The 72,089-nt window shown below is 45.1% G+C and overlaps 1 protein-coding gene and 1 long non-coding RNA gene across 2 annotated transcripts; one reads left to right on the top strand and one right to left on the bottom strand.

Moving 5' to 3' along the window:
• Nucleotides 1-42,173: 42,173 nt before the first annotated feature.
• Nucleotides 42,174-46,328, bottom strand: LOC124097642 (uncharacterized). Its single transcript, XR_006853302.2, has 4 exons — nucleotides 46,227-46,328; nucleotides 44,662-44,760; nucleotides 42,424-42,528; nucleotides 42,174-42,314 (listed from the first exon to the last, which is right to left on the bottom strand). It is a non-coding gene; the product is annotated as an uncharacterized LOC124097642 (long non-coding RNA).
• A 22,574-nt stretch (nucleotides 46,329-68,902) lies between these two features.
• On the top strand, nucleotides 68,903-71,002 carry LOC124098774 (PWWP domain-containing DNA repair factor 4). Its single transcript, XM_046453730.1, has one exon. The coding sequence runs from the start codon at nucleotides 68,903-68,905 to the stop codon at nucleotides 71,000-71,002; it is 2,100 nt and encodes a 699-aa protein (XP_046309686.1).
• Nucleotides 71,003-72,089: the final 1,087 nt, after the last annotated feature.

Here is a 72,089-nt window from a genome sequence, read left to right as displayed (position 1 = left end):
AAAATTTAACACCCAAGAAACCAATAACCCAATCAATAAATGGGCAAAGGAATTGAACAGGCACTTCACAGATGAAGAAATACAAAAAGTCAACAGATATATGAAAAAAAAAAATGATCAACATCTCTAACAGTTAGAGAAATGCGACTTAAAACTACACTGAGATTCCATCTCACTCCAGTCAGAATGGCGATTATCAAGAACACAAGTAACAATAAATGTTGGCTAGGATGTGGGGAAAAGGTTCACTCATACATTGCTGGTGGGACTGCAAATTGGTGCAACCACTCTAGAAAGCATCATGGAGATTCCTTAGAAAACCTGGAACGGAAGCACCATTTGACCTAGTTATCTGGAAGGACTTCACATCAGCATACTAAGGGGACACAGCCACAGCAAGGTTAGGAGGTGAATTCACAATAGTTAAGCTATAGAACCAACCGAGGTGCCCTTCAACAGATGAACGGATAAAGAAAATGTGGTGTATATACACCACGGAACATCACTGAGCCATCAGGAAGAAAGAAAATTTGGCATTTGCTGGTAAAGTGATGGGTCTGGAGGCTATCATGCTAAGCGAAATAAGCCAGTCCCCCAAAACCAAAGGCCACAGGTTCTCTCTGATATGCGGATGCCCACACACAACAAGAGGAGGGGGATGGAGAATAAAAGTTCATTGGATTAGACAAAGGGGAATGAAGAGAAGGGAGGGGGATAGGAATGGGAAAGACAGTAGAATACATTCCTATGTTCATATATGAATACATGATCAGTGAATCTCCACATCACGTACAACCACAAGGATGAGATCCTAGTTAGAATCAGTTATACTGCACATGTCTAAGTCAAAATATACTGTTATGTGTATCTAAAAAGAAAAATAAATAAATAAAATATTATAGATGACATTGAGGGAAAATTGCTGTCATTGTCATGACGAATTTTGTATTCGTTTATTTGTATGCGGTGCTGAGGATCAAATCCAGTGCCTCACACATGCAAGGCAAATGCTCTACCACAGAGCTACGGCCCAGCCTCATGTCATGATGAGTGTTATCCACACGCACCTTGTGTGTAATTGAGTCTTCACGTGCTTCTGTAAGATTTCATTCTCTGGCAAATTCTACATAGCTCCTTTTAAAACATGTTGCATACAGTGTGTGAAGTAGTGCACGGATGTGACCTCTCTGTAACACTTATGTGGTGTTTTGTACTATTTGTTATCCTGGAGGTAATGTGACCAAACATACGTCTGGGTCCTAGAATCCATTTTCCTCACACTTTATTATTTGTCTCTTCTTCAATACACATCCTCTTTCCTCTCCTTCCAGATTTCACCGGTATGGACCGATACTGCTGTATTCTTATATGTCTTTATGGTTCACAAGGGCAGTCCTTTTAATAAGTCCAGGCTACTGGAGGGCGAGTATCATGCCTCTTCGAGGGCCACCCAGTTTTCACAAGTACATCACAACACCTTACACTTCCAAAAACCCCACAAAAACAAAATTATATGTTTTCTTATGCAAAAAGGGGTTGCTAAAGTAAAGGCACACGTGCACATCTTTGGGTAGATATGGAGGGAGATAGAGAGGTCTTGATGAGGACTGATGATTGACTGATGTACAAGAGGGCTGGCAGAGTCCCAGATTCAGAATCAGGGAGCAGCACTTAGGGTAGACGTAACAAGAAACATCTAAGAAGGAAGAGCTAGACCTTCTTTGGAGTAACCGCTGCGAAACCTCTCCTGGGTGAGGGTGTCTGATTGCACAGGTTGGGGGACCCCTGATTAAGCAAACTCAGAGTAGGAGACCTTGGAGCACCTGAGGACACAGGATAAGAGGGACAAGGAGTAACAGGGGACTCCAGACCTTCTGTCTCTCCTCAACTGACCTGCCAGCCCAGCCCACACAACAAGCATGACTGTGCACCCTTCTGAAGCCGGACCGCACCCCAACATGCAGCCGCTGGGGCACATGCCACACACCGCCACATGCACACTCAGATCCCTTGATGTTAGAGACGCAAGATGCCTGGGTCGCATGTTCACACGCGTACAATGGGTGCTCACTGCCTCTCCACATTCCCGTTCCCCAAAATGTTTCTGCTTCCAGCATAGATACTATTTTCAGGTCCACTTAGTTCCTTACATTGGAAACATACAGGGGAACTCATGTTTAAAATGACAAAGTAAGCAATAGGCGAAGCATCCGTAATTCAGTCATCCAGGAAAGCAATGCCTTCTGCTGACAAATGAGGCCACGGGCTGGACCCACAAATGTTTTTCCACTGAAAAGGCTTATTTCTAAAAGGATTCAAGACGCTTTAAGCGCTTCCCAGCCCATTTCAATATTGTTCAGCATCCCCATTTGGCTACATGTTCTCAGGTACCATACACTTTAACAGAGGACCTTGAGCAGGCAATCAAAACATGTCTTACTCGTATTTTTCTGGTCACAGCAGCAGTGCCTCCTTCAGAGAGGCAATGAGAAGACGCATGTGTTTGGTCACCTAATTAAGTGCTCCTCTCAGCACGTGCTTTGGCCCGTTGCCCAAACACCTGCTATGGAGGGCTTGCATACAGCCTTTGCGTGTGGATTTCTGTTCTCACTTGGCACAGCTGGGAAAACAGCAGTTTTCTCTCCCTCTAGAGAGACTGACAGGTAGGTAGGTAGGCAGGCAGATGGATGGATGGACGGGCAGATAGACAGAAGGAAAGATGATCGGTGGGTAGCTAGGGCAGAGGCATAGGGAGATGGACATGCAGGGAGACAGAGAGATCTTGATGAGGACTGACTGATTGACTGAGGTTCGAGCAGGGCTGGCAGAGTCCCAGATTCAGAATCAAGAGCAGCGCCTTGGGTAAAGTGAGAGGCTTCCTTGTCCTGTACCTAAATCCTGCTCCTTCCAAACACACAGGTCTTGGGAAAGACCCCATCCAGCTATCCTGTAAAGCCTAGGCTTTTCTGTAGCCACACGATGAGCACAGACAACACCTCTTCCCCGGCATGCGCTTCCTCACAGGCACCGAACAAACTCAGACCCTTTGCGAAGGTGCTCGAGTAGTACTTACTGCTTCAGGCTTAATCCACCTAACTGCGGTGAGTGGTGTGACAAGAGGTGATGTGTCTGAGAGAAGACACTTCTTTGTGGGCGTGCGTGTGTGTGTCAGCACCCAGGATGAGCACAGTATTACCACCTAGGCTACACGGTGTGATCTTCCAGTCCCACTCGCCAGCCGCCTGTCTCATCACCCGCTGCCCTCAAGTGTCTCTCTCCCAACCTCCCTACACGAAATAGGTTTCTATGACAAGGAGTTGTAAGAAGAGCAAAGTTACACGGTAAAGGGTGCACGCGACAATCGTGAAACGGAGGTGGCCGTTCATAAAATACAAGGGGATCTCCGCTTTCAGTGACTCAGAAGACAAAGCCCTCACACAATAGGTGTCATCTAGGGACATGATGACACTTTACTCAGTCTCCCCAGCCCGCCTTTCGTCGGGAGCCGCCAGCCTCCCTAACAAACAGAAGGGATGAGAGCCCTTAATGTGCGATTAAAGGACACACAGGCTCCCAACACTCAACGCGCGCGTGTGAACACACACACATACACACACACACTCCTGCACTCACTCACGTTGATAGCAGACACCTACTAGTGTTGAGGTTTCTACAGTTATCCCATCTCTCCAGTCTGTAAATATCCTCGTGAAATGTGTCTGCCGCCAGGAAGGAATGGCTTGCCCCGGTTGTCACAGAAACCAGAATGTCATCAAAATGCTCTCCTTGACGTTAGTTTACTATGGAAACCAGGAAGTACTAATACACCCTCAGAGGCAGAGTGTTGATCTCCATCTCATTCGGTCACACCCACCCAATCCAGGGAATGAATGGAGGAAGGCACCAGCAGATTAATGAATGAGTGAAGCACTGGACACGGGACTACACCCTCCGTGGGATGGGCTTGGCGGGCAGGGAGTTTTCCCAGAATGGGTTTTGGGGGGAGGAGAGTGAAGCAAAAGACGTTCTGTTCTCCCCTGAGACACACCCGCCAGACCACATGAGGTCAGGTCCATTTGTGCAGCGGGGATCGAGGACACCTGGTCACTGTAAAATGACCTTTGAGAGAGAAACATTGTGAAGCAAAGCACTTCAGCCCAGAGGAAGGTGAAGCCGAAACTTAGGTGGTGACGGGACCACAGGACCCTGGGTGTGCATGGACCCCAGCATGCTGATGGGGTGCTCAGCACACAAAGGATGCTGTGACGAGAGTGATTGCACAGCGTGCCTGTGACCTGGGATGGTAGGGAGGTGAGGATGAACCTCACAGTTGCTTGGGGTGTGCTGGGCACATACTTCCTACACCACAGGGCACCGCGGACACAGCACCCACTTCCCATCAGCCATTCACATCAGAGACCAGAGACAGAGAGCTGCCGTCTGATAAGGTTCTTCCACCGATTTTGTCTAGAGGCGTCCCTGCTGTGGGGAGTCCTCAGGAAGGAGGACACAGTTCTGATGGGCAGGGCGTGCCCCTTCCCTTGGTGTGAAGACCCCCATGGTGACTGCCTCCGAGCCCTCAGCAGGAGATCCCTGAACACTGAGTGGCAGGGTGGCGCCCACAGTCAGCCCTGTACCATGAGGTGGCAGACAGCCCCTGCCCAGCATCACACTGATCAGACTGGGGTGCCCTGTGGCGGGTGTGGGGGGTGGGCCTCTATAGACCAAGACAAAGCATTGGATTCCATATGTCAGCCACAGGAGGACTGCCATTTGTGCCTGTGCACTGACTGAATGAAGGGTTCCTCCTCCTGTGGAGGAAAGGGGGCCAGATCTCAAGACCTACCATCGGGCCTCTTTACTTCCCCAGGGAGGGCAGAGAGCGGGGTGCATTCGTGATGCATGTCTTCAACTCAGAGGGACGTTCTCAAACAAGGACGTGGGTGGGCCTCCCAGCTCTGCCACTTCTCAGCTGTGGGATGTGCACCTTGTGCCCTAACATCTCCGATCCCTTGTCTCCACTTGTCCGAAAGAACTGTAAGTGTGTCTACTCTGGAAGGGTTGAGGACAGAGGAAAAAAGGTCTGCAGCAGTTCCCCAGTGGTGATTTTGCAAGCCCTAGGCAGTGGTCCCTGGCCCTACTGGGACTGGTGCGTGCTTCCCCTCAGAGCAATGAAGAAGCAGCTGGAGAAATCCAGCCCTTCTGAACTCCACTCGGGTGGGCGCGAGGCTGGCAAGCACGAGAAACAATGCTGCACGTTTCAGTATGTGTTTTCCCCTCAAAAGCAGATTTATTTTTTAAGCCATGTTTATTAGTGAGAATAAACGGGCTTCATGGGAAGGTTCAATGGAAATATTTAGGAATTCGTTGCTTAAGCCTTTTCAGAATACTTCAAGGTTTTGAGACTTAGTCTAATAACTGTTGTGCTTTTCTAATTAAAAGTTGCTTATCCAAGTGAAATTCAACTGAACCTGAAATTAAGCCCGTGAAGGACGTCCTTCAATGGCATGAAGTCAATTCACCGTGTTGTGAACTCAGCCCATCTCGGCACCTACACGAGGTTTTCATTGGTCCCCAGGGAAAACCAGCACCCACAGAGTGTGGGCTCCTCACTCCCACCTCCCTGTAAACTGCTGCCACCATGAACCTGCTTTCTAAGACAACTCAGGTTTCCAACACTAATTTTGGGGCCTGCCTCTCTGTACATTTCAATGGGCTTAGACACGATGTGACCTTTGGTGTCTGGCTCATTTCCTTTGAAATCATTTCCAGGTCCATCCAAGTTAGAACGTGCATCCAGACTTCACTCCTCTCGAAGGCTGCCCAACCTTGTGTTGTGGGATAGACCACGTGTTGACGATCCTGCCACGCCGAGGTGACACTTGGGATGCTTCCTTTGGAAGCACCAGTGAACATTCAGTTACCTGTATGTCCTTGAGTGCCTCTTTCACCTTGGGTGTCATGCACCAGGAGTGAGTGTTTGTCAACATTTTTCACTGTGACCAATCGATGTGATGAGAACAATCATAGGAGAGAAAGTTTATTTTGGCTCACAGTTTCAGAGGTCTCAGTCCAGAGTCGACCGACTCCCTTGGTCTGGGCCAGAGGTGATACAGAACACCAGGGTGGAAGGGCAGTGGCAGAGGAAAGCTGCTGGCCTTGTGGTGGCCAGGAAGCAGGGTGAGAGGATTGGGAAGGGGTACAGGGAAGAACAACCTTTCCAGGTGACCCCCTCCTCCAGCCACACCCCACCTGTCTACAGAGACCCAGACAGTCCTTTCAAACTAGGACGGACCGGTTGGGGCTGCAGCTCTCACCATCCAATTGTTCCGCCTTCTGCGTGAACACGGGAGGTTTGAAGAGACACCTCACATCCACACCATCACAGAATGCAAGTACTGTGTCATCGTAATCCTATGTTTAATAGCTTGAGGGACCCCAAAACTGTTTTCCACTGTAACTGTGCCATTTGAAATTCCCACAGGCAGTGCCTGAGGCTGGCCACATCTTGTCAGTCTCAGCAACAGTTCTCATTTTCCTTTTCCCAAGAGGTATCCAGAAGGGGTGGAGTGGGGGGTGGGTACCTGGGTTGACTGAGGTTTCGTTTGCATTGCCCTGACAGCTCCTGAGACTGAGCGCCTCTTCCATACCCCTCTACCTCGCAGACGCTTGGACCATGATGACTTCCCTCGTTTTTGCTGCCGAGAACTCCTCCTAGTGCTTCAGGAGCCAACCTCAGTTCTCCATCTACTGAGATAGTCACCCCAAAGCCCCACCCTCCCCTCGAGTTCTGAGGCTACTGCTGGGAAAACAAAGCATGTGGCATTTGGGCTGTCAAACAGCCTTCACAGATGTCCACACCACGGTCTTCTAAAAGAGCAAGTGAGTGTTTGGTCCCACATCCAGGTAAGCAGAGGAGCAAAGAGGCAATGCTGAGCATGGAGTGGTATTTGGTAGAGTGTGCTCTTCTGAGACTCGGCACTGAGTCCAGTCCTGAAATCTGGGCACATCTGTAATAAATTGTCCTAGATCATCCTCTCTTAGGGCCCATGAAGAAATCCCCTCATACCTTCTTATTCCATATACTCTCTTCAGGAGTAACATGCCAAGGTGGTGGGAGGTGAATCTTTTGCACGTGTTTGCCACGCCCATAGAAGGGGAAGCATAGAGAATCTTCAGCGAGGACCAGAGTAGGAAACTCTACCCAGTCAGAGCAGGACACAGCTACATTGGTAGCTCAGGACAGCACAGGGTTGTTCCCATCCGTCATTGCTCACCCAACACATGGCACACTGCTTCTAAACTGTGGAACGATGGGCGAATTGCACTGCCTTTGAAGAACAGATTTTTGTAACATTTTACTGTGAAGCTTCATTATTTCCAGAATGAGAATAAAGTGTTGGGGGTAGAACATAAGTTTCCCTAGTGTGTCCCACGATGAGCTATTAGTGGAAAACTGAAGGCTCTTGATCAGGCGCCCCCTGGAGGCATAACTTTGGCAATTCATGACACATGCTGGCACCCCTGTGAGACTTTAGGACCTTGGTGTGAGGATCCATAGAGGGGCGTGGCCCTGTGTTCTGGCACCCGGGTCGGGAATGGAAGGGTGCCAATTTAATTGTCCCTCAACCTTTTGACACAGAGCAGCTTGTGGTGGTGCCACAAAGTCACAGGATGATTCAATTTACTCTTTCTTTAAAATATATTTTTTAGTTGTAGATGGACACAATACCTTTATTTTATTTATTTATTTTTATGTGGTACTGAGGATCTAATGCAGTGCCCCCCCCCCCATGAGCCAGGCGAGTACTCTACCAGTGAGCCATAACTCCAGTCCCCCCGCCCCCCCCCCATGTATTCTTGCTTGTTCCCAGAACAGACTCTGGTTTCGCATCCCTTGCTCTTGGTTCCACATGCCTAATGGTTTCCATAAGTGGATGGACAGTAGCCTCCAAAAGAAAACCAATGGTGTTAAGAAGCCACCAGAGGGAGATATGGAGCCGCCCTTGTTAATGTCAGCCTCACATTTGAGGACTGCCAGTCAGTAACTGGGTCCAAGGTGCCTGGTATGAGAACACCCAGAGGAGTGATTTCAAATGCAGATTTTACGTCCCCAGCCACAGGGTAAACTAGGTAGGCTTTGGATAGAACCAAGGAATCTGAATTTCAACAGCCATCTATCCCATGACCGTGATCCAAGTTGGTCCACAAACTGTGCTTGTGATTCTCTATTATAAATGCTAATTATAGCCTTGGGCATACAGGAAAGCGCCTGCAGAGATAGAGTGTAAACTAGAAGCGATCTGAGGAAAATCAAGTCCCAGGAAACCCCATCATGTAAAGGCCTCTTGGAGGAGGTAGAACTAGCAAGGGTACTGAGAAGTGGCCAGAATGAAGAGAATCACAGGACAAAACAATTATAGAATAGCAAGGGGGGCAGAGGAGAGAGAGAGAGAGAGAGAGAGAGAGGAGAGAGAGAGAGAACAGTGTTGACTGCTGCTGCCAATCAAGTGAGATGAGGTCCAGATAATGTCCTTTTGATACAGTCCCACCAAGGCCCTTGGGTCAACAGACCTAGAGCCCTCATGGAAAGAGATGTGGGAGCCACACCAGCTTACAGTGTGTTAAAGAGCAATGTGGGAGGTGAGAAAATGGAAGCCCTGGGCATAGATGATTCTTCCTAGAGCATTGACCCTAAGTGGAAGACGGTGGTGGGATGGCTCGGGTTGAGGGTGAGGCCCAGGCTTGTAAGGAAGAGGAGATTTGACTCTGTGCAAAGGTGGATGGGAGGGATGGGGTGCTTAGAGATGCTGAAGATAGAGGACAGAGAGAGATGATGGAAAATATGAGGTTCCTGGAAGAAAGGAGGCCATGCAAGCTGGAGCACAGGGGGGAGGACATGCGCCTTCCCTAATGGAGGAACACACTGGATACGGATGCAGGTGGCTTGTAGGTTTGATGCTGGGAGTTTGGGGGGATTCTGCCTGAAATATTGGGTCAGAGAAATGGGGAGGTGTCCAATGCCGAGCATGACCAGGTGGTGTGAGAGGAGGTGCCAAGAATGAGTATAGTGGAAAGGGCTTGAAGAGGCACTTGGGAGGGAGAAAGAATCCAACAGATGGAAATGGGACATCAGGGAACTCTTTGGATGCCAACCTGAGGCTAGAAATCATAAATTCAAGATGGTGAGACAGTGCCACAGTAGGCAATTTCCACCATGAGTACTGAGGAAGAGGCTGGCAAAGAGGAGGAGCATTTTGGGTTTTTACAGAAATAAGATTATGCCCGGCAAATGTACAGAAAGCACAGGAAGTGTGCTTCCAGAACAGACTGACAGAAATGGCAGACCTCAAATCTAAGCAGATGGGTGGGGATCATGGATGGAGGTAAAGGAAAATGGTCCTGGGGAGCAGGTGACCTGATAGGCTGGCCAATGACTGTAGGATGCTCATGGGACTTTGCAGGCTGCAAGGATTGGACTTTGTGCTCCCAGGGCAAGATGCATGCAGGAGGGATGTGGAAGGGGAGCTGCTCCAGGTGCCTCCCAGGAGTCATGGATTGAGTGGCATGCAGCATCAGGTCATTTTACATGAGGCCATCAATGAAGCGAGAGGCCAGAGGGCATGCGAAGGTGTGAGAAGACTGCCCCGAAGGGCACAGTGAGCAGATACAGGAGGACAAGTGGTGGGTGACTCTGCTGCTAGAGAGGGCTTCCTAGGAGAACCAGTTTGCAAATTATGCCTCTGAGGCTTCTAAAGATCATTGTAAAAGCACAAAAAATTAGTTCTGCGTGGTCTTGCCCCTTCCGAACCTTCTAAGGAGGCTCTGAGTTTCTCTGGAGCAGGGGTAAGTCGAGGCTGCAGGAGAAGTAAGAGAGTCAAGTCATTCACACAAGACAGACAGTCAGACTGGAAGGAGAAGAACCAGGTGCGCTGCCAGGAAGGAGGGAAATTGGCAGAGGATGAGGTGGGGATTGAGCAGGTAAGAGAGCAAAGGGAGAGCTGGCAGCTGGCATGAGGCTCTCCTGTCGGGGAAAGGAGCTCTGGCTAAGGGGGTGTCGAGGAAGACCCTGCTGGAGAGCTGGCTTCAAACAAAAACCATGATTTGTGTTTCTCAGGGCCAGGCAGGGATGCATCACCCCTGTTGCACCTGATGTCCCTTGCCTGGGGTTGCTCCACTTGGGGCTGGAGGATCCATATTCAAGGGAGCTGGCTTCCATGGCTGGAAGTGGAGAGGGGTTATGGGCTGGAAGCTCATGAGCCAGGGCCAGGGCCTCTCTGATTCTCCCCATGGGTTTCTTGAAATATGAAGGCATAACCCACAGGAGACCACAAGGCTTCCTCCAAGCATGGTGGGTGGGTTCCCAGTTTGAGTGGCCTCAAGGAGCAAGGAGTGATTTCAGGGCATTTCCATGACCTAGTCTCTTCACGCCCATAGCATCCTCGTGTGGCAGAGGCCACCCGAGTTCAGTAGGAGGACAGGAGGCCTCCACTGCTTGATGGAAAAAGTACCAAAGTCACATCACAGGGAGAGGCCAAGGTGCTGCGGCCATCTGTAGAAAACACAGTCTGCCACAACAAGTTCAATGGCCAAAAAGAACCTGTGGCATAGTGCTTAAAATGGCACATGTGACAAGGTAGAATGAGAGAAGGTGCGGAATCTAACACATGATCCTAGCAAATACGCCTTCCCAAGCACACCAGGAAGAGTTACAAAGCTTATCATAGAGCAGGTCTCAAAGGAAATATCAGCAAGTGCAGGAAAGGAGACAGATCCAAAGGACACTCTCTGAGCCCAGTGCAATAGTGCTGGGTGGCATGAAGAAGCCAAAGTCCCCCTGCCCCCGCTCCAGAACTCATAAAGGCTCTCCACTGAGGCTGTATTGTGTGAAAGTGGAGACAAGACAGGAAATCACATAGTAGTAACTGATAAGTTATTATAAAGAGCCTCCTTGTCAGAAACCCTGATATACCTATCATCTATCTATCTATCTATCTGTCTATCTATCTATCTATATCTATACAAACACACACTCATCTATGCATATATGTATATATGTATATAAGCAGTGATCAGAGAAAAATGCACGACTATGAATACTCATATGCGTGAAAATGGAAACATGAAAATAAATAAATAAATGAAATTCCCACCTACAGAGCTAGATGGAAACCTAACCATTGAGGTGGAAATAACATTAATGCAGGCAGGTGACAGAGAAAATAACCAAAAACACAAGATTAAATCGTTAAATCAAGATTCTCTTTGTAAATCACTGAAAGACCTAGAGTAGGTGCTAATTTATTCAAAGGAACAGAGTGAAAGCATATTTTTACAGCTGATAGATTGATCACAATCTATCACCTGAAACAGACACAGGGCACACAGGAGAAACACAAAGCAAGCGAGAAGAAACTCTAAGATCCAGGCGACCACTTTACGTAACTTTATGCAGAAAACTTGGCAGAACCAAATGAAATATATAATGTCTTGGGGAAACACACTTGGCTCTCACTGACTCCAACACGGACAAAAAGGTTTTGAAAAAGACAGTTTCCACAGAAGGAGGAGAAGTATGAAGGCATAACCCACAGGAGACCACAAGGCATGCATTGTTCCCCAGGGAATTCTGGCCAAACCTTTGGTGCCAAGTGGGTCAACACGGATGGTTTGGCTTGGAGCCTAGAAAATGAAGTAAAACATTGACTCTCTCAGGCAAGGGAAGAACAAAATTGCCCAAGCCCGATAATGGCAGCAGCACTAAAGACCGGTCGACATCATTTGCCAACTTTAGTGCAGCAATATAATAATAAAATATTATCAAGCCGAATCCAAAATCACAATGACACTATACTATACCACTGCCAGGTAAGATTGATTCTGGGATCACAGGGTTCACGTATTAGGAAACCTTTTAAATTGTCATATTAGTAGATGGAAGTGGGGAAATTCAGATTACCTACAGAGATGCTGAAAAATGTTTCACAAGACTTGAAGACGAAAACCTAAATTGAACCTTGTCCAAAAAGTGTGGTGGATAGGCATTACTAATAAAGAGGAAGGCAAAAACGCCCAACGTGTGCGTGACTTTTTAAACACTGTCTTGGAGGTCTTAGCCCATGCAATTAGTGAGACAAAGCAATTGACAGTGAAAGGATTTGAAGGGAAGTACAAGGAACTCTAGTTGTAGAGGACACCATAGTGTACCTGGAGTACTATTCCAAATCAGGTGTGGAACCAACTGAAACATGAAAAGGATCTTGAAATTTTCCAGGATATAAAATAAGCATGCAAACTTCAACAACATACACACACACACACACACACACACACACACACACACAGAGAGAGACACCATACGCAAGCACTTCGAAAACACAATAAAAAGGCAAAGCAAATCTCATTTATGAGATCAACAGAAGAGATATTACTAATAAAATGAAGATATTTTGAGAGATCATGAAACACTTTTTTTTTGGCGGGAAGGGTACCAGGGATGGAACTCAGGGGCACACAACCACTGAGCCACATCCTCATCCCTATTTTGTACTTGATTTAGAGACAGGGTCTCACTGAGTTGCTTAGCGCCTCACTTTTGCTGAGGCTGGCTTTGAACTTGCAATCCTCCTGCCTCAGCCTCTGAAGCCGCTAGGATTACAGGCATGTGCCACAGCTCCAGGCCTCATGAAACACTTTTAAAAGTCCTCAAAATGGACTTGAAAGAGTGGGAAGAAATATCTCATTCCTGGCCAGGTTGATCCCACATCATGGAGATGCAATCCTCACCATGTTCACTTGTAAATGTAAAACAATCCAATACAAATGCCCCAGATGCCTCCCCCCACCCACTCCCAGATATCAAAATAGTAATATAATGCTGGGAGCCATTAGCCAAGTAGGTATGACAATTTCCTTGCCAGCTACCCCATTTTGCTGTGACATTACATGTAGGTGACCTTGCTCAAGGACCAGGGCGGATTAGGGTGTTCCCGGTTTAGGATAATTGGGTTTAGGGCGTTCCAGTTTAGGGCGTTCCAGGTTTAAGATTATTCCTGCTGGGAATAGGGCGTATCCTGCTGCCTGAGTTCCCCTTGAGTTCTCACGGGATTCAGACAGTATATTTTGGGAGATAGAAGCCCAGTGGAGGTGGATTTGGGCAGAGAACGTGGATTTCCCCAGAACGTGATTGTAGACGGCTGGTGTGAGTTCGGGAATAAAGAGTTGCTGTTTGAATCTACAAGCTGTGTGGTGGCTCGTGATTTGTGCCCAGCCAGACTGCGGCATTTGGTGGCCCGTACGGGGAAATAGACTGCGGCAATATAAGGCCTACAGAAAAGTTCAAGTATAGCTACAGAAGCACTGGAAACGAAGAGCTTGACTGGCCCATGCCATAACCCAGTACATCCTAATCTGCCACAATTCACCGACTGTGGTACTGAGGCAGAATATACAGAGCGCCCACAGGAACAGACAGAAAGTCCAGAAATAGCCTCAACAAGACATGGGAATCTGGGGAATTGCAAGGGGAGTTACCTTTTGAATCTACAGGGACAAAGGATGGCTTTTGAGGAAGTGAGCTGGCAGGTGGACAAGTAGACACTATTCAAATAATGGGAATGGGAAACTTGAATTTCCACCTTGGCAAGAAAAACAAAACAATTGATCTTGGCAGGACATCAAGTACCAAATCGCTTGTTGATGAACACAGACTTGAAAATGCCCAATAAAATTGTAAACGCTTTTTAGAAAACAGAGAATTTCGAATGACTTCAGAGCAAGCACTAATCTATTTCATAGATGTAGCAGGGAAAAACACAGCCATATAGAGTGATATACAAATGTAGAAAGCACATCTTCAAATCTGAGCAGAATACACGGCCTCAAAGTGAAAAATGTTCAGCTCACCATCACTCAGGGGTACTATAACGCCAAAGGAAACACAAGTGGTCAGGGAGCGTCAAAGAACTGCTCCATCTTTCCGCGATGGGGATGGGACGCATACCGAAAAAGACCTGCACAGCTATCACTTTGCATCTGTTAGGATGGCGACCTTAGGAAATGTCACTACAGGAAGTGTTGGTGAGTATGTGAAGCACAGGGAGTTCAGTTGGCTGTTGGGATTGCACGTGGGAAATGGTGGAAAATAAAGGAAGAGGGGAAGGTGTAGAGAATCAGATGTGACTGCGTTACTATTACTGTCCTTGATGGAGTCTGCCTGCGAAGGGGATATTCTGTCAAGGTATAGATAGGTAACAGCGGACATGCTTGAAAAGGAGGTGTCTGCCGTCCTTGGGAGGACTTGCCTGCAAACGGGATGTTCTGCCAAGTGGGCTAGGAGGGCGCTGAGAAAAATTTTATTATCTGTTCTTAACAAGAGCAGAGCTCGGCATGCTCCAGGCCGAGAGTAGATTAGCCATGAGAAGCGGGTCACTTCTGATTAGAAAGTAAAACTTCTGTGTGCTATGTTTAATTAGCTGAAAGACCTGATTTATTGCTGTTGGAAGGCTGCCTTCTTTGTTCACAAGACTATAAAAAGATTGCTGTACACAATAAAGGACTTTTTTTTCTGCTGCAGCTTTGCTTGCTCTGCTTCTTCTTTCTATCTCATGCTGACCTGCACCTGAATTACTGCAACGGGAAGGGAAGTCCAAGACACCAGGGTGATGGATCATGGCGAAGACGCCTCCTGTGCAGGTAAGGCGGCTTAGGGAGATGGCAGTGCTGTCCACTGGCCTGTCCTTCCCGCATGAGGTGCAGGGCTCGCTGCCATCCATTCGATGATGTCCTGTCCTCATGGGGCCAGGAGCCTGGCTGAGGTGCTGCCAAGGGCCCCAGGGACCCCAGACCATGGCAGTGCCGCCCCCTCCCTCGGTGGCGGGTGGCGGAGCTGCAGGGGCCGTGGCTCCAAGCGGCCCCGCCTCCCGCACGCGCACTGCGCCAGCCAATCAGCGAGTGAGGCGCGCAAACACGACCTGCGGGCTGCTGCCACGAGGAGGAGGAGGACGCCAAGGCCCTGAGAGGAGCTTCGCGGTCGCCCAGCTGGGTGAGGGGTAGCGATTCCGGACCCCAGGATGAGGCGCGGGCCTGGGGAGGTGGGATCGGCGTGTGGTTCCGTGTGGTTCCACGGGGGCCAATGGTGTGGGGCTCTCCTCTCGGAAGACAGAGGTGTGAGGTGACTTCATGGGTGTGGCCTGGGGTGAGGTGGGCCGCTGAGGGCGGGCCCAGGAGCGCTTCTGGAAGGGAAGGGCCCTGATGGCGGCGGGAGGGTCTCCGCGTTGCTGGAGGCCTGGCGGGGAGGATCCACCCGCGCTATCCCTGGTGCTGGGCCGCCCTCATCAGGGGACACGCGGGCCCCTGAGGCGACCCTGGGGCTTTCCCAAGGGAGAGAACAGAGAGGGGCTGTGTCCTCCCTTGGTGTGCCAGACTGGTGCAGGCAGAGGGGTCCCTTCCCACGGAACTTACTGAGGAGTCATTTAGTGGGTCGTGCGGCCACCGTCTGCCCTTGGGTCTGTCCTCCCCAGCGGCCACCAGCCGGGGTCATCTGGGGACCCGAGCAGTGAGACCCCGCAGAGGCGCCCGAGGTGGAGGGTTGGAGGGGCGCGGGGCAGTTGGGGCTCGTACCAGTCCTCGTGTAGCGGGACGGGGACTGGACAGGTTGGGGTGGGAAAGGATGGGACAGGGGGGTGGGACTGGACGGGGCGGGGTGGTGCGGAACTGGACGGGCACTGGACAGGTGAGGTGGTGCAGCAGGGTGGTTCGGGGTGGGACTCCGACCCTGGAGCCATCCTTCCTGTGTCCCTTCCAGTTCCAACTGGGTGGGACTGGATGGGACGGGGCTGGACTCGACCCTGGGGCCATCCTACCAGTGTCTCCTCAGTTGCAGCCCGGTGGGACTGGACGGGACAGGTGGGAGTGGACAGGACAAGGCCGGGCTCGACCCTGGGGCCATCCTTCCCTTCTCCTAGTGTTCCAGAGGGACAGGACAGGGTGGGGCAGGGCTGGACCCTGGGGCCATCCTTCCTGTCCTCTGGGTTCCAGCGGGTGGGACTGGACTTTTTTTTTGGGGGGGGGGACTTGACCCTGGGGTTCTCCTTCGGGTCCCTCGGTATCCAGCAGGGAGAGACTGGATGGGGCTGGGCGGCTCTTCACCCTGGGGCCATCCTTCCTGTCCCCTGTCCCCTGGGTTTCAGCCCTCCTGTAGCAGGACTGGACTGGATGGGGCAGGACATGACCATGGCATCATTGGGTGGGGGAGGGACTCTACCCTGGCACCATCCTCCCCCTCCCCCTGGCTCCAGGGCATGTGTCAGGCCACGAGGCCACACCAATCTCCAGCCCCAAAGCCCCATGCCCTGATTCTCCTCTGACACCTCCCACCTTCTTTAGTGCATCCCTGCCCTCTGGAGCTTGCGGGCTCCTGTGCAACACAGGGCGGCCGTCGCCATGGCACCCACGGCAAGGAAGAGCTTGGGGAGAGCTGCCAAGGCCCAGGTGGAGCCTCAGGACCTGTCCATCTATGACTTTGAGTGCCCAGGTGAAAAACGCTCCTGTCCCAGGGGTCCCTCCAGCGGGGAGGCTCTGCTCTGGGCATCCCCGTGTCAGAGGTGTTCCCCCTCTTGTCCTGTGGGGCCGTGAAGCACGTGGGCGGCTGGAGTTCCTGGCCCTGGGTTGGGGCTACCCCACGTTTCCAGCGCCGAGAAGCCCCTGTGTCTCAAGCACCTTCACGGGATTCCGGTTCTTGCTCCTCTGAACCCCTGGCAGCCCTCACTTCCTACTTGTCCCAGGTGCAGGACAAGCACTTTGGCCCTGGTACAGATGCCTCCTTCCAGTGGCCCCAGGCCCTGACCAAATTTATTGTGGCCTACACCTAAGGGATTCCACCTCTGTCTGTCTGTCTGCATCAGGATCTTTTCCTTGGCCTGAAGAGCCAGGGAAATTGCACAAGGGAGAGGATATCTCTGCAAAGAGTGGATCAAATAGCACACTTGCTTGAAAAACATCTTTCCTTTCTCTTTTCTATGCAGCAACCAGTTCAGGACTTGATGACAGTGGGGAGGAGAGTTCTTTCACAGGTCGCCAGGAGCGAGACATGGGGTAATGTGTTTAAAGCCATTTTTTGCCTGCTGCGTCACATAGGGTGATTTCAGAAAAGTCCGCCTTCTGCTCACACATCATCTAGTCGACCTAATGTGCTCGGCCTCCTGCCCTTCTGCAGAACCAAGGGCGGTGTTTTGTCTACATTCATTTAAAAACCTGATGCAATTTCTTCACAGGAATGAGCTACAGAATATGTTGGCCAAGTTTCAAGGTACGTTTTGGGAGATATTGGTAGTTTAAGTAAAGGGTTTCAAATCAAAGGCATTTATCCCAGGAAATATTCATCAGAGGACCTCAGGACCATCTTTGACACCTTGTTCTCTGAGGCAGGATGTTACACAAGTATGGACTATTTGGACTTAATAGATTTCCCTACCCATTTTAATTGTTGATGTGAAGAGCATGGTACTTGCAGGCCTCAGGTAAGAGTGGAGCTTTTGTTCCTGTACACTGAAATGTGAAAAGAACATTGGATGAGATAATCTGTACTTCGCGTTAGGTCACACAGTGAGGGCTATATCTATTTTAAAGTTTTAGACTTCATTTCACATGTTTTGTATGACCACCCCCATTTCTTTTCTTTGGGCTGGGGGTAGCGAAGATGGAATCTTCTCTAATATCTCCTCACTGTTTACTGACATAAATAACCCTTGTATTGGAGGTCTGAAGCCAACATTGTTAGAATGTGAGTGATGGTTGGATGATAAGAATCTAATCCTAGTTTTAGATGGCTGTGACGGATATTATCTCCACTAACTGTGTTCAGTGTCAGACTCTTAAACATAGAGCCAGAATCAGTTTAGAATCTTTTGCCTTGATGTACCCAGCATGTAGAAATGGTCTGTGAGTGAATTTATTCATGTCCTTAAACTCTTTGTGGTCTTTATCCCATAGTTCAATTTCTTGAGAAGCCTGACTGGTAAACTGAAATGGACTTTTCTTGTGTTCACATGCCAATATTGATCTTTGTGCTTTGGAGCAGGGTGTGAAAGGAATTGTTTTGTGTTTTGCACGAAGCGGTCTGACCATATTCCCTCTAAACGTGACCTTGAATTGGAGGATATTTTTGTACATTTGTTAAAAACTAGCCTTTGTATGTGTTTTCTCGTGAAGATGTTGGACACTATCGCTTGAGACCCCGTTTGTATGTTTTGGAAAAATAGAACCTGGTTTTCCTTACACATGTTTTACATCCAAAGTATAGAGACTGAAGTGCAAGTGTCAAATTTCAAATTTCAAACTGCCATAAATTTTCACTGAAAGGAAGGATGCATATAATCTTGCCTTTGGAAGAGATGCCTGCTTGTTGACACTAAGTGTCCATCATGCTGTCAAGCCCAGGTTACCCTTACTGGCTTGACGCTGCATGTTAACAAGGATATATTTTCTATGTAGGGGACATCAAGAAGCTTCTTCAGGCCAAGAGAAGAAATTTCAAAATGAGTATCAGTGCTTCTGTCAAAACCATTCAGCAGAAAATTGAGCATGTTCTGAAAATCCAGCATGAGCAAAGGTAAGGTTGTTGCTATCCTGGAGCCAAACAGTTTGTGTGTGTGGGTGCACACTACTCCTGAGACTTGGATGGTCTTTTGTTTGTTGGAAGAGAGATTGTAAAGTAAATCAGATTGGCTTGAATTTTCTTTGGAAAATAATTTCTTTTGTCCTATATCCTTGCATGATCATTGATCTTTAGTTTCCTGGATGCCAATCAATAAAGATGACCTTTTCTGACTCTTCAGATTGCAGATGAATTTCCTTCACGGGAGGAAGTGAGCACTCTTTCCGTGAAAGTTTGCTTCATTAAAATTAAATAAGTCACCACACTCAGGTACACACACCTTTAACCCCAGCCACTCGGGAGGCCAAAGCAGGAGGATTGCAATTTTGAGACCAGGCTGGACCACATAGTGAGGCTGTGTCTCAAAATCCAAATTAAACCCAGGGCTGGGGATGGAGCTCAGTGGTATTGCACCCCTGGGTTTTATCCCCAGTATCCAAAAAATGTCTTTAAGTTAAATATTTCAGACCATTTCTCTCGTGCAAGCTACGAGTATTTTATAATAGTGTGAGAGAGGTACATCTTACTTTGTGAGTAATATATAAATCTACTGAATGACCTGGGTACGGTGGCAAACACCTGAAGTCTGAGCATTACAGCAGCTGAGGTGGCAGGTTGACTGGAACCCACATGCTCGAGACCAGCCTGGGCAACATAGTGAGACCCTGGCTAAAAGAAAACAAAACAACAACAACAAAATGGATCGAATGGGGATTCACCAGCATTTTGTACAAATTCCTTATGGGCACAGAGTGGGGGAAAAATGAAGTATTCCTACTTGGAAATCTTTGATGATGAATGCATAGAATATTCTCAATAAATTTATGATTCAGAAAAAGATTATAAATAAAAATCTTCTTTTTAGTGAAGTGTATTTTCACAGAATATTTATATAATGTGGTAAATCTTGCTGAGTTTTCTGGAGCTAAGGCACATGGAGATCTCTCTCAGCAGGTTAGGAGCAAATATTCTAGGAATAAGGCTAAATCACCTCTCTCATTTTTGCATTTTCCCCTCGGAAGATTTCAGCTGTTCTTTTGCCCCTCTTCCATTGCTGGCACAAATCAGGACAAATCAGTTTTTTTGAATTTTTCTTACTTCTTTCTGATTGTCGTGGCATATCGCCATGTTTATCGTTATCTCTTACAGGGAGGAGCTTTATGAAGAATATTCTCAGCAGTTTGCGACTTTGGTTCAGATGTGGAATCTAGATGTGAAGAAAGTCAAGGAGCAAGGAGAAAAACTGGCTGTTGGTATCAGGCTTAGCTTTACAGCTACTCATTTTACCACCATCTCCAGTAGCAAGAGTTCATGCAAAACACTCAGGAGGGAAGGTGGAGGGCACGAGGCTAGCTGGACCAAGGTGGGAGGAGGGTGTGGTGATGGGTGACTGGATGTCCCCTTGGGATTGCTAGTGCTTCCGTAGTGAGGTGGCAAAGTCATCAGCTGGGAGTGGGGATGGAGAGCAGATGCTGCCTTCAGGGCAGAGGAGAAGACAGGGGATTGTTTCCTATGAGCAGGCCGCTGGAAGGACGAGGGAAACAAATGCTGAGCGGTGATTCGTACCAACTTTGGTTTGTGACCTAGGGAGCCGGAGTTTAAAGTGAAGCCAGTTGGCATGGCTGTGGTCAAGCAGCTGGAAAGTTGGATTGTCCTGGATGGGGAGTGGGTGTGGAGTATATATGCAAGGGTGGAGGTCTGATGACTGACGTGTAATGTAAGCTGGGACTGAAAACACAAGAGTCCACCATTACCGGAACACCTCACTATGTGGTTCTTCAGATCTTCAAGACCTGAGCCAGATGTATTGGATGTTGTTAAAAAGGAATGTTGCCCCCTAAGTGCACAGGAGACAGGATTGGTGCCTAGCTTTCCTCTAGGGTTGGTGAACTCACATCATGGAAATTTGGTCATGCTATTAAATGAGGAAATATTGAGAGTGTATCTCAAAATTATTGTGTTTTGTTAAGTTTTAAGTTTTCCTCCAATTGTTATTACACCTGCCTCTTTTTGTGCTTGTAGGGTATATTTCAACAGCAACAAAAGGCTTTCCAACAATCTCAATTTGTTCAGAGACAGAAAATGAAAGCCTTTAGAGAGTTATGTGAGCAATACTTGGAGGTCTGTCGAATTTGGTAACACACCATTTCCCCCTCCCCACCTTGTGTTTGAGGATTCTGTTTTCTGAATCATACACAATAGATTTGTAAAATATTTTGTCATCTAATTAATTTTGTACCAGGCACTGTGTAGTTTGATTTCTTGCTGATACAAATTAAAAACAAGAGCCTCTATAATTATTTGAATTTTAATTGCAGTACACTTGTGATGATTTATTTGATCACTCTGTTTTCTAGTGCACTAAGAAGAACATTAAAATGTCCTTTCAAATCATCCTGTGTGTACTGGGAGTTGAAGACACTCTTTTTCTTTCCAAACCTGTGTTCAACATGTGAACTCTGACCTCAGAGACTCTGAAGCATTTTTCGTATGATACCGTTGTTCCCGCTTTAGTCCACATACCGAGTGAATTTTTCTTTTTAGGATTTGCTAATGGTGGTAGGTGTCATGTAAGACAGGAATTGGTCAATTGGCAGTGTTACCCAGAGTCTCACATAGCACAAAGAGTTCGACTAAGAGTTTAATCATGGCTACCTGTCCCACAGTCTGTTTCTTAGCAGAGTGGTGAGAGATGAAAGTAGGAAGTCTGGCCCATCATGGGCACTCTGGCGCACCCCTGTAATCTCAGCAACTTGGGAGACGGAGGCAGGAGGATGGCAAGTGCCAGGCCAACCTCGGCAACTTGGCAAGACCACACCTCAACGTAAAAAAATAAATAAATAAATTAAAAGGGCTGGGGATGCAGCTTGACATTAAAGTGCCCCTGGGTTCAATCCCCAATACCAAAAAATAGAAGAAAATGAAGCAGGACGTCTGCACATCCTTTGTTTCCCGAGTATTCCATGGCATATTTGCTTTTTCTTTTATGGAAGGGATGGCAAATGACCCCATATGGCGACTTTCAATCATAGGACAGGGCCCAGATGTGCCTCAGAATGAAAACGTAAGCAGAAGACTAACAGTTTGTGGATTGAGAATTGTCTACTGTCATGTGTGCATCTTAGCAAGTTGTTCTCCTACGTACAGACCTCTGCTTTGTGCAGGGACAGACTTACGAAGCCCTCAGTGATGTGCTGTATATTCATCTGCCCCTCCTCCTTTTTAGACAGAAACTTTTTTAAATCTCTTGTTCACATTCATGTTGAAATTTCCCTCTTCCAAACTGGGATGGTCCTAAATTCCTCCTTTAAACAAGGCCTTTCTTTACTTCTAGAGTAATTCCCGTGAACACACATACACGCTTACAAACGTGCACGTGCACACAGACATGGGACACATTAGGGGACGCAAAAGAGTCATTTTTTAGTGCTTCTAATGTTCCATGAGAACCATTTATTACTTGGTGCCCAGGTTTGAGGCAGGAGTTCTTCTACATGCTGGTGCTAAACGTTGCTGCTTAGGTAGAAACTTGACTTATTTTTTAGCCTTCCGCATTCGGGTGTCCTTCCCATCCAGTTATCAGTTGGCCTGAGGTTTTTCCCTCTCCAGTGGTGCTTAGATCATCTGTAACTCCTTGATGCTCCTGCTGCTGCCCTACTTCTGCGCATCATCACCCCTCACCTGTATTATTAAACTGATCTGAGCTCATTCCTTTCAGTCATTCTTCAAGGGTCTGCAATATTATCTGCCTGAAACACAGCCCTTCCCGCTTCTAAAACTGTCAGTGACTCCCTGCTCTACATTTTGGATATTCAGATACCCACCCCACAACATCAGGCCTTTTTGAAGCTTCATTTGCTCTGGTCTTTGCTTCTTCCCACCCCTCCAGGTTCATAGGCTTCTCTGAAGTAACTCACATTCCTTTGTGCTTCGCTTACACTCTTCCCCCAGAAAACTTTCGACTTGCGTTGCTGAAATATGTTTTTAGTTATTGATGGACCATTTATTTTGTTTATTTTTATGTGGTGCTGAGGATTGAACCCAGCGCCTCTGGCACGCTAAGCAAGTGCTCTACCACTGAGCCACATCCCCAGCCCACCTCTTAAAACCTATTCAGTTGCTGACTTAGTAGACATAGCCCAGCATGCCGCTCTTGTGTTATTTCTTTTCAATGCTAGGAATATGGCAGAGAGTGTGTATTCATTTTGTGATTCCTCCATAGCCCTGGACACATGATGGTTTTCACAGTAAGCTTGAGTTCAAAGATTATTTTAATGACTGCAAAAATTTAAATCAGAGTTTTATTTTTCATGAGTTGGTGAGGCCATTCTCTAGAGCATTTGATTCCCCCTAGGGAAGTCATGTTACATTACCTACTAGTGTTCATGAAATGGGTGTATATCTCGCGTTTTGAAACTTCAGTAGGGAACTCCAAAGTTATGGTGTGCGTGCATTCATGTACAACTTGCATGCTTTCTCTGTGTTCCATGTTGACCCTGAAACTTCCCCATCTTGTTCAAACAAAGTGTCATGCCTCTATCAGGGCAGTCTTTGACTCAAATCGCACATTTTGTGGTTTCTTTGGTGGATATTTTGGTTTTCCTGTAGTACATAGACTATTCTCGATGTGGCCCCAGTAATGACCATCGCTTGAATTTGAACCTCTTCTCCTTTTGAAATGCAGCTTCCCTGCTGACATCTGTGAAGGGAGATGAAGAGGGGTGGTTTAAAAACAAACTTGGGGTTTGGTAGAGCACTTGCCTAGCACAGGTGAGGCACTGGGTTCGATCATCGGTCCACATAAACATAATAATATGAAGGTAAAAACATCCCTGGGCTTTCTGTTGTAGAGTCTGCAGGATCTAGAGGAGAATCATGGAAACGTTCTTGCTGGTGAACACAGTGAACTTAGGAAACAGATGGCCATCTTGCAAACGAAACTTATGATGGAATCTGTAAGTATCCTGTAGGTAAAGTTGACAGCTAAGGCCTGGTTTTAGCACCAAAAGGGCTTGTTTGCTAGAATATGGACAATATTCAAACAACTATTGAACAGATGATTTTCTCCTTTCATGTAACAGCGGCAGGAGGAGAAGGCCAGTGCTCGGAAATCTCTCCTATCCCTGTTATTCTCATGATCCTTTGAAGAAAGCTGTTCACCCCAAGTGATATGATACAGTCATAAAGTTATCTCCATGAGCCCAACATGTCTTGTTCACTGGTTTGTTAAATGCTGGATCCCCTTGATGTTCAGACCCAAATGAAACCTGAAGAGCTGTGTGTGGGAGCTGTTGAAAAGCCCGTGTGTGAAGCTTCCAGGCCTTTGGCAGCGCTGCTGGCTTTTGCTGCCTGACACTGCCAATTAACTCTTAGCAATAAAGATGATTTCATGTTAGGTTTGGTGTCAGTGTGTTTGCGTCCATCCCCAAACTCAGAAAGCACAAGCATGGAAGGTCAACTTGTCCCTCCTTAAGGGAAACAGTTAAAGAGATGCAATCTCTTTAGGGACACACTCCTGTGAGGTCTCATTAAAAGTTACAGAATCTATTCAGGTGAAAACGAGATTTCAAAGGAAATCTATTCTGTGGGCTACAGGGCTTATTACAAGGCAGCATAGGTTAGTGCCCCCAGAACCAAGTGGCTCGGAATCATAAGACACCCGAGTCAGTGTGTGACTATCAGCCGTGAGATACAAAACACACACACCACACACACACACACACACACACACACACACACTGGAATGCCCTTTAATTGATTTGGGATTCCTAATAAATGACTCCTGCCCTTAATATTGATTAGAAGAACATAGGAGAACAGAGAACAACACTTCGTTACCTATGGTTTAAATATCTCACCCTTTTCTAGGGCGATACGTTAACCACAAGAGTTTCCCCCCGTGTTTGACATTTAATTAGCCCGTGGAAAAATTGATTGTATATTTATCTGCAGATGGGAAAAGTTAATTCCTATATCTGGTCTTTTATAATGTGAGTATTTTAAAGCTCATTACAAATGAGATTCCCAATGGGAAATAGTTGATTTGATAAACATGAAATTGTCGTTTATATCTGTGTGGCATGTGTAGAGTCCCACCTTTGCTCCTTGAAATGAAGATGACCCACAAGTACACACTGAGCTCCCTGCGTTTCAGTAGAAGAGGAAAGGTGAACCTTAGATAAGGGATTGGTGAATTAAATTTGTGGATGGGGAGGGTCTCTGATGCTGTCTTAGGCATCCAAGACCTAGAGTGGTCTCGGGACTCAGGTGGCTTTGACCTTCAGTTCTGTGATTAGATCATTATTCTGCTCTTTGTCCTGTTCAGTGAGAAGTGCTAGAGAGCTCACACAGGCTGAGGGAGACAGCAGTACATGGGAGGGGAAAGGAATCTGGAACGGCACATACAGCTAACCCTAATCTGGGTATTCCATATGCTCAAAACCACAGACAACCTCTCAGTGCTTCCAGGCTGGTTCTGGCCACGTGGTGTCCTGGGGCTTGGGTGGCCTTTGGAGTCAGACAAATTCAGGCTCTAGCACCAGATAGTGAAGACCAGATTAGTTATCCTGCCTGCCCCTCAGTGTCATCTTTTGTCATAAAGGACAACGTAAGATTCTGTGATGCAGAATTGTAGTTATGGTTAGGGCTGCTCCTTGCTCGATAATGACATATGGTTCCCAATTAATACTTGTGCAGTGCATAGCTTACTTCATTATAAATGAATTTTATATTTCTATGCATTACTTGAATCACTTAATTCACATTTCCTTTTTGCATCATAATTATACATAATTGTGGGGTTTATTGTGATAGTCATGCATGGGTATAACATAATTTGCTCCATTTTATTCCCCATCACTTCCCCTTTCCCTCCCCTCCTCTCCCTGCCAATCCCCTTTCTCTACTCACCGGTGTCCCTTCTCTTTATTTTTCTAATTGGCATATTCTAATCATACATAAAAGTAGAATTCTTTGTGCTATGTTCATATAGGCACATAACATGATTGGGCTGATTTCTTTCCTAACTCCATCTTTGTCAAAAATCAGAGGCAGTGTTTTCCTCTTTGAAGATTGAGCAGACACTAGAAGCACTCACCTCCTCTTGACCAATGTTTGTCTGGCCTGGCCCTGTTTTTCACAAGTGCTGCAAATGGATTAAGTGAACTGGGCTTTGCTGTGAGTTGAAGAATAGAAAAACATTGTCTGTTTGCAAGTACCTTTCCATTTGCCTCACTTCATTGTGGGACAGTAACATCGCGTCTTTTAAAGAGAAGCAGCACTACATTGGGGGAGCCTCTGAACATTCTCACTCTGCTTTTCCACTATGATTCCATCTTAGTCCTTTTTCTACTGCTAATAATGTGATATCACATTCTGGGTAAACTGTACATATATTTTTTGAAAAGACTCATTTTGGATCATGGTTCTGGTGAGTTCAAGGGCACATTCAGTGATGTCCCTCTTGCTAGCAGAGTCCCAAGGTGGTGCAGGTTATCACGCGCAGGGAGTGTTGTAATGTCTGTCTCTGTTTTGGGGTCTTGCTCAGTATTCTGATGAAGCCACCAAGATTCAAACACGGGGGCTGCAGCCTGATGATTGTATCTCATCCTCGTCACCTCCTAAAGGACCCACCTCTGATTAAGCTTTCTCCCACTTAATGCTTCATGATGGAGATTAGATTTCAACACGGGAACTTCTGGAGGAACACACTCAAACCGCATCCAAACTATAGCATCCCCGTTATCTTTGTTCCTCTTGTACTTGTGACAAACACTATCATGTAGTTGCCCATTTGTCTTTGTCCCTCAGGAGCCATTGCGAGCTTCCTGAAGGCAGCAAGCCTGGCTTCCATTGTCATAAGCCTAACCCCTAAGGGCAGAGCCTGCAATTAGGAGAAGCACAGGAAATGTGTTTGGAAGGAGTTTTCTGTGAACTTTGCTTACTTCAGGCAGCTCCTCCTGAGGGACTCATTTGTGCATCTCACACCTGGTGATACCCTGCCTGCTTAGTGCTTCCAGGTTCTTTGAATTCACACTTTCTTATCCTCTTTAGACTGCTATTCCTCCAATTTCAAATGGCACCCAGTGTTCTCAGTCTGGATTGAAAATGACTAATTTGTGAGCTAGGCACCTTTTCTTACATCTCTCCCCAAAGGAGTCTGGGTTCCAGTGCTATTCTTATGGGAAATTCATTCCCACTTTTGTGGAATGCCGCCCTTGCCTCTCCTGAGACCTTTCAACTACTCTGTCCGGTTCCCATGATGACAGCAATGATGTTTGTTCCTACCAAAACTGCACACATTTTTTTTTCCCTCCACACACTCACCAACACTTCTCCTTTGTCTTTTAAAAATAGCTATCCATGCCAGGTGCAGTGGTGCATGCCTGTCATCCCAGCAGCTCAGGAGGCTGAGGCAGGAGGATTGCAAATTCAAAGCCAGCCTCAGCAATGGTGAGGCACTAAGCAACTGAGTGAGAACCTGTCTCTAAATAAAATACAAAATAGGGCTGGGATGTGGCTCAGTGGCTGAGTGCCACTGAGTTCAATCCCTGGTACCAAAAATGAAATAAAATAAATACAGTCATCCTAACAGTGATGGGGCGACATTCATCTGGTTTTGGTTTGGTTTGGTTTGGTTTTGGGTGGGGGTACCAAGGCATGAACTCAGGGGCACTCAGCCACTGAGCCACATCCCCAGCCCTATTTTGTATTTAGAGACAGGATCTCCCTGAGTTCTTAGTGTCTTGCTTTTGCTGAGGTCTGCTTTGAACTCAAGGTCCTCCTGCCTCAGCCTGCCAAGCCGCTGGGATTGCAAGCATGCTCTAAGGTGCCTGGCTTTCCTTGTGGTTTTGGTTTGCTCTTCCCTAATGATTAGGAAGGTCAAGCACCTTTTCAAATACCTGTTGGCCATCTCTGTGTCTCCTTTGGATAAATATCTGTTCAAGTCTTTGCCCACTTTTAATCAGATTTTGGGTTGTTATTGAGTATAGTAGATTCTCATATGATTTGCATATTGATCCATTATTAGATAGATGGTTTGGAAATATTTTCATCCATTCCATAGGATGCCATTTGGCTCTGTAGTCATCATCTTTGCTGTGTAGAAGCTCTTTAGTTTGCTATCTTCTCACTTATCTGTTTTTGCTTTTGTTGCCTGTGCTTTTGGTGGAAATCCAAGAAAGCATGCCAAGACCAATGTCAATAAAGGTTTCCCTATTTGTTTTACTTATTAGGGGAGCAAGTAACTTTTCCATAGGTTAAGACTCATTTGCTTACTTATCTCTGTGAACTGTCGATTCTTCAGTCTTATGCCTGTTCTATTGGATTTTACCATCTTCACAATTATTAGTAATTCTAAAACAAATTCTGGATAGTCAAAGACTGTTTGTGCAGTTTCACTGTGTACATTTAGATGTCTGTTCCATCAAGAATTTGTTCTGGTATCTACTGTGAGTAATAGGTTTCAATTTATCTTTTTCTCTATTACTATTCACTTACCCCAACACAACCTTTCATTAATTCCATTTTCTCTCACTGATTTCATAGGCCACACTTACTGCGGTATATCCACTCTTTATATACACTAGGATAATATATATATATATATATATATATATATATATGTATAAAATATATTTTATATATATAGACACACATATAACACATATGTACACATACGTATTAGTCTAATACACATATATATGTGTGTATATATATATATATATATATATATATATATATGTCTGTTTTGTTCAGTTATTCTCTTCATACACCAACAACACACAATGTAAGGTATAGAGACTTGTTAGGGTAGATTTTAATATCTGTAGAGTTCTTTTTCCTCATTGATCCTTCTGATGGATTTCCTGCCTATTATTGCTCATTTGTGCTTGCTAAATGAACGCTAAGATCAGCCTTTCTAGCTTCCCCCCAAAATCTTACAGTATCTTCATTGGGATTGTATTAAAATTTTCTATTTACTCTTCATGATTTTGATTTACCCTTTCCAAAGCCAAATTATGTCTTTCCATCTGTTCAAATCGACTTTGCATGTTTCAGAATTATTTCCTGTCTTTGTTATTTCAATTTTGAGTATTTCTTGTTAAATCTATCCCTAATATTTTGTTTTTGCCATTGTCAATGAAATTGTTCATTATAATTCTTCCTGGTTATTCTTTTGATTTTTTATTAATGTTTGGGAGTGAATTGCTGGACAGATGCCTTAGGCCGCATAGGCCCCCACCTGAGATTCGGCTTGAGGCACAGATGTGTAGTTGTCGGCAAAGGCCAGCTGGCTGTCCCCTGATGGAGTGGCCGCATGCTGTCTTGCCTCTTGGCCTTCCTGTGCTACTTGGTCCCTGGAGCCTGAGTGGGTAAGTACTATCTCAGTTTGCAAGGCAGGCAGTCCTCCCAGACTTCCTGAAATCATTAGAACCGACAGCACACAGCCTGCAGTGGATGGATGTTTGAGGAGTGGTGCAAACTACAAGCCAGGGACAACCTCGAGTCAGAAACTTGGGGCCCCTCATATATTCTCTTGTTTGCCCCCTCATCCCCATGGCTTCATTTAAAAATTTTTTCCTTTGTCCTTTTTTTGATACACATGACAATAGAGTGTATTTTCTCATATTATAAATACATAGGCTCTACGTTATTCTAATAAGCATCCCAGTGTCGTGGTGGATCATGCTGTGGAGTTTCACTGTTTGTGTATTCATGTAGGAACATAGGAAAGTTATGTGCCATTCATTCCACTGTCGTTCCTATTCCCGTTCCCGTTCCCTTTATTCTTGTGTCTATGAAAACTTATTTTTCTACATGTTGCTTTGTTACCTTTTTTTTTTTTTTTGAGAGAGAGAGAGAATTTCAATATTTATTTTTTAGTTTTCGGCAGACACAACATCTTTGTATGTGGTGCTGAGGATGGAACCCAGGCCACACGCATGCCAGGCGAGCACGCTACCGCTTGAGCCACATCCCCAGCCCCTGTTACCTATTCTTTACTGAATCCTCTCATCCTTTGTGGTAGGGTTTCCCTAAATTCTTCCCTTCTATTTTTATTTCTCTATTTACTCTCTGTTGTCTGAGTACATTGGCCAATGCCACCACCTCTGTGATAAGCAGTAAGTAGGTAGTAGGTATCTCTTTCAGCCAGTTATTGTCTTTTGGGCTGATATTTGTATATAAAAATAATTTAAATGTATTATTTATGAAAAGTCATTATGCATCTGACTCAAAATCCACTTCTGAGGGAGAAAAGTGACTCTTCTATAGAGATTCTGCTACTTATTATTGTCTTCCACTGCAGAACACTTCATGCAAGAGACGGGTTGGGGCTCAGTTACCAAGAGTGCATATTGGGGAATGCTATTACACGCACTTTATATCGGGCAGCAAGGCTTCTGGCAACAGATCCATCTGGAGTCTTGCAGCTAAGATGCCTTTAATTGGACCACCACATAATAGAACTGCATGGGAGAAATACTTTAGTGTGTAAGGGGAATTTAAAGGAAAAACCTGTCAGAAAACAAAATTTTGCCACTGTTAGGTGAGTGAATACACTCCCAGGGGTGGCTTCTATTGAAGTTCTTTTTCAAGGGTTCCTCATACATTCTTGCTTGCCTGTTTTCCTTTAATGGACTTCAAAAACACTTTCCTTAGCTCCAGGAACAAAAAATGACACTTTTATTAGGATTGTACTAAATTTACAAATTTACTCAGGGACAGCTGATATTAAGATTTGTTTTTGTAGGTGCATAACTGAACACATTTTCATATATTTAAGAAACATTTATGCCAGTTATGGTAGGGCCTGCCTCTAATCCCAGCACCTCTGGTGGCTGAGGCAGGAGGATCACAAGTTCACAGCCAGGCTCATCAAGTAAGTGAGGCCCTAAGCAACAAAGTGAGACCCTGTCTCTAAATTAAAAAAAAAAAATTAAAAGGGCTGGGGATGTGGCTCAGCCTCTGGGTTCAATACCCAGTTACCTCCCCCTGCGGGGGGCGGCGGGGGTGGGGGCGAGGAAAAAGAAAAAAAAAAGGACAATTTCCTTCTTTTTGTCTGGGCTCTTTATTCGTGCATCTTATGTGTGCTTGGATTCGGTAATGGGTCTCTTCTCAAATTTCACTCTTCCCGATGGTAAAAGAATTCAAGGTTATAAAGTTGGGCAGGGTATAATTTTCACATTTAGATCTTTGATTCACTTTGAACGTATTCTGGCATACAGCATAGGTGATACATCCAAATTTCACTTTTTCTGTTGGTCAGTACTTACCCCAACTCCAATTTCTTTAAAAAATGTTTTTAGTTGTAGTTGAACACAATACCTTTGTTTTGTTTATTGATTTTTATGTGGTGCTGAGGATCGAACCCAGTGCGTCACACGTGCTAGGTGAGCGCTCTACCGCTGAGCCACAGCCCCAGACCCCAATTCAAATTTTTAAAAATGCATCACCTACTCACAGATTTGAAAAGCCACCTATATCACAGAACCAATTTTATAAGCTTTTGGATCTACTTAGAGATTCTCTTTTGTTTTCTTGGCCTGTCTGAGCAGTAATAACAGAGCAGCTTCAATTATAGCCATTTCACAGTGGCTTCTAATATCCGTGGGAGTGGCTCCTCTCATTCTCCTTTTTCGCTGTTTCCCTGTGTGTATTTTCTCAAATGTTTTTGCTAGCTGACCCTTAAAATCAAAACTGTCCACCAACAGAGAAAAACCTCATGGTCTCTTTAATTCGATTGTATGTTAACAAATATAATGGGAAAGCACTCTGAGGTGGAGTCTTGTGCTCCAAGGTGATGGCATGGCTCTTCTGCCCATGCCTGCTTCTGTGTCTTTCAGAATGCACTATATCTGGCCACCTTTGGATTCTGGATAGTTCTTGTTCAGCTTAGGCCTAGGTACTTTGCATTTGCCACTACTAAAGGGACGTTCTATTACATCTCCTCCAGGTTACTCCTACGTAGACACAGGCTTTTGTTTGAGGTGAATTTTGTTACCTGATTCTTTCTTCCCAAATTCTTTCATTAGTTCCAATGTTTTTCATTAAGTCTTCCTTTATACTTTTATGAAGTCTAATTACTTTGGTGAGTACTTGCACTGCGATGTTAAACAATAATGAGATACTAGGCAAATTTTTCTTTCTGACTTTAGTGGGAAGTCCTCCAGTTAGGTAGGGTTTTCCCACTAAGCATGTTGTGGGGTCTTGAGCTGAGGTTTGTATATTTTCATATGGTAAAGGAGCTTAGCTGTGTTGTTTGTGAGAAGGCACTCCGTGCAAAACCCACAAATTACAACTGGAAAAAGTTGCCTGTTCTGCAGGGGCTGTGTTTCATAAGGACTTCCCCTGATCAGTGCACTTCAAGTGCAATAGAGTAAGTTGGGGGATGGACATAAAGGGCAGATATTAGTAATGTGGCACGTTCACAATGCACTTGCTAGCCAATCATTGGGCAATGTTTGCTGCAGTCTTTGAGTTAGAATTCCTTCCACTGGCCCATGAAGCTATAAAATTTATTGCCAGAGATATTGTAGCATGTGTGCTAAGAGAATTTGTTTAACATTACATGCTGTAAATAAACAAAAGAAAGACTGGTAGAAGAGAGGAAAGGGAACAGGGGAGGGTGGCAGGGAGGGAGAGGAGGCTGAATTGGAGCCAATTGTATTCCATGCTTGTCTAACTGTGTCAAGATGAACACCAATATTATGTATAACTCTAAAGTACTGATAACAAAAATCCAGACTCCTCAAAAACTAAACAGAATGAAAATATATGCCAAATTGAAGATTCTTTTAACTGGGCTAAAGTACCGAGAGCTTGATATATACTCTTATATATATTTATACCTAATTTCCTAGTTTTTCTCCACAGTTGAAAGCCCTTTACTACCCTATACTAGTCTGTGCCAGTTGTGCTCAAAAATAATACTAGCTCAACACACCGTCTCTGGCCTCAGACTTTGTGGCACCATCCAATTCTGTCTGCACACAACTGTTGTGTGCCTGGCAGTGAGTCAGGTTCCTTCACTTCTGTTTCTGCACTTGTCATGTGGATCGTCATCATCACTGTCTCAGATAGAAAGAGATAGAAAGATTGGTGCAGAGCTGGGAGCGTGGAGTTACTTGGTGAGGTTTGCTGCTATGATGTCCTCCTGTTTTGCTCCTAGTTCTGTTTCTTCTGAACATTTGTTTTCTCCTGAGGACACTGAAAACCGTCACTAAAAATAGAACAAGAGTTGTATTTCATATCAGTAAGAGTCACTGACAAAACATTGATTTTTCTGGGAAAGGATGTGTGTGCTGGAAAGGAAGTTATTATAAGCAATAATTTAGGGTTTCATTTTATTCAAGAATCATGCAACATTTAACTTGCGTTTCAGTTATGAATACAGAAGCACTTTTGTCAATTGACATAAAGTAATGTTGTCTTAGGCAGACTGTTTCAATGGCTTCATGTTCTATCTTTTAGGAGATGTATATGGTAATGCAAATATGAATGTGACATTGCATTTTCTCCTCTAAGCTGAAAGCCTTCAGTGAACGACTGCTTTTTTCTGTGATCATCAACCATTAAATAAAGATCGTGTTCAGGCAACCAGGGACCCATTGGCCCCTGATATTTTCCTTGACACGGTTTCTGAAGAACATACTAGGTCTGCACGTAAACTCTGCTCCTGTACTGGTGTTTGTGCGCAACACAGGGCCTGTCTTCTTACAGCATGTTCGCTCCCCTGCAGCAGGAGTCACGTGATTTTGGATTGGCTTTTTCATCAAGTCAATCATTTTAGGCTCCAAATTAATTCACTACTTTAACTACTTTTTGAAGCCATAGTGTACCTCATGAATTAAATATTGAAATAAGTAAAAGAACCCAGGTTATATCCTTCACTTGAAAGTTGTAACTCAATGTTAGGACAGAAAAGTTGCTAACTTGCATATTTCATGGCCTACAGGGAGGGGAAGGTTGCTGTATTAAGGAGCATTTTATGTTGGCTTAGTTGTTGCCCTTGGTAGTTTGATAAAAGTTGGTCCTTGGGAGGCCACTGTCATCAAGTCATGCTCTGCAGGAGGCCATCATATGAGTGTCCAAAGCATTCTGTCATCCCAACCTCAGCGCACACGCCTGGCTGGGCGACTCACAGTGACATGAGCCTGGCTTGTAGAAGAAGAGGAGGGAAACTGACTGGAAGCTAAAGCCTCTGTTTCCCACCCTCTTCTGAGTGCTCTTCCCCTTCCCCTTTCCTTCCACCTGCACTAAAATCCTGTGACACAGACAATATCCTCTTTTACATATAAATAGGAGCAAATCTGATTCAGGGAACACACATTCGCAAGGAGGGCTGTAGCTTTCTTTGGAAGCCTTGCTACATGAGTGATTTCAGTGTTTTGCAGGAGCAACAGAGTGAACCCCAATTCAATTCGTGTGACTAAAAGCACAATGGGCGGCTGTGATCGGATTAAGAGAAGCCTGAGGGTAAGTGGCTTCTGCGTGTGTCCATGAGGGTCTTCTAGGGATGATTGGCAGGAGGGAGAGCAAGCCGAGGGGGAGACCCACCCTGAGGGTGGGCAGCACTTTCCAGAGGGTTGGGGGCCTGCGTGGAATAACAAGCTGGAAGAAGGAGGAAGCTGCAGCAGACAGAGCTCACTTCTTCCCACCTGAGGACATCAGACTGTGCTCCCTCCCTCTTCCAAAGCAGGTCCTGCTGGGCAGCTCTCCAGGGAGTTTCCAGGCCTTTGGTCCCAGCCTGGGGGCTGTATCTTTGGTCCCTCTTGTTCTGAGGCTCCAGTTCTTGGACTGAGCAGCCACTGATTTCTCCACCTCTCCATCCTGCAGAGGGCCATTGTGGGACTCAGCTTCTGGTCCTCTAAGCCAACCTAATGAATATATATTTTTTTAATTAGGCATTCTTGCATCTGTGTGTGCATTGTGAATGCATCTCCTGTTGGTTTCGCTCCCCTAGAGAACCCCAATATAGCTGCCCGGTATAATTTTGTGTTTTGTGGCATTTGCAAGGTGAATTCAATGCAGGGTATGTGTGCATACATACAAGGGCAGAGATCACCTCCTTCTAACTGTTGACTCATCTATTTTCAGGTTTCTCTGGATAATCTTTATTTAGACATGTGCACCAAAATTTTAATTTGGCAATCTCAGTGTTGGTGGTATTTGATATAGTAAAGTTTGCACAGTATAAATTAATCATTAACTGGTTCTTAGCATAAAACAATAGCATGTTTATAAGTGTCTATGACCCTGCATTACCTCCATGAAATCCTAGGTCTTTGAAGGATTGTAAAGAGCACAGCTCTCCTCTGGGCACTCCTGAAAGCCACGTGCTACTCTCCAGGTTCTCACTGTGTAATTTGATAAATGTAGTGTTACAAAGTGTGTCCCCTAGGGCTTCAGTGTCTTGTCACCAGAACTCCATGTCAGATCTTTTTGGCAGTTATGAGCTACAGGAAGTTAGCAACTCATGTGGTTGCAAAGCCTTCTTGCCTTTACACCCCTATGTCTTACAATGTCATCACAAGAATCCATGGTTAGCTGTTTGTGCTCCATGTAAACCACAAGACTGTGATATAAATTGAGATTATATTCAGGGAGACTCACTCCCACCTGGATTAATTTCTTTCAGTTAATGGTTGTTTTGTAATTATCCATTATGACTCTAATATGTAGGATTTTCAATACTATAAACCTTGATAGGCTTCCCAGTAATGAATTTGAGGATTTTGAGATTTAGTGTTGTCAGGATGCACTGGAGTTTCTAGATTTGGCACAAAGATTTGTTTTAAAGCACCGCCATAAAAAGATTCTTTTTCAGAGCTTCCCTCTTCTGACTAGAAGCAGTAACTTCTGGGATTGAGCTCCCATGTATGGCTTCTCTCAGGCAGCTTCACTTCAGGGAAGAAGATGGAGTGATGCTGCCATCAGTCCCTTCTGCAAGGGCATTTCTATTGCCAAGAAGAAGCAAACCACTGGCACCTGTGACAAAACGTTTCTGTAAAATGTTCTCTTCTACTTTGGGTTCTCTTTGAAGCTGCATGGGTCTTTCCTAAGGAGTCCTGTTGTACTCCCAGAGAGGCCTTTTTTCCTCCCTCCCACTCTTCTGTGAAGTCAGACATATCAACCTCCCTGTCACTATGCTGGCCATAGTGTGCATTCCTCACACATATGAATAAAGTGTGTCCTTTCTCCTGTTAGTCTATTGGCACCACTGACCCCAAGTCCCCAGAAGGCAAGTTTTTCCTCTCAACAGAATCCCCACATAAAGGCTGCTATGGAATGTTTTTTATTTCTACAGTGTTAATATTGAATTACAGTTATGAATTCTCAGACCTGAAAAATAAATGTCCAAACATCCAAAACAGAACAGTGAAATATGCAGGAAATTTCCTCCAAATTGCATTAATGTGATCTCATAGTTGTATACATGGCTTACTTCCTTATAGAGAGCTCACATGACTAAAAGTGGACTGAATGTATGTGGATTCTCTAGGTTTGGGGTCAAGTCTTTTATTTTTAGACCAGTGCTTCAATATTATGGTAGATGAATATAGATGGATATGCTGTTCCATTGATGACACTTTCTTGCTACATTTTACTTATTTTCAAGAGATGTCAGATAACATTATGATTAAGAACAATTTCCATGAGAGCAGCAGCCTCAGTTTCTTTTTTTAAATGCAACAACATGGATGAATTTTAAATGGATGTTGCTAAGTGAAGAGGCACACATCAAAAGGGGCTTGACTTTATTGTATCAATACATTCATATGATTCTGGAAAAGGCAAAATTTTAAGGGTGAAAAACAGATTAATTATTTCTAAGCAAAGAAGTATTTGGGGACAGAAGTAGTTGAGTACAAAAGGGATACCAGGGGGACTTTTAGAGTGAAGGAATGATTATGTATGGTACATGATGCTATATATTTCTCAAAACTCTGGAACTATATCATAAAGAGGAAAAATTAATGTATGTCAACTAAACATGCACACATATATACATCACCTAAGATGTTGGATCCCAAGATGGAATACAGCCTGTGACTAATGAATCTAATAGCAGTCTCAATTTCTCTATGGTAAATGTTTCTGAATTTTATTTAAAATGACTTCTTTTAATTTGTAAACCTTTCTCCACATGCAGCATCAAACCATATATTAGAGGCCATACTCCCCCAACACCTTACACTCTTGAAAACACCATTTACCTCCCAAATACCTCTACTATTCTCCATCAAACACAGTGCAAAGAGGGCTGGGACTGTGGCTCAGTGGTAGAGTACTTGCTTAGCATGTGAAGACACTGGGTTCCATCCTCAGCATCACATAAAAATAAATACATAAAATAAAGATATTGTGTTCATCTGTAACTAAATTAAAAAAACATGAAAATTTTAAAAAAGAATAGTGCAAAGATGTCAAAATCACTTTAATCTGTCATGGGACTATAGGCACTGGTTAGTGTTAGACTTTACTTAACCCAACTTGTTACCACTATGGGGTTATTCCTGGTTTAGAGAACACAACTATCAAATTTGATGGGGCTAGTACTATCAGAAGTGTACATTATTGGATCAAGCACTGTCAGCTAACATTGAGGAAACTAACCTGATCACACAGTACTACCAAATACAGGATTGATTTGTATTCAAATTATGACTATGAGTCCTCAAGGACAGGATAAGTTCTTGATTATAACATCCTGCTTAATAAAGGAATGTGGGTAAGGTGTGGATAAGATTTTATTTAAATTTTTTAGGGCTGGGGCTATAGCTCAGTGGCAGAGCGCCTGCCTTGCATGTGTGAGGTACTGGGTTCGATCCTCAGCACCACATAAAAATAAATAAAATAAAGGCATGCTGTCTACCTACAACTACAAAATTTTAAAAAAAATTTAAAGAATTTCAGAATGCATACAAAATTATTGTCCTTAACACAGAAACTTGGTCACTTGAGTAAAATAATTATTATATGTGCTAAGTACTGCATTATTAAGTTTCCTATTTTGTTAGGTTATTTTAATTCTACAGTTGGCTGCTCAATAAATGGAGCAAATAAAGTTTTTTTTTTTTTTTTGGTGTGTGTGTGTGTGTATTTTTCTGTACCTCTGAACCTCACTGGCTTTCATCAAGTTGCTGGTTATGAATAAACACACATGAAAATAAGTGCATGAAAATAAACACGGCAGTGAGTCTTTTTAAGGGATTTGAAAGGTCTCACACTATTTGATAAACTTAGGATTTTAAAGACTTCTGTTATGTGCTAAGTTCATACAATGAGGTACTACATAAATGTTTTTTTACCAAGTTTCATGATGTTATTACATTTTTTCAGGAATAAACTTGTAAACTAATATCTAATCTATTTAAAATTCTTCCCCTCTGCTTACGGTAGTTGACATGTAATTTTTATTCCTGAGGTGGTCAAAGAACACTTTCCGGGCAGTATTAAAAAAATCTGAAAACTGAAATATTTGATCTGTTACCCCAAATAACCCACATTTATGACAGAGTGTGATTATTCAAAATATATTTGTGTCCAGGTTAGAACTTCTTTAACTGTATTTAGATATTCATTACCTTATGAACCTATGTAACATATCTAAAATATTAGTAAGCAAAAACCCAATACTTTTTTTTAAAAGGAAATTGGCCTAGTTTTTCCCTGATGGGCACTATGGTGAAATAAGGATGCAAACCTTTATCTCTAGGGGTCAAAGTAGAATTTTATGTAAAAGATTATGGAAACCAAACAAAACAGATATACCCTCAGCTATCATTAGTAGTGTTCCAAAATGGATAAGTTTGCAGCATCAGAGAGCCAAGAGCAACATGGAGCTTTTCCATTAAAGTCAAGGAGATGAGACAGTGATTTCTCCTCCTGGGTCAGGAGAACACCTCTCTAAAAGATGAGGCAGGAAGTTCCTTTTCTCTGGGCTTTGGTAGCTGAAGGAAAGCATTTCCCCCTGGTTGGAGGACAAATATTTAAAGAAACATTTTTGAGCCTACCCCCCAAATTTTATTCACTGCATCATTGTTATGAGGACATATTTACTGCTTTGTGACTGCAAATTTCAAGACAGCTTCTTTTATATTTTCACTTGATCAAGTTCACAAACCTACTGACCACATAGTAGTTCAAGAAGAAAAGTAGCAACCGAAGGAATCTGTGAGGGATTTTGTCAGAAGGCCTATGTACTTTCAAGTGAGCTTGTCTTTGAACATAAAACAGGAGAAAGTCCTGAAGATCCCATCATGTATATTTTTGTTATGCAGCTCTCATGGCCATCATCAGCATTTAGGGTCAAAGTAGAACAATCTATACATTAATGAGAAACATGACCAAAGAAATGCATTTCAATCCTGAGGATCAGAAGGTGAACCACTATAGACTGAGTAGCAATCTCAGTATCTAAGAAATCAGAAAGTATCCTTCCCAGATCCTTGGGGTTTTGTTGCTGAAGGATTATATAACAATTCAGGACCTAAGGGATTTTAACCCTCTTGAGGGTTAAACTGTTCACCATGAATAGAAATGTGGGATCATATTTCATGAGTGCAAGTCTTCTACTACTGCAAATGTTGACTGAGTCAAATGGTATTAGAAGACACAACTTTCTTGATATTAGTTATTTTCAAAGGTGATTATTATGGAACAAAATAAAGTATGTAAATTATTCTAACAACTAGAATTTTAAAAAGGCTGACAATAAATTTTTTATAATTTGTACTTAGTAAAGAACAACTGTCTTACTGTTTCTGGGAGAAAAAAAAAACAAGTATTTATATTTATTAATTAAAACAACTTCTTCCCGATGCTGAGTTAAAATTCCATCACAAAAATGAACAAAATACTCACATCCTTTTAAAATAATATTTTTAGTTGTAGATGAACACAATACCTTTATTTAATTTATTTATTTTTATGTGGTGCTGAGGATGGAACCCAGTGCCTTGCATGTGCCAGGCGAGTGCTCTACTGCTGAGCCACAACCCCAGCCCCTCACTCCCTTTAAAAAAAAATTTGTAGTTGTAGATGGACAGAATGCCTTTATTTTATTTGTTTATTTTTATGTGGTGCCAAGGATCAAACCCAGTGTCTCACACATGCTAAGCAAGTGCTCTGCCACTGAGCTACAGCCCCAGCCCTCACTCCCTTTTTTGAAATCTAAAATAGTGGCTATAGCACAAGTGTCATGTAAGAAAACTAATTACTGAAAAATATGGCAACCAATAGTGTATTCTAATATAAACCATGGACTTCCAAAGACAATAATGTCAGTGTTAACCTCATGGATTTTAACAACTGTGTCACTCTGGTGCATAATGTTGATGGTAAGGTTCTACAAGTGTGGGACAGGAAGTATATGGGAATCTTTGTACATTCCAAGTCATTTAGTATGAACCTGAAACTATTCGGGAAAAAAAAATCTCATGTACACACACACACACACACACACACACATTCTTATACACATCCCTCTAGTAATTTTTGATGGCAAAAAAATTTCTTCCCTTTAGAATATCAACCAATGCTACTTTAAGTTTGCCTTTACTCATTGTGATAGTAAGGAGATGGACTAAATATCAACTATTATATTACATCCTGATACTTGCCTTTCTATTCTCAAATAAAATTAGATAGCTCTGTATGAATACCAGAAATATCACAAGGACCTTTGTAATACCTACTTTCTATCTATACCTAATGAAAAAATGTCTCAAAGAATCTTAGAAATTTGAAGTAGTGCTTAAGATTTATTTAGGGGCCCATGCTTTGACTTCAGAGGAAATTCCTTTATAAAAATGTAAAATATCAGAATTACATTCTCCTCATAATGTCAAATATTGGATCATGGTAGGGGACACACTTATTCCTATAAAAGTCATTGCAAGTTGGAAGAGTCTATATGGAATTTTTTTTTAAATGTGGAGGGGGCACAATAGTGCCTGCCTGTAATTCTAGTGACTGCAGTGGCTGAGACAGCAGGATCAGCAGGATCACAATGTTCAAGTCCAGTCCCATCAACTTAGCAAAAAGCTCTAAGGGGTGGGGATGTAGCTCAGTGGTAAATAGCCCCTGGGTTAAATCTCCAGATACCGGCCCCAAATAAATAAAAACTTGGGAAGAAAGAGGGTATATCAGGGAAAATAAAAATAGAAAGCACATGGAAAAATGAGAGAAAGTCACTCCTCTCCTCTCAGTGGGCATAATTTTTTATTTTTGGTACAGGGAATTGAAACCAGGGGCAGTCTACCACTGTGCTACATTCCCAGTCATTTTTATTTTGAGAGCCAGCCTCCCTAAGTTGCCTAGGGTCTTGCCAGTTACTGAGGCTGGCCTCAAACTTGTGATCCTCTCATCTAAGCTTCACAAGTCATTGAGATTACAGGCATGTGCTAGCATGCCCCATCCAATGAGAGTCATTTTGTTTTGAATGATTAATGAAAGCAACTTCAGTTACTCAACAAAAGAATAAATCTGATTTATTCACATTTTTCTTTTGTACCAGGAATTGAACCCAAGGGCACTTAACCACTGAGCCACATACACAGCCTTTTTTATAGTTTATTTTGAGACAGACCCTTGGTAACTTGTTTAGGGCCTTGCTAAATTCCTTAAGCTAACTTTATACTTGTGATCCTCCTGCCTCAGCCTCCCAAGCACTGGGATTACAGGTTATTCATGTTTTTAAAATAAAATATTTCCAAATGAAATTTTTATGTTGCTAAATGTAAAAAGTGAATGAGAAAAGGACAGCTATGAGAATTAATGATTCAAGTGTTTAAATGCATGTACATTTAAACTTCCACATGCTTGTTGAGTATTAAACTTCAGAAACAGGGCACTTTAGATCACTTTAAAAGAGATGGTTAAACCCCAAATAATTAAGTATAACTACATGTTAATAAAATACTTTCAATCAATTGTAAGACAAGTGTGATTTGAGGGTAGAGCAAAACCAAGTAAAAGAAATTGGGGCATCTCTGTGGAAATGCTACAACCATAAGCACAAACTTCAGCACTGATGTTTTTGTATCTTGTTCAGTTGACAGAATCATTTTTAGCAGTTTAATTCTTTCAAGAACACAGATGTAGTGTGTTTAATAATTTTATAAGACCATAGAGTTGATTTTCTTTTGAAATCATATCTGCATTGGAATTGGCTTTGTCAGCTAATGAATCAATACAAAGGGGTACACAGGTAAAATAGACTTTGTCTTTTTTTCCTCAAGGAATAAATAATGTAAATGTCCATGTTTTGGGACTGATATTGATTCACTGAGGCCAAATATTAAAGTGAATAATCTTTATTAAAATGTACTTGCAAGCGTTAGAGAAGAAGTCACCATTACTGCCAAAGGGCTAGGAGTTTGATATGTACAACTTTGTAATTGCTGCTACTTACAAAACCATTTAGGGTTCAATTGATAGTTAACAGAGTGAGCATCTTGTGTTTAATAAAATGACAAACATGTACTGCATTATATTAGAATGTCTATTATTGTAACTAATGTTATATTTAACTTAGGTAACTTAGGTTTGAGTTTTTTAACTGTAGGTAATGTAGGTTTGAGTTTTTTCTTCAGAGCCATCAGTATAACAGAGAGTGAAGAGACTTTTCAACAACTGCCACTTCTTGCTGTTGCTGTTTCAAAAAAGGAAATTTAGATAGCTGTTATACATATTTCTATATTTAAAATATTCTAAGGTTTATATCAATTCTTGGGTTTTGATATTAAATACAAGCTACTTACAGTCTCCCTAAGAATGTTTTCCTGCAACTCAGCCATTTCTTTTTTCACTTTACTTTGTTCACCAATAACAAGACTTTCATGATACTCCTCCAGGTCTTTGATACTCTAAAACAAAAAAAGTCAACTTCAGTTAGAAGCTTCCACTTCTTATTTCATATTCCAAATGTGTAAATTAAATTTCAAAAGTAACAACTTTTGATATTCAGAGAGTTTGCTATTAATTCAAACTGAAATTATAATTAATATATGCAGATATAAATATCCCCTTAACATTTCTTTCTATTTTTTTTTTTGTAGTGCCAAGGACTAACCCTATGGCTTCAACATGGTAGGTTTGTGCTCACACTGAGCTGCCTCACCAGCCCCAAGAAATTTTTTAAATGTCAGATCTGAGTGGAAGAATATTTTTATGAGAGGAACAACAATCACGTACTTAGTTTACAAAAATGGGTTGGTGAGCAGTTGTCAACATGGAACAGACATAGAAAGAGACTGGTAGACCTGCATTATGAAATGCCACACTTCTTAACAGGGTAATGACTTATTTGTTATCACTAACAGTTCATGTAACATGATTTCCTTAGAATAAAACAGGCTATCATATGACCCTTGTAAATCTTTATCATTCATTCAATAGTGACATCCAGTACACTAGGAAAAAGTACTGGGTTACATGCTGTGGGAGAATTAAAAAATGACTACAATCTCTTCTGTATTCATATATATGAGCAAACATTTAAACAGAAATAATATAAAAACTTTAAAATAGGTATGGAAGAAGAATTTATTGGGGTATGTAGCTGACAAGCAAGGTTCAGTGAGATTTAGAGGGCAAAATAATAAAATGTCAATAGGTAAATAAAAGAAGTTAAAAATACTGTAGGGGAAGAACATAAGCAAAATGAGGAAATGTAATGGTGAGTTCCTGCACATGGGGTATCTGAATAACAGAATTAAGAAGGGGAAGCCACTGATAGTTTTAGAAGAAGGAAGGGCCATGTTTTAGGAAGATGATACTACAAAATCTTGAAGGATGGATCGAGAAGAGAGAACTCAGAAAAAGAGTACTTTAATATTATAGGCAAGGAATAATGAAGTCCTGAACTAGGGCAGCAACAGCAGAAATTAAAGCAATAAAAGGTCCACTAGCATGGGCCAGGCTCTGGGTTCAATCCCCAGCACAGGAAAAAAAAGGTACCACAGCAGGGGTAAGACTACAGTAAGGGTAAGACCTACTGATAACTGGATGGGAAGGATAATTAAATTCAGGAGGCTAAATAATAAAGTTCCTACCATAACTATTAACATTTATCAATAACATTTAGAAGAAAACTTTTCTATTTACTTCTTCATACCAACTTGTTAATGGTTCTAAGGGAACATTAGAGCTGCATGTTCTCAACTTGCAAGCTCTTTCTAAATAAGTGCTTTGTATACAGATGACTCTGAAGTTCCTGAAAGAATTTTTAGAATAATTTAATTATTTACTGAAACACCTCAATTAGTTAAGAGTGACATTTTAATGTACATCTTAAAGGGACTATTAAAAAGAACCCCCCGAAGGATTTTTAACTCCTAAATAATATGCATCTACATGAATAAGAGGTCAATGTTATTGAGGAAAATTAGCTGATGTGCAAATATGACAGAAGAACATTGCCAATTTACAAAGGGTTGATCTTCCACTTGTTTTTTCATCCTGGTAATCATAAGTTGGAACATAAAACCATTCTTACTCATTAATAATTCTATAAATAAATATGCCATAGAACACTTATGAACTACACTAGAAAATGAAAGAGTTACTGAGTAGTTATATTTGCCTACTTTCTAGTTAATGAAAGCTGTCCATAGAAGACAAGTAAAAGAAAAGTAGAAATGATTTATCGACTTGCTGCTCTTCACTATATATTATCAATTTGAACATAAAAACATCATTATAGTGTTAATAAAGCATCAATGTTATGGACAAAATGTATATTTCTAGGTAAAATTCCCAATTTTACTTCTGTTTTAAATAACTCTCACAACTATTAATGGTTTCTAAAATTAAAAGTTCATGTAAAAATTATGGTAATTCTAGAAAAATAAATTTGAGATAGAGTATGATTAACAATTTTTAAACACATAATCAAACTGCTTCACCATAAATTCAGAAAGAACCAATCAGTCTTGTAATTCTACATATATATTGTATTTGATGAGAATGTATTGTTTACCAAGTACAACACAACAGACCTTTAGCAATTGCTCGTACAAATTTTTAATTTCTTTAACTTTCTCACGCTGAATAATTCTAGATTGAAGAAAAAGCTTTCTTTGCTCTTGAAACATATTCTAAAAAGATAAAATAAAGTGATAAAATTTGAATAAAATTTAACATTTAAAAAACAAATCTATAAATCTTAGTTGAAAGAAATACACTTTAAATTAATAACTGTTAATTTGTTTTAATGTTTATATCCAATTTTAAATAATTGCATTTCAACTCCAATAAACCCAAACAAAATAATATAATCATCTTTTGTATCACTCATTGAATAGGACATTTTCTTACCAATATTCAAATAAATGTATTAATTATTGATTTCAAATTCAACAGATGACCCTTCTAATAATCTGTTTACCACAAGCAGATAAAATCTAAAGTCCTACCTAGCAGAAATTAAGTAGGGAATATTTCTTCTTATCCAATATTCAAAAATAATACTAATTCCTGCTCATTTCAATATACACAGGGCTGGAACTTCCAGTGATGCAAGCCTCTCTATTCCTTGACCCACTCTCCAATAATAATTTCATACTGTTCCCTACTTGCCACTCCCAGAGTCAAACTCTAGATTTTTCATGCTCAATAACTGCAGAATTACATAATACAAACAATAGCAAAGATATATAGGAAATTTATGTTAAAACACTGTTTTGAAGCATTTTAAACTAACTCATCAAAAAAAGAACCCATTTACTACTCAAAACAACTTCGTGAGGTAGATACTCTTAGTGTGTCCTCTTTCACTAAAAAGAAAACAGAGCGCAGATATAAATAATTTGCTGGTGGTTTCATAGTGAGCAGCTAGCTGAAATACTTTTGGATCCCAAACAGTCTGATTCCAGAGTCCAGGCTCCTGACCACTGTACTGCACCATATCTCCATTTTTACAACATTCAGCCACTTCCCTACCTTTGTAAGTCACTCTCTTCAATATTGTGGCTCAGTAGTCTTAAAAGACCTAAATTCCCTCGAATGGAGCACTTTTCACTGTCTAATATGCTGTCCCCATGTCCTCACTTTTCTCAGTCCCAGAGGACATTCCATAGTCAGTCATCAGACACCCATCATTGCCTATACACTGTGACCCCTTCTCCTTTCATCAATGTACTTGGATAAACCCAAACCTCTCAAATCCAACTCTCTACATGTTCTGCCAAGCCAAGCTGCCTGCTCCCGCTGTAACGTCATGATCTCTCTTATGAACTTAAGTTGAACCCTATCGCCTCTTGGCATTTCTATTTCTCTTGTCTGTCTACAGAACCACTCTCGAGAAACAATTCCCTGCCTTCTCTTTTGTCCTGAAAGCAGCATCTGCTCCCCATCCTTAGTCCCAGATGATGACCTCACCACTTCTCTGAAGAAACACAAGCAATCCCAACAGGAAGTCCTGTCTCCCATCACCACATCTTCCATCCACCTTTGCCCAGCTAGCCTTAAGTCCTCTACCTTCTCTCCTGAATTTTTGCATGAACTATTGCTACTTGAGATTTTGATATAATAGATTAATCATAAAGCTAAGCCTGATACCAACAGCTAGTTTTTCTTCTTGGTCCTCAGCTTTCTGTACTTCTATGTCCAACTGTTGAAACAAAGGCAGAAATTGCTGAGAATATTTATAATGAAGATTCTGCCTGTAAAACATAATAATGAACATGGTCATACTGCATAAAGGTATGAAAAATATATTCAAAACAAAAATGGTTGACATAATTTCACATAATTTATACCATGAAAGGAAAATAAAAGTAGCTAAAATCTTCTCATGAGAAAGAGAAAAGCAAAATGATTTACTCTCATTATAAAAATATTTATTCCTAAGTGACTACTAGAGAAGCTAGTTCACCTGCTTAACAGCTTGAAAACTGAGGACTGCAGTATAAATTTTCCACAAATACTTAATTGATATAAAAGCAGTTTAATTTTCAATTCATCTTACTAAATAACATAGATTCTGGCATTAGAAGTTAGATTTAATGTGGATAACATATCCATTCACTGTGTAACACTTCCAGACAGGAATATTTCTCTTAACTATTTCTCCATATTGCCACAATTAATTTTGCAAAAAGAGCAGAGAATGAGATTCAGCTAAAAACATAAATTATTTGCAATATGAATTACCTTTTCTATATAACTGAATACTCTTAACACTCCCAGGATTGATGATTGGACATTTGTCTTATATTCAGTTAACATATTATAATAAATGTATATAAATCAACTTTATAGGGAAAATACTATTATCTCAAAGGCAAAAGAGGTAATCTTATTTTCTTCTAGGTAATATACTTCAGTACTGTGAAACTAAGGTTCGAAAATTATCTGTTTAGAGAAAATCAAGCAAAATACTTTGTCATATCAGGGATTGAACCCAGAGGCCCTCTACCACTGAGCCACACCCCCGCCCTTTTTATTTTAAGACAGAGTCTTAATAAATTTCTCAGGCTGGCCTTGAAGTTTCAATCCTTCCGCCTCAGTCTCCCAATTTGCTGGGATTATAGGTGTGTGCCACCACACCCAGCTACAAAACACATTTTTATTTGGAGATTCTAATAAATGCATGGTGATAATTGGAGTGCAAAGATTTATGCATGAATAGTTATATGTATACACACACACACACATATACCAGTATTGTGATTCCAAAAACAAAACAAAACTTTACCTTTGCTCTTGTTGTATTTTGCGAATATGCTCAATATTTTCATTAATAATTTTGAGAGAAGCGTCTGTATTCATTTCAAACCATTTTCTTCTAGCAAGAAGAGCTTGTGTGATGTCAGCTATATATAAAATAAATTTTCATTAAGTGGCTATTGAAAATTACTTTGCTCCCATATATTCGTACCCATATGGGAAATGTTGATTCAGCAATATTGGAAAGACATTTAAAATTTATAAAACAGACATCATTTAAAAACAAGATTTGCTCACTTATATTATATGAACATATTTAGGTAATAGTAATACAATTCTCATTTATCAAACTGCAGGTCACCTTTTAAATTAGATAAAAATTCTAATAGTCAAAATAATTTATACTTTTTAAAAATGTATACAAAGAAGCATAAAAAAGAATTTAATTTCCTCTTGAGAAGCAGTTAATGAGTCAAATTTTATAATTTATTAAATGTCCTCTAATTCAAAGGACACTCCTAGGATGGAATATTGTTAGAGTTCATTTCATAAAATACACAAAAGTACTTTACTTAAAAAGTCTGTCAAAGAGCGAGAAATAAATATACTGTAATAAAAATATTTATAAATCATGCAGTGGGTGATGCTTTTAACTATATTTTACTAAGAGACAGTGTTCATGGTTATAAGAATTTCAGGTTTACATAAGTAAATGAATATACATAAGAGCACTTTTTAAATATTTTCATGGATGTTGTAAAAGATGTTTATTTGTAACTGCAGTGTTTCTCATAAAATATTACAACTAGAAAGTAATACAGTACTAAGGATATGACTTTACATCAAGATCTACTACCAATAGCTATTTATCAATACTCATGGTGTCCATCTATAACAAATAATTAATTGCACACCTCACAATACAAGCACTTTTAGCACCAAATAAACCAAAGCTTTCAAAACATAATCCTTTGTATGAATTATCTCTATAGCAGAGCCAAAAGTTGATAAATACGCTGTTAACATTATAGACTTTACAGTATATAGAAATAAAAGAAATTTATTCAGTGTGTTTGTTTGCTTGTTTATTTATGGTACTGGGGATTGCCCAGGGGTGTTTTACTACTGAGTTACATCCCCAGTCCTTTTTTTAAATCTTATTTTGAAACTGGATCTCACTAAGTTGATGAGGCTGGACTTGAACTTGCCATCTTCCTACCTTGGCTACCTGAGTTGCTGGGATCATAAACCTGTGCCAATACATCTAAAACAGTGTGGCTGACAATTAACAAGCAAATGGAAAATTTTTGAGTTTTTGGATACAATCATACATTTCTCACTAGGTATAAAATTGTCTTCAATTTTCTGCTGGGCGTGGTAGCATATACCTAATATTCCTAGAGGCTCAGGAGGCTGAGACAGGAAGATTGCAAGTTCAAAGCCAGTCTCAATAACTTAGTGAGGCCCTAAGCAACTCAGTGAGACTCTGTCTTTAAATAAAGTACAAAAAAGGCCTGGGAATGTGACTCAGTGGTTAAGCGCCCCTGAGTTCAATACCTGGTACCAAACAAACAAACAAAAAAGTAGTCTTCAATTTTCTACTACATGATTCACTAAAGTAAAAATACTAACAGCTATTTCAGAGGAACTCTTAAGCATTGGTGCTCCAAAGATAAAAAGTTCAGAATGTCATAAAATTAAATTAAATACAATAAAATTCTGTATACGAGAAAAAAGACTTTAGGCAGAGTCCTGAAGGACAGTGTTTAGTAAATCCTATAACAGTTGTACAGTTGAACACAATTTTTTTAAGTAAAAATATCTTCCAAAACATACCTCTAACTTCCCGTAATATCTTTTGTACATCCTCCCTATAAAAAAATGACAGGAAATTTTTAAGTGAGGCAAAAAATTGTTACTATGGAAGAAGACCCCTAGGCACTTAAGGTTAGCTAGGTGCTGTGTGAGCAGAGGCGGACTTTTCTGAAATCACCCTATGTGACGCAGCAGGCAAAAAATGGCTTTAAACACATTACCCCATGTCTCGCTCCTGGCGACCTGTGAAAGAACTCTCCTCCCCACTGTCATCAAGTCCTGAACTGGTTGCTGCATAGAAAAGAGAAAGGAAAGATGTTTTTCAAGCAAGTGTGCTATTTGATCCACTCTTTGCAGAGATATCCTCTCCCTTGTGCAATTTCCCTGGCTCTTCAGGCCAAGGAAAAGATCCTGATGCAGACAGACAGACAGAGGTGGAATCCCTTAGGTGTAGGCCACAATAAATTTGGTCAGGGCCTGGGGCCACTGGAAGGAGGCATCTGTACCAGGGCCAAAGTGCTTGTCCTGCACCTGGGACAAGTAGGAAGTGAGGGCTGCCAGGGGTTCAGAGGAGCAAGAACCGGAATCCCGTGAAGGTGCTTGAGACACAGGGGCTTCTCGGCGCTGGAAACGTGGGGTAGCCCCAACCCAGGGCCAGGAACTCCAGCCGCCCACGTGCTTCACGGCCCCACAGGACAAGAGGGGGAACACCTCTGACACGGGGATGCCCAGAGCAGAGCCTCCCCGCTGGAGGGACCCCTGGGACAGGAGCGTTTTTCACCTGGGCACTCAAAGTCATAGATGGACAGGTCCTGAGGCTCCACCTGGGCCTTGGCAGCTCTCCCCAAGCTCTTCCTTGCCGTGGGTGCCATGGCGACGGCCGCCCTGTGTTGCACAGGAGCCCGCAAGCTCCAGAGGGCAGGGATGCACTAAAGAAGGTGGGAGGTGTCAGAGGAGAATCAGGGCATGGGGCTTTGGGGCTGGAGATTGGTGTGGCCTCGTGGCCTGACACATGCCCTGGAGCCAGGGGGAGGGGGAGGATGGTGCCAGGGTAGAGTCCCTCCCCCACCCAATGATGCCATGGTCATGTCCTGCCCCATCCAGTCCAGTCCTGCTACAGGAGGGCTGAAACCCAGGGGACAGGGGACAGGAAGGATGGCCCCAGGGTGAAGAGCCGCCCAGCCCCATCCAGTCTCTCCCTGCTGGATACCGAGGGACCCGAAGGAGAACCCCAGGGTCAAGTCCCCCCCCCCCAAAAAAAAAGTCCAGTCCCACCCGCTGGAACCCAGAGGACAGGAAGGATGGCCCCAGGGTCCAGCCCTGCCCCACCCTGTCCTGTCCCTCTGGAACACTAGGAGAAGGGAAGGATGGCCCCAGGGTCGAGCCCGGCCTTGTCCTGTCCACTCCCACCTGTCCCGTCCAGTCCCACCGGGCTGCAACTGAGGAGACACTGGTAGGATGGCCCCAGGGTCGAGTCCAGCCCCGTCCCATCCAGTCCCACCCAGTTGGAACTGGAAGGGACACAGGAAGGATGGCTCCAGGGTCGGAGTCCCACCCCGAACCACCCTGCTGCACCACCTCACCTGTCCAGTGCCCGTCCAGTTCCGCACCACCCCGCCCCGTCCAGTCCCACCCCCCTGTCCCATCCTTTCCCACCCCAACCTGTCCAGTCCCCGTCCCGCTACACGAGGACTGGTACGAGCCCCAACTGCCCCGCGCCCCTCCAACCCTCCACCTCGGGCGCCTCTGCGGGGTCTCACTGCTCGGGTCCCCAGATGACCCCGGCTGGTGGCCGCTGGGGAGGACAGACCCAAGGGCAGACGGTGGCCGCACGACCCACTAAATGACTCCTCAGTAAGTTCCGTGGGAAGGGACCCCTCTGCCTGCACCAGTCTGGCACACCAAGGGAGGACACAGCCCCTCTCTGTTCTCTCCCTTGGGAAAGCCCCAGGGTCGCCTCAGGGGCCCGCGTGTCCCCTGATGAGGGCGGCCCAGCACCAGGGATAGCGCGGGTGGATCCTCCCCGCCAGGCCTCCAGCAACGCGGAGACCCTCCCGCCGCCATCAGGGCCCTTCCCTTCCAGAAGCGCTCCTGGGCCCGCCCTCAGCGGCCCACCTCACCCCAGGCCACACCCATGAAGTCACCTCACACCTCTGTCTTCCGAGAGGAGAGCCCCACACCATTGGCCCCCGTGGAACCACACGGAACCACACGCCGATCCCACCTCCCCAGGCCCGCGCCTCATCCTGGGGTCCGGAATCGCTACCCCTCACCCAGCTGGGCGACCGCGAAGCTCCTCTCAGGGCCTTGGCGTCCTCCTCCTCCTCGTGGCAGCAGCCCGCAGGTCGTGTTTGCGCGCCTCACTCGCTGATTGGCTGGCGCAGTGCGCGTGCGGGAGGCGGGGCCGCTTGGAGCCACGGCCCCTGCAGCTCCGCCACCCGCCACCGAGGGAGGGGGCGGCACTGCCATGGTCTGGGGTCCCTGGGGCCCTTGGCAGCACCTCAGCCAGGCTCCTGGCCCCATGAGGACAGGACATCATCGAATGGATGGCAGCGAGCCCTGCACCTCATGCGGGAAGGACAGGCCAGTGGACAGCACTGCCATCTCCCTAAGCCGCCTTACCTGCACAGGAGGCGTCTTCGCCATGATCCATCACCCTGGTGTCTTGGACTTCCCTTCCCGTTGCAGTAATTCAGGTGCAGGTCAGCATGAGATAGAAAGAAGAAGCAGAGCAAGCAAAGCTGCAGCAGAAAAAAAAGTCCTTTATTGTGTACAGCAATCTTTTTATAGTCTTGTGAACAAAGAAGGCAGCCTTCCAACAGCAATAAATCAGGTCTTTCAGCTAATTAAACATAGCACACAGAAGTTTTACTTTCTAATCAGAAGTGACCCGCTTCTCATGGCTAATCTACTCTCGGCCTGGAGCATGCCGAGCTCTGCTCTTGTTAAGAACAGATAATAAAATTTTTCTCAGCGCCCTCCTAGCCCACTTGGCAGAACATCCCGTTTGCAGGCAAGTCCTCCCAAGGACGGCAGACACCTCCTTTTCAAGCATGTCCGCTGTTACCTATCTATACCTTGACAGAATATCCCCTTCGCAGGCAGACTCCATCAAGGACAGTAATAGTAACGCAGTCACATCTGATTCTCTACACCTTCCCCTCTTCCTTTATTTTCCACCATTTCCCACGTGCAATCCCAACAGCCAACTGAACTCCCTGTGCTTCACATACTCACCAACACTTCCTGTAGTGACATTTCCTAAGGTCGCCATCCTAACAGATGCAAAGTGATAGCTGTGCAGGTCTTTTTCGGTATGCGTCCCATCCCCATCGCGGAAAGATGGAGCAGTTCTTTGACGCTCCCTGACCACTTGTGTTTCCTTTGGCGTTATAGTACCCCTGAGTGATGGTGAGCTGAACATTTTTCACTTTGAGGCCGTGTATTCTGCTCAGATTTGAAGATGTGCTTTCTACATTTGTATATCACTCTATATGGCTGTGTTTTTCCCTGCTACATCTATGAAATAGATTAGTGCTTGCTCTGAAGTCATTCGAAATTCTCTGTTTTCTAAAAAGCGTTTACAATTTTATTGGGCATTTTCAAGTCTGTGTTCATCAACAAGCGATTTGGTACTTGATGTCCTGCCAAGATCAATTGTTTTGTTTTTCTTGCCAAGGTGGAAATTCAAGTTTCCCATTCCCATTATTTGAATAGTGTCTACTTGTCCACCTGCCAGCTCACTTCCTCAAAAGCCATCCTTTGTCCCTGTAGATTCAAAAGGTAACTCCCCTTGCAATTCCCCAGATTCCCATGTCTTGTTGAGGCTATTTCTGGACTTTCTGTCTGTTCCTGTGGGCGCTCTGTATATTCTGCCTCAGTACCACAGTCGGTGAATTGTGGCAGATTAGGATGTACTGGGTTATGGCATGGGCCAGTCAAGCTCTTCGTTTCCAGTGCTTCTGTAGCTATACTTGAACTTTTCTGTAGGCCTTATATTGCCGCAGTCTATTTCCCCGTACGGGCCACCAAATGCCGCAGTCTGGCTGGGCACAAATCACGAGCCACCACACAGCTTGTAGATTCAAACAGCAACTCTTTATTCCCGAACTCACACCAGCCGTCTACAATCACGTTCTGGGGAAATCCACGTTCTCTGCCCAAATCCACCTCCACTGGGCTTCTATCTCCCAAAATATACTGTCTGAATCCCGTGAGAACTCAAGGGGAACTCAGGCAGCAGGATACGCCCTATTCCCAGCAGGAATAATCTTAAACCTGGAACGCCCTAAACTGGAACGCCCTAAACCCAATTATCCTAAACCGGGAACACCCTAATCCGCCCTGGTCCTTGAGCAAGGTCACCTACATGTAATGTCACAGCAAAATGGGGTAGCTGGCAAGGAAATTGTCATACCTACTTGGCTAATGGCTCCCAGCATTATATTACTATTTTGATATCTGGGAGTGGGTGGGGGGAGGCATCTGGGGCATTTGTATTGGATTGTTTTACATTTACAAGTGAACATGGTGAGGATTGCATCTCCATGATGTGGGATCAACCTGGCCAGGAATGAGATATTTCTTCCCACTCTTTCAAGTCCATTTTGAGGACTTTTAAAAGTGTTTCATGAGGCCTGGAGCTGTGGCACATGCCTGTAATCCTAGCGGCTTCAGAGGCTGAGGCAGGAGGATTGCAAGTTCAAAGCCAGCCTCAGCAAAAGTGAGGCGCTAAGCAACTCAGTGAGACCCTGTCTCTAAATCAAGTACAAAATAGGGATGAGGATGTGGCTCAGTGGTTGTGTGCCCCTGAGTTCCATCCCTGGTACCCTTCCCGCCAAAAAAAAAGTGTTTCATGATCTCTCAAAATATCTTCATTTTATTAGTAATATCTCTTCTGTTGATCTCATAAATGAGATTTGCTTTGCCTTTTTATTGTGTTTTCGAAGTGCTTGCGTATGGTGTCTCTCTCTGTGTGTGTGTGTGTGTGTGTGTGTGTGTGTGTATGTTGTTGAAGTTTGCATGCTTATTTTATATCCTGGAAAATTTCAAGATCCTTTTCATGTTTCAGTTGGTTCCACACCTGATTTGGAATAGTACTCCAGGTACACTATGGTGTCCTCTACAACTAGAGTTCCTTGTACTTCCCTTCAAATCCTTTCACTGTCAATTGCTTTGTCTCACTAATTGCATGGGCTAAGACCTCCAAGACAGTGTTTAAAAAGTCACGCACACGTTGGGCGTTTTTGCCTTCCTCTTTATTAGTAATGCCTATCCACCACACTTTTTGGACAAGGTTCAATTTAGGTTTTCGTCTTCAAGTCTTGTGAAACATTTTTCAGCATCTCTGTAGGTAATCTGAATTTCCCCACTTCCATCTACTAATATGACAATTTAAAAGGTTTCCTAATACGTGAACCCTGTGATCCCAGAATCAATCTTACCTGGCAGTGGTATAGTATAGTGTCATTGTGATTTTGGATTCGGCTTGATAATATTTTATTATTATATTGCTGCACTAAAGTTGGCAAATGATGTCGACCGGTCTTTAGTGCTGCTGCCATTATCGGGCTTGGGCAATTTTGTTCTTCCCTTGCCTGAGAGAGTCAATGTTTTACTTCATTTTCTAGGCTCCAAGCCAAACCATCCGTGTTGACCCACTTGGCACCAAAGGTTTGGCCAGAATTCCCTGGGGAACAATGCATGCCTTGTGGTCTCCTGTGGGTTATGCCTTCATACTTCTCCTCCTTCTGTGGAAACTGTCTTTTTCAAAACCTTTTTGTCCGTGTTGGAGTCAGTGAGAGCCAAGTGTGTTTCCCCAAGACATTATATATTTCATTTGGTTCTGCCAAGTTTTCTGCATAAAGTTACGTAAAGTGGTCGCCTGGATCTTAGAGTTTCTTCTCGCTTGCTTTGTGTTTCTCCTGTGTGCCCTGTGTCTGTTTCAGGTGATAGATTGTGATCAATCTATCAGCTGTAAAAATATGCTTTCACTCTGTTCCTTTGAATAAATTAGCACCTACTCTAGGTCTTTCAGTGATTTACAAAGAGAATCTTGATTTAACGATTTAATCTTGTGTTTTTGGTTATTTTCTCTGTCACCTGCCTGCATTAATGTTATTTCCACCTCAATGGTTAGGTTTCCATCTAGCTCTGTAGGTGGGAATTTCATTTATTTATTTATTTTCATGTTTCCATTTTCACGCATATGAGTATTCATAGTCGTGCATTTTTCTCTGATCACTGCTTATATACATATATACATATATGCATAGATGAGTGTGTGTTTGTATAGATATAGATAGATAGATAGACAGATAGATAGATAGATAGATGATAGGTATATCAGGGTTTCTGACAAGGAGGCTCTTTATAATAACTTATCAGTTACTACTATGTGATTTCCTGTCTTGTCTCCACTTTCACACAATACAGCCTCAGTGGAGAGCCTTTATGAGTTCTGGAGCGGGGGCAGGGGGACTTTGGCTTCTTCATGCCACCCAGCACTATTGCACTGGGCTCAGAGAGTGTCCTTTGGATCTGTCTCCTTTCCTGCACTTGCTGATATTTCCTTTGAGACCTGCTCTATGATAAGCTTTGTAACTCTTCCTGGTGTGCTTGGGAAGGCGTATTTGCTAGGATCATGTGTTAGATTCCGCACCTTCTCTCATTCTACCTTGTCACATGTGCCATTTTAAGCACTATGCCACAGGTTCTTTTTGGCCATTGAACTTGTTGTGGCAGACTGTGTTTTCTACAGATGGCCGCAGCACCTTGGCCTCTCCCTGTGATGTGACTTTGGTACTTTTTCCATCAAGCAGTGGAGGCCTCCTGTCCTCCTACTGAACTCGGGTGGCCTCTGCCACACGAGGATGCTATGGGCGTGAAGAGACTAGGTCATGGAAATGCCCTGAAATCACTCCTTGCTCCTTGAGGCCACTCAAACTGGGAACCCACCCACCATGCTTGGAGGAAGCCTTGTGGTCTCCTGTGGGTTATGCCTTCATATTTCAAGAAACCCATGGGGAGAATCAGAGAGGCCCTGGCCCTGGCTCATGAGCTTCCAGCCCATAACCCCTCTCCACTTCCAGCCATGGAAGCCAGCTCCCTTGAATATGGATCCTCCAGCCCCAAGTGGAGCAACCCCAGGCAAGGGACATCAGGTGCAACAGGGGTGATGCATCCCTGCCTGGCCCTGAGAAACACAAATCATGGTTTTTGTTTGAAGCCAGCTCTCCAGCAGGGTCTTCCTCGACACCCCCTTAGCCAGAGCTCCTTTCCCCGACAGGAGAGCCTCATGCCAGCTGCCAGCTCTCCCTTTGCTCTCTTACCTGCTCAATCCCCACCTCATCCTCTGCCAATTTCCCTCCTTCCTGGCAGCGCACCTGGTTCTTCTCCTTCCAGTCTGACTGTCTGTCTTGTGTGAATGACTTGACTCTCTTACTTCTCCTGCAGCCTCGACTTACCCCTGCTCCAGAGAAACTCAGAGCCTCCTTAGAAGGTTCGGAAGGGGCAAGACCACGCAGAACTAATTTTTTGTGCTTTTACAATGATCTTTAGAAGCCTCAGAGGCATAATTTGCAAACTGGTTCTCCTAGGAAGCCCTCTCTAGCAGCAGAGTCACCCACCACTTGTCCTCCTGTATCTGCTCACTGTGCCCTTCGGGGCAGTCTTCTCACACCTTCGCATGCCCTCTGGCCTCTCGCTTCATTGATGGCCTCATGTAAAATGACCTGATGCTGCATGCCACTCAATCCATGACTCCTGGGAGGCACCTGGAGCAGCTCCCCTTCCACATCCCTCCTGCATGCATCTTGCCCTGGGAGCACAAAGTCCAATCCTTGCAGCCTGCAAAGTCCCATGAGCATCCTACAGTCATTGGCCAGCCTATCAGGTCACCTGCTCCCCAGGACCATTTTCCTTTACCTCCATCCATGATCCCCACCCATCTGCTTAGATTTGAGGTCTGCCATTTCTGTCAGTCTGTTCTGGAAGCACACTTCCTGTGCTTTCTGTACATTTGCCGGGCATAATCTTATTTCTGTAAAAACCCAAAATGCTCCTCCTCTTTGCCAGCCTCTTCCTCAGTACTCATGGTGGAAATTGCCTACTGTGGCACTGTCTCACCATCTTGAATTTATGATTTCTAGCCTCAGGTTGGCATCCAAAGAGTTCCCTGATGTCCCATTTCCATCTGTTGGATTCTTTCTCCCTCCCAAGTGCCTCTTCAAGCCCTTTCCACTATACTCATTCTTGGCACCTCCTCTCACACCACCTGGTCATGCTCGGCATTGGACACCTCCCCATTTCTCTGACCCAATATTTCAGGCAGAATCCCCCCAAACTCCCAGCATCAAACCTACAAGCCACCTGCATCCGTATCCAGTGTGTTCCTCCATTAGGGAAGGCGCATGTCCTCCCCCCTGTGCTCCAGCTTGCATGGCCTCCTTTCTTCCAGGAACCTCATATTTTCCATCATCTCTCTCTGTCCTCTATCTTCAGCATCTCTAAGCACCCCATCCCTCCCATCCACCTTTGCACAGAGTCAAATCTCCTCTTCCTTACAAGCCTGGGCCTCACCCTCAACCCGAGCCATCCCACCACCGTCTTCCACTTAGGGTCAATGCTCTAGGAAGAATCATCTATGCCCAGGGCTTCCATTTTCTCACCTCCCACATTGCTCTTTAACACACTGTAAGCTGGTGTGGCTCCCACATCTCTTTCCATGAGGGCTCTAGGTCTGTTGACCCAAGGGCCTTGGTGGGACTGTATCAAAAGGACATTATCTGGACCTCATCTCACTTGATTGGCAGCAGCAGTCAACACTGTTCTCTCTCTCTCTCCTCTCTCTCTCTCTCTCTCTCTCTCTCCTCTGCCCCCCTTGCTATTCTATAATTGTTTTGTCCTGTGATTCTCTTCATTCTGGCCACTTCTCAGTACCCTTGCTAGTTCTACCTCCTCCAAGAGGCCTTTACATGATGGGGTTTCCTGGGACTTGATTTTCCTCAGATCGCTTCTAGTTTACACTCTATCTCTGCAGGCGCTTTCCTGTATGCCCAAGGCTATAATTAGCATTTATAATAGAGAATCACAAGCACAGTTTGTGGACCAACTTGGATCACGGTCATGGGATAGATGGCTGTTGAAATTCAGATTCCTTGGTTCTATCCAAAGCCTACCTAGTTTACCCTGTGGCTGGGGACGTAAAATCTGCATTTGAAATCACTCCTCTGGGTGTTCTCATACCAGGCACCTTGGACCCAGTTACTGACTGGCAGTCCTCAAATGTGAGGCTGACATTAACAAGGGCGGCTCCATATCTCCCTCTGGTGGCTTCTTAACACCATTGGTTTTCTTTTGGAGGCTACTGTCCATCCACTTATGGAAACCATTAGGCATGTGGAACCAAGAGCAAGGGATGCGAAACCAGAGTCTGTTCTGGGAACAAGCAAGAATACATGGGGGGGGGGCGGGGGGACTGGAGTTATGGCTCACTGGTAGAGTACTCGCCTGGCTCATGGGGGGGGGGGCACTGCATTAGATCCTCAGTACCACATAAAAATAAATAAATAAAATAAAGGTATTGTGTCCATCTACAACTAAAAAATATATTTTAAAGAAAGAGTAAATTGAATCATCCTGTGACTTTGTGGCACCACCACAAGCTGCTCTGTGTCAAAAGGTTGAGGGACAATTAAATTGGCACCCTTCCATTCCCGACCCGGGTGCCAGAACACAGGGCCACGCCCCTCTATGGATCCTCACACCAAGGTCCTAAAGTCTCACAGGGGTGCCAGCATGTGTCATGAATTGCCAAAGTTATGCCTCCAGGGGGCGCCTGATCAAGAGCCTTCAGTTTTCCACTAATAGCTCATCGTGGGACACACTAGGGAAACTTATGTTCTACCCCCAACACTTTATTCTCATTCTGGAAATAATGAAGCTTCACAGTAAAATGTTACAAAAATCTGTTCTTCAAAGGCAGTGCAATTCGCCCATCGTTCCACAGTTTAGAAGCAGTGTGCCATGTGTTGGGTGAGCAATGACGGATGGGAACAACCCTGTGCTGTCCTGAGCTACCAATGTAGCTGTGTCCTGCTCTGACTGGGTAGAGTTTCCTACTCTGGTCCTCGCTGAAGATTCTCTATGCTTCCCCTTCTATGGGCGTGGCAAACACGTGCAAAAGATTCACCTCCCACCACCTTGGCATGTTACTCCTGAAGAGAGTATATGGAATAAGAAGGTATGAGGGGATTTCTTCATGGGCCCTAAGAGAGGATGATCTAGGACAATTTATTACAGATGTGCCCAGATTTCAGGACTGGACTCAGTGCCGAGTCTCAGAAGAGCACACTCTACCAAATACCACTCCATGCTCAGCATTGCCTCTTTGCTCCTCTGCTTACCTGGATGTGGGACCAAACACTCACTTGCTCTTTTAGAAGACCGTGGTGTGGACATCTGTGAAGGCTGTTTGACAGCCCAAATGCCACATGCTTTGTTTTCCCAGCAGTAGCCTCAGAACTCGAGGGGAGGGTGGGGCTTTGGGGTGACTATCTCAGTAGATGGAGAACTGAGGTTGGCTCCTGAAGCACTAGGAGGAGTTCTCGGCAGCAAAAACGAGGGAAGTCATCATGGTCCAAGCGTCTGCGAGGTAGAGGGGTATGGAAGAGGCGCTCAGTCTCAGGAGCTGTCAGGGCAATGCAAACGAAACCTCAGTCAACCCAGGTACCCACCCCCCACTCCACCCCTTCTGGATACCTCTTGGGAAAAGGAAAATGAGAACTGTTGCTGAGACTGACAAGATGTGGCCAGCCTCAGGCACTGCCTGTGGGAATTTCAAATGGCACAGTTACAGTGGAAAACAGTTTTGGGGTCCCTCAAGCTATTAAACATAGGATTACGATGACACAGTACTTGCATTCTGTGATGGTGTGGATGTGAGGTGTCTCTTCAAACCTCCCGTGTTCACGCAGAAGGCGGAACAATTGGATGGTGAGAGCTGCAGCCCCAACCGGTCCGTCCTAGTTTGAAAGGACTGTCTGGGTCTCTGTAGACAGGTGGGGTGTGGCTGGAGGAGGGGGTCACCTGGAAAGGTTGTTCTTCCCTGTACCCCTTCCCAATCCTCTCACCCTGCTTCCTGGCCACCACAAGGCCAGCAGCTTTCCTCTGCCACTGCCCTTCCACCCTGGTGTTCTGTATCACCTCTGGCCCAGACCAAGGGAGTCGGTCGACTCTGGACTGAGACCTCTGAAACTGTGAGCCAAAATAAACTTTCTCTCCTATGATTGTTCTCATCACATCGATTGGTCACAGTGAAAAATGTTGACAAACACTCACTCCTGGTGCATGACACCCAAGGTGAAAGAGGCACTCAAGGACATACAGGTAACTGAATGTTCACTGGTGCTTCCAAAGGAAGCATCCCAAGTGTCACCTCGGCGTGGCAGGATCGTCAACACGTGGTCTATCCCACAACACAAGGTTGGGCAGCCTTCGAGAGGAGTGAAGTCTGGATGCACGTTCTAACTTGGATGGACCTGGAAATGATTTCAAAGGAAATGAGCCAGACACCAAAGGTCACATCGTGTCTAAGCCCATTGAAATGTACAGAGAGGCAGGCCCCAAAATTAGTGTTGGAAACCTGAGTTGTCTTAGAAAGCAGGTTCATGGTGGCAGCAGTTTACAGGGAGGTGGGAGTGAGGAGCCCACACTCTGTGGGTGCTGGTTTTCCCTGGGGACCAATGAAAACCTCGTGTAGGTGCCGAGATGGGCTGAGTTCACAACACGGTGAATTGACTTCATGCCATTGAAGGACGTCCTTCACGGGCTTAATTTCAGGTTCAGTTGAATTTCACTTGGATAAGCAACTTTTAATTAGAAAAGCACAACAGTTATTAGACTAAGTCTCAAAACCTTGAAGTATTCTGAAAAGGCTTAAGCAACGAATTCCTAAATATTTCCATTGAACCTTCCCATGAAGCCCGTTTATTCTCACTAATAAACATGGCTTAAAAAATAAATCTGCTTTTGAGGGGAAAACACATACTGAAACGTGCAGCATTGTTTCTCGTGCTTGCCAGCCTCGCGCCCACCCGAGTGGAGTTCAGAAGGGCTGGATTTCTCCAGCTGCTTCTTCATTGCTCTGAGGGGAAGCACGCACCAGTCCCAGTAGGGCCAGGGACCACTGCCTAGGGCTTGCAAAATCACCACTGGGGAACTGCTGCAGACCTTTTTTCCTCTGTCCTCAACCCTTCCAGAGTAGACACACTTACAGTTCTTTCGGACAAGTGGAGACAAGGGATCGGAGATGTTAGGGCACAAGGTGCACATCCCACAGCTGAGAAGTGGCAGAGCTGGGAGGCCCACCCACGTCCTTGTTTGAGAACGTCCCTCTGAGTTGAAGACATGCATCACGAATGCACCCCGCTCTCTGCCCTCCCTGGGGAAGTAAAGAGGCCCGATGGTAGGTCTTGAGATCTGGCCCCCTTTCCTCCACAGGAGGAGGAACCCTTCATTCAGTCAGTGCACAGGCACAAATGGCAGTCCTCCTGTGGCTGACATATGGAATCCAATGCTTTGTCTTGGTCTATAGAGGCCCACCCCCCACACCCGCCACAGGGCACCCCAGTCTGATCAGTGTGATGCTGGGCAGGGGCTGTCTGCCACCTCATGGTACAGGGCTGACTGTGGGCGCCACCCTGCCACTCAGTGTTCAGGGATCTCCTGCTGAGGGCTCGGAGGCAGTCACCATGGGGGTCTTCACACCAAGGGAAGGGGCACGCCCTGCCCATCAGAACTGTGTCCTCCTTCCTGAGGACTCCCCACAGCAGGGACGCCTCTAGACAAAATCGGTGGAAGAACCTTATCAGACGGCAGCTCTCTGTCTCTGGTCTCTGATGTGAATGGCTGATGGGAAGTGGGTGCTGTGTCCGCGGTGCCCTGTGGTGTAGGAAGTATGTGCCCAGCACACCCCAAGCAACTGTGAGGTTCATCCTCACCTCCCTACCATCCCAGGTCACAGGCACGCTGTGCAATCACTCTCGTCACAGCATCCTTTGTGTGCTGAGCACCCCATCAGCATGCTGGGGTCCATGCACACCCAGGGTCCTGTGGTCCCGTCACCACCTAAGTTTCGGCTTCACCTTCCTCTGGGCTGAAGTGCTTTGCTTCACAATGTTTCTCTCTCAAAGGTCATTTTACAGTGACCAGGTGTCCTCGATCCCCGCTGCACAAATGGACCTGACCTCATGTGGTCTGGCGGGTGTGTCTCAGGGGAGAACAGAACGTCTTTTGCTTCACTCTCCTCCCCCCAAAACCCATTCTGGGAAAACTCCCTGCCCGCCAAGCCCATCCCACGGAGGGTGTAGTCCCGTGTCCAGTGCTTCACTCATTCATTAATCTGCTGGTGCCTTCCTCCATTCATTCCCTGGATTGGGTGGGTGTGACCGAATGAGATGGAGATCAACACTCTGCCTCTGAGGGTGTATTAGTACTTCCTGGTTTCCATAGTAAACTAACGTCAAGGAGAGCATTTTGATGACATTCTGGTTTCTGTGACAACCGGGGCAAGCCATTCCTTCCTGGCGGCAGACACATTTCACGAGGATATTTACAGACTGGAGAGATGGGATAACTGTAGAAACCTCAACACTAGTAGGTGTCTGCTATCAACGTGAGTGAGTGCAGGAGTGTGTGTGTGTATGTGTGTGTGTTCACACGCGCGCGTTGAGTGTTGGGAGCCTGTGTGTCCTTTAATCGCACATTAAGGGCTCTCATCCCTTCTGTTTGTTAGGGAGGCTGGCGGCTCCCGACGAAAGGCGGGCTGGGGAGACTGAGTAAAGTGTCATCATGTCCCTAGATGACACCTATTGTGTGAGGGCTTTGTCTTCTGAGTCACTGAAAGCGGAGATCCCCTTGTATTTTATGAACGGCCACCTCCGTTTCACGATTGTCGCGTGCACCCTTTACCGTGTAACTTTGCTCTTCTTACAACTCCTTGTCATAGAAACCTATTTCGTGTAGGGAGGTTGGGAGAGAGACACTTGAGGGCAGCGGGTGATGAGACAGGCGGCTGGCGAGTGGGACTGGAAGATCACACCGTGTAGCCTAGGTGGTAATACTGTGCTCATCCTGGGTGCTGACACACACACGCACGCCCACAAAGAAGTGTCTTCTCTCAGACACATCACCTCTTGTCACACCACTCACCGCAGTTAGGTGGATTAAGCCTGAAGCAGTAAGTACTACTCGAGCACCTTCGCAAAGGGTCTGAGTTTGTTCGGTGCCTGTGAGGAAGCGCATGCCGGGGAAGAGGTGTTGTCTGTGCTCATCGTGTGGCTACAGAAAAGCCTAGGCTTTACAGGATAGCTGGATGGGGTCTTTCCCAAGACCTGTGTGTTTGGAAGGAGCAGGATTTAGGTACAGGACAAGGAAGCCTCTCACTTTACCCAAGGCGCTGCTCTTGATTCTGAATCTGGGACTCTGCCAGCCCTGCTCGAACCTCAGTCAATCAGTCAGTCCTCATCAAGATCTCTCTGTCTCCCTGCATGTCCATCTCCCTATGCCTCTGCCCTAGCTACCCACCGATCATCTTTCCTTCTGTCTATCTGCCCGTCCATCCATCCATCTGCCTGCCTACCTACCTACCTGTCAGTCTCTCTAGAGGGAGAGAAAACTGCTGTTTTCCCAGCTGTGCCAAGTGAGAACAGAAATCCACACGCAAAGGCTGTATGCAAGCCCTCCATAGCAGGTGTTTGGGCAACGGGCCAAAGCACGTGCTGAGAGGAGCACTTAATTAGGTGACCAAACACATGCGTCTTCTCATTGCCTCTCTGAAGGAGGCACTGCTGCTGTGACCAGAAAAATACGAGTAAGACATGTTTTGATTGCCTGCTCAAGGTCCTCTGTTAAAGTGTATGGTACCTGAGAACATGTAGCCAAATGGGGATGCTGAACAATATTGAAATGGGCTGGGAAGCGCTTAAAGCGTCTTGAATCCTTTTAGAAATAAGCCTTTTCAGTGGAAAAACATTTGTGGGTCCAGCCCGTGGCCTCATTTGTCAGCAGAAGGCATTGCTTTCCTGGATGACTGAATTACGGATGCTTCGCCTATTGCTTACTTTGTCATTTTAAACATGAGTTCCCCTGTATGTTTCCAATGTAAGGAACTAAGTGGACCTGAAAATAGTATCTATGCTGGAAGCAGAAACATTTTGGGGAACGGGAATGTGGAGAGGCAGTGAGCACCCATTGTACGCGTGTGAACATGCGACCCAGGCATCTTGCGTCTCTAACATCAAGGGATCTGAGTGTGCATGTGGCGGTGTGTGGCATGTGCCCCAGCGGCTGCATGTTGGGGTGCGGTCCGGCTTCAGAAGGGTGCACAGTCATGCTTGTTGTGTGGGCTGGGCTGGCAGGTCAGTTGAGGAGAGACAGAAGGTCTGGAGTCCCCTGTTACTCCTTGTCCCTCTTATCCTGTGTCCTCAGGTGCTCCAAGGTCTCCTACTCTGAGTTTGCTTAATCAGGGGTCCCCCAACCTGTGCAATCAGACACCCTCACCCAGGAGAGGTTTCGCAGCGGTTACTCCAAAGAAGGTCTAGCTCTTCCTTCTTAGATGTTTCTTGTTACGTCTACCCTAAGTGCTGCTCCCTGATTCTGAATCTGGGACTCTGCCAGCCCTCTTGTACATCAGTCAATCATCAGTCCTCATCAAGACCTCTCTATCTCCCTCCATATCTACCCAAAGATGTGCACGTGTGCCTTTACTTTAGCAACCCCTTTTTGCATAAGAAAACATATAATTTTGTTTTTGTGGGGTTTTTGGAAGTGTAAGGTGTTGTGATGTACTTGTGAAAACTGGGTGGCCCTCGAAGAGGCATGATACTCGCCCTCCAGTAGCCTGGACTTATTAAAAGGACTGCCCTTGTGAACCATAAAGACATATAAGAATACAGCAGTATCGGTCCATACCGGTGAAATCTGGAAGGAGAGGAAAGAGGATGTGTATTGAAGAAGAGACAAATAATAAAGTGTGAGGAAAATGGATTCTAGGACCCAGACGTATGTTTGGTCACATTACCTCCAGGATAACAAATAGTACAAAACACCACATAAGTGTTACAGAGAGGTCACATCCGTGCACTACTTCACACACTGTATGCAACATGTTTTAAAAGGAGCTATGTAGAATTTGCCAGAGAATGAAATCTTACAGAAGCACGTGAAGACTCAATTACACACAAGGTGCGTGTGGATAACACTCATCATGACATGAGGCTGGGCCGTAGCTCTGTGGTAGAGCATTTGCCTTGCATGTGTGAGGCACTGGATTTGATCCTCAGCACCGCATACAAATAAACGAATACAAAATTCGTCATGACAATGACAGCAATTTTCCCTCAATGTCATCTATAATATTTTATTTATTTATTTTTCTTTTTAGATACACATAACAGTATATTTTGACTTAGACATGTGCAGTATAACTGATTCTAACTAGGATCTCATCCTTGTGGTTGTACGTGATGTGGAGATTCACTGATCATGTATTCATATATGAACATAGGAATGTATTCTACTGTCTTTCCCATTCCTATCCCCCTCCCTTCTCTTCATTCCCCTTTGTCTAATCCAATGAACTTTTATTCTCCATCCCCCTCCTCTTGTTGTGTGTGGGCATCCGCATATCAGAGAGAACCTGTGGCCTTTGGTTTTGGGGGACTGGCTTATTTCGCTTAGCATGATAGCCTCCAGACCCATCACTTTACCAGCAAATGCCAAATTTTCTTTCTTCCTGATGGCTCAGTGATGTTCCGTGGTGTATATACACCACATTTTCTTTATCCGTTCATCTGTTGAAGGGCACCTCGGTTGGTTCTATAGCTTAACTATTGTGAATTCACCTCCTAACCTTGCTGTGGCTGTGTCCCCTTAGTATGCTGATGTGAAGTCCTTCCAGATAACTAGGTCAAATGGTGCTTCCGTTCCAGGTTTTCTAAGGAATCTCCATGATGCTTTCTAGAGTGGTTGCACCAATTTGCAGTCCCACCAGCAATGTATGAGTGAACCTTTTCCCCACATCCTAGCCAACATTTATTGTTACTTGTGTTCTTGATAATCGCCATTCTGACTGGAGTGAGATGGAATCTCAGTGTAGTTTTAAGTTGCATTTCTCTAACTGTTAGAGATGTTGATCATTTTTTTTTTCATATATCTGTTGACTTTTTGTATTTCTTCATCTGTGAAGTGCCTGTTCAATTCCTTTGCCCATTTATTGATTGGGTTATTGGTTTCTTGGGTGTTAAATTTTTGAGTTCTTTATATATCGTGGAGATTAATGCTCTGAGTGCTCAGTCTGAGGTGCCAATGGCAAAGATTTCCTCTCATTATGTAGGCTCCCTCTTCATTGTTTCCTTTGCTGAGAAGAAGCAATTTAGTTTGGTAATGTCACACTTATTGATTCTTGATTTTACTTCTTGTGCTTCAGGCGTCTTGTTACAGAAGTCGGTTCCTAAGCCCACATGATGGAGAGTTGGAGTAGATGCGGGGTCTCTGGTCTGATGTCTAGGTCCTTGATTCTCTTTGAGTTGAGTTTTTTGGCAGGGTGAGATAGGGGTTAAAGTTCATTCATGGGTTTCCAGTTTTCCCAGCACCATTTGTTTGAAGTAATCCATTCATGGTGAAAAATGGAAATGAGGAATAAAACACGTTTGTGCAATGGATAGAACTAGAGGGTTTCCACTGCGTATTTGGGGGTGGAAGAGTAAGAAGAGAAGGATCATGGGAACGATTTCATGGGCTGCCCTACACTTTTCAGTAAGGTTGGAAGTTTCTGTGGTTGAAGTTTGGCATTTACGACAGTGATGCTGGAAAATGGCCCTTCACAAGAAGATGCGTGTCATAATGCTCCTATGATCGGAACTCTGGTTCCACACACCTGTGTGTGAGCGTGTGCCTGAATGTGCAGGTAATATGTTGGAAGCACACAGGTCCTTCCACTAAGAGTGAGTGGCTTGGAAGGTTCTCTCTGATCTGCAGATGGTAACACACATTAAGTTGGGGGGGTGGCGGGGAAGAGTAAAAGTACTTTGGATTAGACAAAGGGGAATGAAGGGGAGGGACGGCGTGGGAAGGGAAAGTCAGTAGAAGGAATCAACATAACTTTCCTTTGTTCACATATGAACACAGGACCAGTGTGGCTCCATATTACATACAACCACAACAATGGGAAGCCATATTCCATGTGTGTATGATATGTCAACATACATTGTACTGCCATGTATACCCAAACAGAACAAATAATAAATTAAAAAAAAAAAAAAAAAACAAAACGCGAGTGAGTGGCTGCTGCATGCTAACCCTTGGCAGACCTTCCTGTGCATTTCACGTTCTCAGTAAGCCTGGTTAATGTGTTCTAGAGTGAGACAAACCCCATTTTTTGATTCACACACCCTCCAGCACCCAGACTGATAATAGGAAATCCATGTGGCCAAGGCACATGAGGTCCTGAAAGGTGTAGTTCCTACTCTCCTGCAAGAGAAGCGATCACATTATACTGAGAGGCAGAAGGTGGATATGTTCTGAAATGCAAGAGATGCAAGAAAATAAATGTGACATCTGCATTATGGGTGGCATTAGGACATGGCTTCTGCTGCAGAAGTCATGCATTCCAGAGATGGGGAAGGTAGTCACACACAGTCGGCTTATTTTCCTACCTGTTTTGGGTTTTCCAGATTAGCATCACAGGGCAACAGGTCGTGGCCATCTGCATTTGGGTGCCCTGGAGTCCCTGGAGGAAGAGTGCAGTTTGGAGGAACGGAGCAGAGTGAAGGTTCTGCAGGTGAGGAGTTGCAGCAGCAGATGTGGGACTGGACCTTCATGACCCTGGGTAAGCCTCTCCCACAGCCCCCTGTTGCGCCCTGCTGTTCAGAACCTTGTTTTCACGGTAAGAATCACAGATTTGGTATTGGAAGACAGAAGATGTAAACCACGAGACAGCAGTTCAGGCCACAGCTGGAGACCAGTGCCTGAACCAGTGTGTTCTTCCTCACCCCGCCAGGCAGGAAGAATCAGCAGGAGGACCTTCACAAACCCCTGGGTCCCACGTGCAAGCTCTTGAACGTGACATTGCACAAACACCTCCTGCAGGAGGGCAGGGCGGCACAAACCCCTCAGAAAAGAAGAAAATCCGAGGCATTCTCCAGGGGAGAAGCCCCAGGAGCCAAAAAGGCACAGAATGTACAGTTCGAGAAAGGGTCCCCTGGCATGACACCCACTTCCTCGTGTGCTTGCTCTTTGAGCTGCACAATCCTTACAGTTAGGACAAGATGTTGGATTTGCCTTGTTATGGAGCCCCCCTGACACCTCCAGGGTTTTGTCTGTTTTTCCCCAAGTACTTTCCATTTATAAACCCTTCTGTGAAGGACGCACTCTCTGTGTTTCCTTCTTTCATCCCTCAACAATCTCATAGAGCAGGGTGCTTCTACTTGCACGAGAGGAATTTTCTCTTTTGACACTTTTCTGCTTTTCCTTTTGTGAACTCCAGGTTGCTCCTGTATCACCCACAAAAGCAAGCAGTCAGCCCAGCACCTCAGGGAGACTCGGGCGGGAAGAGAACCACCACTCAAGCTGCCAGCCCTTGGCAGTCCCTGAGGACTGCACGTGGCCTTAGGACAGAACTGCGTTAGCAGTGGTTTTGACAGCCAGGCGTCCTGCCCTCCTCCAATCACCTCCTGACCCCCAACTCCAACTGCAATGGACACCCAGTATGTCCTATGCAGTTGGAAAGGCCGCTTGTGGCCAGCCAAGGTTTTGTCCAGATCTTGGACTTTGCCGAAATATAAGAGGAGAAGGGTGCTTTCTCTCCAAGTCCAGATCCTCTCTGAAGACCAAAAATTGAGAGTGAAGGGCAAAGACGCAAGGGCCCTGAACAAGTTGGAAATCGAAGCCCTGGCCACCTCAGCCCGGGCATGGTCCAGGGCCACTGTGCCATCGGGGGAGAAAAGAAGGTACAGAAGAGCCCTTAGAGTGGCGCTGGAGATTCTGACTGAGAAAGCCCACTTGGATCAAGGAAGAAAACCCGAGGAGCCAGGGACCCCTAAGGTGCCTGCAGAGGTACTCCAAAAGCCAGCCAGCTGGCGACCTCGCAGAAAGTATCAGGGGCGCAAAGGGCACTTCTGGACTAAGAAAAGGGGACAACGGGGATCCCTGTGCGTGCATTCAGAGAAGGAGAACGACCTGCATGGCGAGAACTCCCAGGTGCACACAGCCATCCGCCTGTCTCCAGCTGAAAAGCAAGCAGAGGCATCACAAGGCGCCCACGAGCGTCCAGATTTCCTGCCTCCTTGTGGAGGTGACCTCCAGGAAGAGGGGGCAGAAGAAGCAGGCCCCTTCGCACGTTCCCCCACCGCGGGGGAGGATGCCTGTGCTAAAGACGAAAAGCCAGCTTGGTCGCCTCCAGCAAGACTCTTTGCAGCTGTGCCCAAAGCTGAGCACCAAGAGGCGGGGGACACCTGCCCAGAGACCCCGGCTACTTCCCAGGAGAGCACTGCCTTCGCAGAGAATGCAGAGGGCCCAGGCGAGGGTGCCTTGGAAGGGATGGCAGCATCCTCCACCTGCTCCACCCCGAGCCTGCATCGCTCCCTCGGTTTCGCCCACAGGAAAAGGAAGCTCGAGGCGCCAGACCCCAAGAAAGGACTGCGGGGGCGCCCACGCCCTGTGCGCTCCCAGACGATGAGGGACGCCAGGGCCAGCACCATAAGGGCTGGCGATCGACCAGCACGAGGAGCCGCAGCAGGGCCTTCGGCACGCGAGCCCTGCCCTATCAAAAGAGGGACGATGGTCTGGTTCAAGTTTCAGGATCATCCGTTTTGGCCGGCAGTGGTCAAGAGCGTGTGCAAAACCCAGAAGACGGCCCGGGTGCTGTTGATTGAGGCGAACCTGCGCGGGGAACGCAGTGGCATTCGGGTCCCTCTGCACAGGCTGAAGCACCTGGATTGTGAGGAGAAGGAGAAACTCCTGAAGAGAGCCAGCAAGGCGTACCGGCAGAGTGTGAACTGGTGCTTGTCGCTCATTGCCCACTACCGAGAGCGGGTCGGTCGGGGCTCTTTCGTGGGCTCCTTCCTGGACTACTACGCGGCCGACGCCAGCTACCCCATGCGCAAAGCCATCCAAGACGGGGACCTGAACGTCAATTTTCCAAAGGTGAATTATGCCGACCTGGAAGATTCCGAGGAGGAGACCTCGGTGGGCGTGGGCGGCAAGAGGCCCTGCAAGAAGCTGCTCCCCGACCGCATGAAGGCCGCTTGGGACCGAGCCAACCAGAAGCTGGTGGACTTCATCGTGAAGAAGAAGGGGGTCGACCACCATCTGCTGGACATCGTGAAGGGCAGGAAGCAGTCCCGGTGGCTGACGTCCTTTCTGAGTGAAAACCGGTACGTGTTCTGCATCGAGACGTACCTGGAGGACGAGGATCAGCTGGACGTCGTCGTCAAGCATCTGCAAGAGATCTACGAGCAAGCGGACAAGGCCTTGCTCGCTCTCATCAGAGATGACAAAGTGAGATTTCTTGTGGAAGTCCTGCTGCCAGAAGCGATCATTTGTTCAATCGCTGCGCTGGATGAACTCGACTACAAGGGAGCAGAAGAGAAGTACCTGCGAGGGCCACCCGTGCATCCACGGGAGAAGGAACTGTTTGACAAAGACATCTTGAAGCAGATGAGGAAGACATCCAGGAGAGGCAGAAAGGTGGTCAGGTCTCTTCCCCAGCCCTGTACCTCCGCAGGGGCCTCCTCCTCTCCCCAACCCATCAGGCCGCCCATCTGTGTGAAAGGAGGCGCCTCACCCCCTCCCTAGGCAGTCCCATATGCTTTGCACCTTCGAGACTTTTGGAAGGTGCACTCTTCATGGTGGATCCATCTCTCCCCTTGGTGGATGCCACCTTCAGCCACATTTCTTGTCCCCAAACCCCTCACCCGCTATTTGGCTCAAATACTGCAACACCCTTTGGGAGACAGAGCTGCTCATATGTTGCTAGAGGAACATTGCACTGTTTCTCACGACACTCCTTCCCTTCCCACTTGATATTTTCATACAAGACACACACCAGCAAAGGCCCGGCCTTCAGCTATCTAGCAACCCTAACCTGGGAAACCTCATGCGTGTGTTCATACAAACATCCCCTGGATTTTTCATGCGTCCAGGGACATATGGATACACATATGCCTTGGGCTCCTTCTTGACCTCATCCCCGAACTTTCCCTGCTACACCTTTTTGCTTCTTGAACAATAGCCTTGGAGTCAAAACCAATGACAGAGATGCTTTCTCCTGTGATACCATCACCTTCTGATACTTCTCCAAAAGCCATTCTGGAAGTCCAGCCGAGCACAGAGTTGCTGGATCACCAGCCCACCGTCCTCTGGGCATGGGTGAAATCCTGGCACCCAAGGGCCCTTTTGTCCTGTGGGATCTTGCCTAGGAGCATCGACTTGGTGCATTCGTGAAATTCCGCCTCTGGGAGCAGGGAGTGGCCCTTCTTCACAGGCTGAAGAGCAGCGGCTTCCTGAAGCACACAGGCCACAGGCCCCCTCCCATCACTGGCAGCGACTGGATCCTCCTCACATGGCCATCGAGTCCCAGGTTGACCACTTCACAGGCCAGCCACTCCATGGAGTGGATGGGAGAGGAGCCCATCCACAGAGGATGAGTTACAGGACAGCAAGCATTTGCTCTGGATCCCACAGGCCCTCACACAGAGACATTTGTCTCAAGGTGTATCCCCCGACTTCTTCACGGGCCAGCAGGCTCCCACCGCAGAAACGCAGACTGGGTCAGTCTTTCCAGGCAGCTGGCACAGCGCCAGTACCGGGGCTGCCAAGTTGCAAATGGAAGATAGAAACAGCCTCTGCTCGGCCCTACCTGGCCATCGTCCAAATGTAATTA

This window comes from Marmota monax, unplaced genomic scaffold (genome assembly GCF_021218885.2).
Source record: "Marmota monax isolate L192 unplaced genomic scaffold, Marmota_monax_Labrador192_F-V1.1 WCK01_AAM20220418_F8-fsc00142, whole genome shotgun sequence".
NCBI lineage: Eukaryota > Metazoa > Chordata > Mammalia > Rodentia > Sciuridae > Marmota > Marmota monax.
The sequence above is the reverse complement of the archived record's forward strand: the minus strand, read 5'-3'. Positions and strand labels throughout refer to the sequence as shown.

Coding starts and splice junctions, on each gene's coding strand:
- LOC124098774 (XM_046453730.1), top strand. CDS start 68,903: ATGGACACCCAGTATGTCCTATGCAGTTGGAAAGGCCGCTTGTGGCCA.